This window comes from Apostichopus japonicus, chromosome 2, assembly GCF_037975245.1.
Source record: "Apostichopus japonicus isolate 1M-3 chromosome 2, ASM3797524v1, whole genome shotgun sequence".
Classification (NCBI taxonomy): domain Eukaryota; kingdom Metazoa; phylum Echinodermata; class Holothuroidea; order Aspidochirotida; family Stichopodidae; genus Apostichopus; species Apostichopus japonicus.
The window spans coordinates 24,670,384-24,731,331 of NC_092562.1; the positions used below are offsets into that span (position 1 = coordinate 24,670,384).

A 60,948-nucleotide genomic window follows, 5' to 3' on the forward strand; every position below is an offset into this window, starting at 1 on the left:
GACAACATACTCACAGTCCGTGACCACGTACAGAACACCAACAACATGTCGGAACCAAATCAAAAAAGTTGGGAAAGATTTCAAAGGATTTCAATTGGGAAGATTAAATCATTACTTTAAATTTGTGGGACACAAAAGCTTCTGTGTAAGACGGTGGGGTTAACAGAATTTGAAACGTAGGGGGAGGGCAAATTTTAACCTCGCCCCTCGGCCCTCCGCTCCGACTGATTTAGGTAGGGGCATGAACCTAAATAATGATAGGGCCAATTTCGGATACAGGTTTTGGGGGGTTTTTTTAACGGAAGGGTATACGACCTGGCATTGTTGACGCCGGCTGCTTCCCTTTGAGGGGTCTGGGATTCCTCTACCTGATGAGAATTAAAAGTTTACAAGTCAATTGATGCTGAGACATATTTAGACTATAAATCAGGTCTATAACTAGGTCTAAACGCAATGTAGTGCTAATATATTTATTCTATTTAAATGATTTTTTGGGGTGAAGTTGAATAAGTGGGTGTACAACCCCACACCCACTGAAGGGTGAAAAAAATCCCCGACTCAAGGTTGTTCATGCCCACTACCATCCCCCCCCCCTCCTCCCATTTGCGGACATTGTTTTAATCAGATGGATCCAATCATATGTTTGCTAATAAGTGGTTTTGTCAGAATTACATAACAGCGTATATCAACTCAAAGGAAAATGAAGCTCTTAATATTTACGTATAGCAATTTTATCACCTTTAATATAATTTGTCTTATTCTTATTTTTACTTCTTTTTTTGTTTCCTTCAATGCCATGCAGATTTTATTTCCGATGAATATTCAACATTTCGCGTTGGCAATTTTCTCACAGAGGTCATAGGAGACGTTTGAGACATCATTACAGTAGTCACTGATCCATTCTACTGTTTGGTTGTGATGGCGAATAAAGACGCAGTCTTTTCCAGTCTCTGTTGAGTCCGGTTCTCCGGTACCCCAAGACTGGAATTCCACGGGAGTACCATCAGACCATAGAAAAGCATCTGAAACGAAGAGAGAGATGAAACAACGCATTCAAACATAAAATCGTGTTTCATATGGAACGCGAAAAGGGAAAACTTATTTCGTTGTCTTAACTAAGTTTGTTGTTGTCTAAACTAAAGTTGTTGCTGTTGTTTTACCATGCTGCTATCGCTACTACTACTATGCCTACTACTGTTACACCTAGAGCCATATTGGTACTCTTACTACTGCTACTACTAGACACAACAATGGAAAGAATTATAAACAGAAGGCTAGACTATCTACATATCCTAATTAACTACGTGTGTATAGTAAGGATATGAAGCCCAAGTTGAATTTCATGCGCAAAGCTATTTTTTCAAATCACGTGGTTGAGCAGTTGTTGAACAGCGCCGATGGCAACAACATTAGTTTAGACAGCGACGTAAGTTTAGACAACGACGTAAGTTTAGACACAGAAGTTTAGACATCAACGTGAGTTTGAGCAACAGCATGGTAAAACAGCAGCAACAACTTTAGTTTAGACAACAGCAAACTAAGTTTAGACAACGAAATAAGTTTGCCCTTTACGCGTTCCATATAGTTTCATTACTAAAGTGATTGTGTAGTAGTTGTTTTCTTTTCTTCAGCTTTCTTCGTCCCTCATATTGTCATTGTTTTTATCATATTTCAGATCAGTTTTACCCGCGAACGGATCTGGGATGAAACAAATACTTTAATCGTGTTATTGAAATGACAACTGGATTTTTGGAAGTTGTTTTAAATGTCATTTAGGCCGGTAATTAAAGTCACCCCTAACGTTGTAGACGTTATTCGTCGTTGGTATGTATTTGTATGTATTTTAAATCCTCCTGAAAGCAGGAACTCGCGAAGCAGCCTCATCAGGGCTTATCAAAGCCGCAAGCTGACCGAAGTCAGTCTCTTACATTCATACTTAACGTCCATGGTTATGAATTGTCAATTGTCAACAACTCTGTAACTGGACGACTTACATTAATCTTGGAGTTACTCGAGCCGGGGACCTTATGATTGGAAGGCACCAGCGTTAACCACTGAGCTAACACTCCGTAAAACACTCTGTTGGTAGTGTCCCCTTCCACCTAACACCCCCCTCCACACCCCCCCCCCCTCCTACCCTTCCCGGAGCCATTACGTTGACAACTGAAAGAACCTTTAGGAGACGTTCCATCACTGCTATTCCGCAAATTGTATCAATTGAAAACTTCTGTGGATTTGGTATTTCTTGCTGGTTAAATGGGGTCTGGTACTATCATTTCAATGCGGATTTCGAACCATCACGTTCGTTAGCATAGGCTGCACTGCAGTGCTGTTGAGTGGTGTGCCTTCACCTCCACTGTCGGTATCTAGGAAGTGGTGAGGTACTGAGGTATACTCTCTTCTGTCGAATTGGGACATTAAGTGACGGTTCCGGTAGCAGGAATGTGTGATGCTTAGTAATTCTCTGAATATTCATCAACAGGGAAGACACGGTCAGTTGCAAGGAGGGCTAGGTATAGGGCCCGGCACTAGTATGTTACCGATATACCGTTTTTGAAGTCTTCATTTCTCCGTAATTAAAGTATGTAAATGAAAATACATTGTCATTTTTCCAGAATATTTCGGACCTCTATATAAAACCAAACGTCCCGGTGCCCGATCTAAGCAACTTTCATGTTTATCCAATGACTTACTTGGATTCTGCGGATCCCTCTCTGCACCAATCCAAGCAGTTTCACCGTCTGTTAACAGCTGATAAACGATTGAATTTTCAATGGCGTTAGACAACGTGGCAACTTCTCCTCCATATTGTACGCATCCAACAGCTGTATCCAAAAAGGTAACCCCGTTTGGGTTTTCAACCAGAAAGTAGCAGTGTCCGTTATAGTTTTCATATGGTCCAGGCGGTATGTCGGTGCAAACTGAGCAGAAAATAAACGTCAAAACATGACGTCATTTTGGTGTATTTGTTACTATCAATATCTTTTTCATTTGGGGGTGGGGGAGGGGGAGGGTGAGGGGGAGACTAGTAGATGTGTATATATAGTGAGTAGCAACATAGTTAGCCTACAAAAAGCTGACGTCATACTGGGATTACGCTACAATACATTCCAATTCCGTGAGAAGCATATGAATAAATACATACACAAATTCTGACGTCATGCAGGAGGCGTGTCTTGTGTATTGCTGATATACTATACATACATGTACTACATACTTAGATACATACATTGAAGTTAGGTTAATGACTGTGCTGTGTTAGGCTATACTTACCATCATTATCTTCAATGTCCACAATGACATAATCACTTAAAACATTCATGAAAGGAGAGAGGCATTTATGATCCAAACGGACAATAAACTGCTCCGTCTCTTCAGCCTTCGAATCGTCGATGATAGTGATTGGAATTTTCACCGACGTTTCTCCTGCCCGTAGGATCACGTGTTTGTCGTCGCCTTGGTGATTGTGTGTCACGTGATAGTGGTAATCAGCTTCGTGCTCTGCATGGTGAATCGCCCCGAACCAGCGTAGATCGACCTTGTATCCTAAAATATGAATGAGGCAGTATACACTGAAAATCAATCCAACAATGATTTCAAAATATATACTAAGGACGTTATGAAATCCAAGGTGAAACACAATATGCTATCAAATGTACCAGCCCCTATTCCCAGTCCCGCTTTGAGCCATTTGTGAATCGTTCACGTATGTTGCTCTCTTCCAGTATTTCTTTTTCTGAACATCTTCCCCCCCCCCCCCTCACTCCTCTATGCTCCTTCAAATTCCAAATTTTAGTAAATTTGGTCATACATCGTTCAGCAATGTGGGACTATACGAATGACTGAAATTGCCATCAAATTAACGAAAAGAACGTAGGCTATAACCTTTTCATATTTTCGGTGTATGCACTGCACGTGGATGAAGAGAAAAAGGGGCGGAACGTGGAAGGAGGGAGTGTGGGTGGGATATTATGTTAATAAATGGGCTCCTTGTTGATGACGTTAATATAGTTTTGACAAGTGAGTTTCGTCATTACAAACGTTGCCTCAAGGGATTCTATTGGGAAATGGGTGTGGGAGGGGGGGGGGGGGGCGAGACGAGCGATATGAGAGGAAACTTATGATGCGGGGTGTGTTAGATGAAATGGCACGTAAATAGATGGCTCTCTTTCTAGAGTCTATAACTGACAAATTAACGCATTTGTCCATTGTTACGAGTACACCGTTCACTTTCCATGGAAGGGATACAATTAAGACAAAATAAATCATGTAAATGTTTGTTTTAACCGAGTCAATTAAAAAGACGCATACAAAAGACATAAAGGGAAACAGGGGAATGAAAACGTTTAAAATTGAAGAATTTTACCTATCTCGAAATCTTTGGAGAATGGTCGGTTTACCAGAAATGGAATATAAATTGTCCCAGCATCTTCAGGAACGGACATTCTGCTGGCCTGGAAGGAGGCCGAGTGGCAACCTGTAAAAGTTCAGAACTAACGTTAAAATTACGAAATTTTCTCATAAAGTGATGAGACTTTTCTTTTTAGACTTCCTCAAGTCTACACTTTACTTTAACAGAAAGATAATTTAAGCCGACTACCCCGATTGAATGTGGCCCGACTCAACCCTACTACCGTCGTGACATATTGAATACTGGTCGTTGAACTCGTAAGCCTAACTCCGCACTCTGAACGACTTACTGACAAGCATACACACTGAACGAATATTTTCTGTTAATGACGAATTATTTCCCCGTGGTTGTTTCTAACGGACAGTACAGAGGCAAATTTGGGTTTGACTAATAAAAGAATAACATCTACTAAGCATCCTAGCGAAATTTGTATGCAATTCCTGCATTGCGTTTTTGAGACATTTATAGTTGAAATTGTTACAGTTTGTACCAACATGAAGGTGTGTTTTCATAATTGCAAAATAATTGCCCAAAAACACATGTTCCTTTTTTTACTGTTTTTTTTTTTCCTTCACTTTATTATTTGATTTAGATAGAATTCTAACTTTTCTTTATAGTATGTGACGTTATGGATATACCCACAAATGACTTTGTTGGGTAATTAATATGTTGTTAATGTATCACATTTTTGACGAAACTGGACGATCTTTACCAAAATACAAGAAACAAATATGTCAGTTCTATGGCACCTCATGCACCTGTTTGCTTTAGATTCACTTTTGGTGTCAACATGTCACCTTCAAAAGTATAGTTATCTCGAAAACGATTAAATGCAAATTTTTCTCCATGCATGCATCTTCAAAACAATATTTGTAACATTTATCATGGCAGCTGTCTATCGGTGACCCTTTAATAGTTGACAATGTTTGTTTGTTTGTTTTTTTTTCATAATTATACCAAAAAGCGGCTATTACGGTTCATCTTCAATATACATACCCGCAGTGGACGGTCCAAGCAAATGTACGTCAGCTATTTCAGAGTAATGGTAGCCTCCCAAAACCGCTCTTCCCTCGATCACGTGTTCTACTCGAACGCGTACCAATCTGTTCCCGCCAACAGTAACTTCGTTTACCAGTTTAGGGTCTAGAAACACAACCACTTCGGTATGACGCCGACCAGCTTTTACCGTGGCTGTTTCCGGTATAACGATATCCCCGACTAGCGATACACCGACACCGAAGCCACGAAGACCTTACAAGTAAGAAGATCAAAGAAATTTCCATGATAATTCAATATACCCGTTGCTGCTCGATGTTTCATATCGTTTTGTTATTCATGATTGTAACGGTACTATTTTTTCCCGCTTTGCCTGACACTTGTTCAACAGTGATAATATAGCCTATGCAGAGAGACTTAAATATCAATTAGGCCTTTACTGTTAGGTAAGGAATGCCAAAATATTGCCAAAAAATGATAATTATTAGATCATATTTATTTGTTTTTGACGCCTATTGTCTGGCCGTTGGTTATAACCGACACCGTTGAAAATGTGTTTTAAACAATTGGAACTGTAGAGGACGCTGTTCAAGTTTGACGCTTCAGGTGGAATGATCCACGTTAGAGTCGATATCAATACGCACGGGTATGCTCAGGAAAAGTGCCGAAAAGCAACAGGAGAATATCTTTTTTGATGTTATCATATGATGATATATGATGATATTATGCTTTTCTTAAATGTTATTTGATGTTATCAAACATGATCTGTGTATTGAATGTTGAAGAGCATGAACGGAAGTGCAAAACTTACTTATTGAATTTATTGAGGTGATTTTAGACCACAAATTAACCTTTGAAGAGCATCGCACGAAAATTATTTACGGGTGAATAAAGGGGGCTTTGTTTACAAATGATGAAAGCCTTGGGTTCTCATAGCTAAAATTATTCATATTCATGATACAGAAAACATGATACAATGCCAACATGTCAGACATCCAATGAGGGGTAGGGTATAGCTAGTGAGAACTTCTACAAGGACTTAATATAGAGACCAGATTAGACTGACGATTTAATGTGTACGTCAAAGGAACAATAATATGGAGTATGTTATGCCTTATAGGGCCATTCAAGATTAATTGCTTATAGCAAAGTTGATTCGTATTAGGCCCTCTCGTGCGTCCAAACTGTTTCCTTAATCCATGCATGAAATATTCCATCTTTTTTTTTTCATTTTTATGAAATATTTAGTTTAATGTCATTTTCTATCATAAATAAGCATATATACTGATATGTGTCTATAAAGGCCTAGTAATGAACTCAACAACCGCTTTTCAAAGGTTTGCGGGTTCAGAAGTTTGTTTGTCTCTCCTGTGTGAGGAGAACTGCATAGCCTGGTATAGGCAGACACTTTTATCTTCGTATGATTTTCAATGAAGTGTTGAACTTAGGCCTGAGAATTAGTATGAAATGAACATCGTTAAAGGAACTATAGTAGGTGATGAGAAATCGAATGTCCATTTCCTTTGAGCGTCAAAGTTTTGTTATCCTCTCTTTTTAAGTTGCATCATTTACTTTGGTTCGATATTAGTTTCGGCCTCGATTTTATAGTCACACCAGGGTGTTGAACACCTCCTAGGTGAAGCAGTGATTTAGAAGGGTTTCACTTTGTTTTTTGTACGTCTGGATTACTACATGAACAACCCTTTAAAAAAAAAAAAGATCGTCGAAATTGACCCCAATTGTAGCACCCTAGAAAATTACTACAAGTGTACCAAAATACTTTCATATAGGCTCTGATCCTCAGCTAAAAAAAAAAAACTGTGTCAAAATAGACATTTAAATTAATCAATGTGGATAACTACCTTTTGACGTGCTGTAAAATCAAGTTGATGAAACTTGAGCATGGGTGACCATTATCTGACTTTGTTTGGCATATTTGAGGGTAACATTGATAACCTTTGAACTGACACAAACACACACACACACATTGAATGTATTGCCATGAGAGTATTCCATATCGCAGGAGAGCATCACTATTCTCTTGTGATCAGGCTTGGATGTCACCAATACTTACTGACTGTAATATCATTTTCTGATGGTTGAGTAACAGCAAGCACCAGAACTGCCTCTGTTACTCCTGCGTAAACAGTTACTTCATCTTCATACCAGTGGACAATAGGCTCATCAGTATCTATAGTAAAAGAACAACACTAAATCAACAACAGCATGCAGGATAACCACAGCAGAAATACTTGAAAAAAACATAGATTAAAGGACTTCAGTATTGATCTCGAAAGTAAGGCACGCCAAAATTGCAAATAAAGACAAACAATAAAACCATCGTGAATCCTTTCGTAGGTTAAATTAAACAACCATTTTACTTCATCAAGTCGAGAATGGCAGGAAATAAACAGCTTGTTACACTTTGATTATGGTTGCATGGCAATATAGTGGACTTTCCTAGCATATTCGTGGCAATACTGATGACTTTTTCGTTAGTTAATTTCTGGTCAGCTGTTGAGAATTAAAAGTTGGTGGGTTTGATGGTAATTACGTTATCTTTACACCATTGATAAGTTACAGTGCATGAAGAGCATTGCGAGTCTTCAAGTGCAGTACATGGCGTGTGCGAGCGGTTGGAGAGGAGCGGTGAGGAGGGGGGGGGAGGGGGATTATACTCTCTTCCGGTCTCAGGTGGGCCTCAGCACGGATCCCCAGGGGATGTACACCCCGGGCACATTTTCAACCTCACTAAAGTAATCAAAAGTATTTATAATCAAAACATTGCGTTGAGACCTAATTTATTGTCTAGGTTACCCTCAAAAAGCACCGTTTGAAATACAAACTCTATATTTTTTCTGGGGAGGGGGTACCACCAGATTCCCTACATGGGAGTCGCCGTATTCAACGACCACATGGTCATACCTCCTCTTCCTTGACAAAAACGCCTCTGATATACCTCCATAAAGGTTCATACCCCGGCCAATTGTCATGTGCACGACATCGGTCGAGTAGGATATATGGAGACGGTTGCATTGAAATGAATAAAATCTAGTTCCTGTGGATCGTGGGTTTGTGACCCGGTTACAGTAAAAGATTCATGCCTAAAGAAAATGCAATCTGGAGAATGCCATCATAGTTAAACATCTATGAAAGATTACCGTGCCTCGTTATGATTCATTGTGTCACTCTTATTCTCCAAATGATATATACATAGGATGAAAGTTTTATTTGATTGAAATTTTATTTTCTCTGTCGTCATAACAGATAAATTTCGCATGCATGTTGTCAGACGCGATAGAAGAAGTGAACTCGGTAGGTGGCGTTTGCATATTACACACACACACACACACAATATATATATATATATATATATATATATATATATATATATATATATATATATATATATATATATATATATATATATATATATATATATATAGAAAGCGTGGCACCTTGACTCGAATATACATGTCTAAATCGTGATATAGGTAAAAGGTGAACCGGAAAAAGGTTTATCTTAAGCGCTTTCTAATGAACTATGGTTCAAACCAAGACAGAACGACCAAACCGCGTGATGTAAAAATAATGAAAGTGCAAAGTGTATTGTGAATCTGTTATACCAGCATATGAACATGTAGGATGTTCTCTATTTCAATCTTATCACGCTGTAGTTGTCTTAATTTCATTGGTGTAAAGAACGGGCAGTATAGTTGGAAAGATCTCCCAGTCGAATCTTTTACAGCCGTTTTTACACCCTCTAATCCTCTCCTCCAATCTTCTCTCCTCTCCCACGCATCCCTAACCCCCCCCCCCCCCCACTCTACCCATACCTCTTCTCTCCTTCCTCTCCCCATCCTTCCCTGACTCGCCTCACATCTATGACTAATGGTATTGTTTAGCGGATAAAGATTGTGCCAATCAAACATGCCCCTGTACTCTGTAGGGCACATTGCTTTTTTCATAAAGATATTCAGATTGTTATTTCAATTTCAAATTGGTTATTTGCAAAAACAATTGATAAAATGATCAAAGCAACTGATGCTACAAATCATATTGTAATCTTCACTATAAGTTAAATTGTGTTCTTATCAGATCAATTCAACTCTGATCAGTCAATCGAAAGATTGAAAATTAGATTGGTTCGAATCCCGGTGAAGGCTGAGAGTTTTTTCACTGTTCTTGATTTTCCAACTCATTACGTTTTTCATTTATATATATATATATATATATATATATATATATATATATATATATATATAATGTTGATTTGACGAGATACGATAAGTTGTCAATTAAACATTTTGCAGATAATTGTTCGATTGCTCAGTTAAAGCAACTGAGCAATCCAAAAATTTTCTGATTTTCGATAAGATATTTTCTTGTGAACAAGTTACTGAAAAATGTCAACTTATCGAGCAAAGTTTTTCTTATGGTGTTGGCACTTTTAAGCTTCCATACATTGTACTAACAACATTGCAATGAATAGACGTGCTGTCTGTAAATTTGATGCTGAGGATATTTAATACAACCCTTTTCTTTTGTAACTTGATTCTTAGAAATTGATCCCTTAATCCTTGGTATTGTTTTGTAATGTGGGGTGCGTTGGGTGTGAAATTGTGAGACATATGGCAACCACCAGTATAATTACGAAAAGAAAAAAAAAGGCAAGAAAATCATCTCCACATTATGTATAGTTCAGTCGTAGGTTTGTCCATAGATATCTGCATAACAGAGCAGCTATAACCAATGAAAAGACACTCCTCATTGCACAGATTGAAACTTCAATTGAGCGGATTAGGTTAAGTGTCAGTCGTTTTGAATAACACTTAAGGGGGGAAAAGTGATTTATTCGATCACCTGTTTTATGATATAGTATAGTACTATAGTTTATGAAAGACATGTGACGTGTGACGACGTGTGACGACAAAGACATGTGACGTTATAACCCAGCCATTGTGATTTTTAGTTATTATATGCCACCTGCATCAGCAAATCGACCGGCAGTTAGTCTGAGTTAGGCTATAATCAAACAAATGGTCAAATAGTGATTTTTGTGGTCTGTTTAATGCCGTCCAATGCCATTTGAAGATAATTATATGCTTCATTCAAATGCCGACAATTTTGTAAATACCCCAGAACTTCCGGAAGATTTGCCCCCTGGTCCCCACCTGGGCGTTGCCCCTGGACCCCAAACAGGGGCCTTAAGGCAGACCCTGGGACCCCAAGCCCTCGGAGGGGGAAGTACTTTGCGCTCCCGCGGCGCCTTTGGTGCCGTTGGGTCATTCCAACTTGCATGAAAATCTCCCATGACGAACTTCTGGCTACGCGCCTGATCTCAGCTCCGCCACCACCCCCCTCCCCCTCCTATGTTGGAAATCTTCCTAAGCCTATATTTATTTCATTTGATGTCAAATAATAATAAAACTGGTTATAATCATTGAACATTGTATAACAGTTTATAGTACCCTTAGTTATTTATAACTTTCACACTGACTTCTTAAATTTTCTTAGAAATTACTTTCATTTTGTCTTTATAACTGATGAACAATGCGATTTGTTCCTAAAGTATTGATGATAACGTAATAATTCAATTTCTTGACATAATGGGGATTTTTTTCATCAGCCTTTAAGTATGAAAAAAGTCAGTGTTAATGGACAGGGGAACAATCCAGATTTAATTTGTTTTCCGTCGATGAACCAAACTTACTGAAGACTTATAAAGTCGGCCAGGTAAGATAATTGTCCCGGGCCCGATCTAGCTCTCGACCACCCACGTCTCCCACCATCCCATTCCCACGCCAGTATAGCTAAAAATAATCATAATCAATCAATATTAAGACAAAATTGAGAATAGAGGCAAATTATTGTAATAAACTTTTAGCAGGTTTAAATCTCCGGTTTACACTTTATACACAGAGAACACTCTTCATAGCATGACAGAATAGAACAACATCAATCTTAAAGAATGAAAAAAATAAAACATGGAGACGTTCTTGAAGTTAAGAAAACAATACTCACCGAACGCCCTGCCTGAACTTGGAAAACGGGCTAAACACAATAGCATTAACACCCGAAAAGTAGTCATATTTGCGCCAGCATGCATGTGAAACAAAAGTGTCGGTAAATTAGGTAGCCTGCGGACGAATAGCCCGATAGGGCGTTAAGAAAATATTTCTGGTTCTAAAACCTAGGCTTCTTGGACCGATGGGTTGGTGTATAACGTTCTCTCCTTGTGGTTTATAGCGTACAGTATTACACGATGACCAAGACAGGCTTGCGTGTGTAGCTAAATGGAAAAAAATAATTTCCTATACAGACTCGAGACCGGTATATTTTTGTAATTCGAGAATACGAACACGTATCGTATCTAGTTATGTTTTAATATGTTTCAAACTATATGCTATCCACAGCCAAATCCTAGTTTTTTTTATATAAAGTTAATCATTATATGAACAATGTATAACTAAACCCAATTGTAATCATTTTTATTTATTGCTTACAAAATTTTAAAATTGGTCACGTGAGGACATTTGTAAAAAAAATTATATGTATTTCTATTTTGCATTTAGGTGCATTTTCGTTTTTAATTTCTGAAAAAAATTAACTACCCTATAAAAAGAGCTATTATAAAAAATTGTGACAGGATTCACGACATTGTGTTACTGAATACACGTATGAATAACTGAGGGATTATAGAAGCCGGCCTTCAGTCAACAGATATACTCATAAAACAGTCTAGTTACTGCGTATTTCTCATAAAAAAATTGACAAATGTAATGAAATAAATAAATATTAAAAGAATAAAAATTGGGTCTTAACGTTTTATTTTTACTACTGTGTGACAATATATATGCATGCAGTTTCGGTGACGAATTTTTCAACATGTTTTTTAATAGAATTATCTTGCGCCAATGGTTCTCAATTTATTTTCAACGAGGTCCAGAGAAAACATTTCGTAGGACTAAACGACCAGGTAGAATCAAAATATTACAGTCCATACCTAGATTGAACAATGTGAAAAGAAGGCATTTGGGATCCTTAATTAGCATAACTTATTACTTGCCCAATTCCTCGATTAGTGCGTCGAGGACCGATTTTCATTCCCGGGCGGGATTTGGCTCGGGGGCCGCCTATTCAGAACCCCTGCCCTCACGCCATAACCAGGTACAAATGCTGAAACGAAGAAATAAACGATTATTGTATATTCGGTTATTATGGCATGAATTTACATATTCATAGTTATGCAAATCTAGTATTAAACAAACTCACATTTAATAAAATTTTGCAACGTATTTTAGTCTCTCTCTCTCTCCCTCTGTCCAATCGACATCGGGGCTCAGGCCGTTCGGATAATGATGCTAATACCACTGTATACTGTCTTCCATATCATGCTTTAAAGCACATGTACTAGCAGTACAAACAGTTCCTAACTTTTGATAGAACGATCTGATAGAACTTATCTGATAGAACGATATTCAAACTGCTCGTACTAACAGTACGAGTGCTTTGAAAACGGGATATGACAGTACAGTTCAGAAGAAAATAATTGGCCAATCGGCATCTCATATTTTATTTGCATAATACATGAGTTCTATTGAATATTCAATAAACAAAGGATTAATTTAAGTGACTTTAAAATTGTTCCTTACAAATGTAAAAGATTACGGTACTGAAAATTTGTAAAAAAAAAAAAACAATTCGGTTTCTTTCTTTTCACTGAATAGGATCTTGATCTCATTAAACAAACTGAATTGTTCATTATTCTATCTATATACTGTGTCTTGATTGGTAGATGAGTAATAATGTTAAGTTTTATCAAACGATCGCCATAGGCTTTTCACGCAATTGATATCAACCAGCAACGTATTTTTCATTTTTATAACCGGATTATTTTTCTTTTATAGCATTATAACTATAAGGGGTTGAGTTTTTTTTAAAGTATTTTGACTCCATAGCGTGTTTTTAAAATGCTTTAATTGGACAAGAAATGAGAGAGTATTATTTATATAATAAGTGTATAGTTAGTTCTGTTTCGATCATTTTTTTGCAAGAGGTCTGATGGGGTGAGGGGAGCAGACGGGACACGGGGCGGGGTATAATTACTGTCTATACACTGTCTATAATGTTTATATAAATACAGGATTATTTTTCCAGATGTCTCCTCGTATTTCTCACGAAAATCTATATGCATTATAATTTACACAGCTGTGTAATAATATACGGTAAACAAAATAAATAAAATAGAATAAATACAAAAGATATATATTTGTAACTTTATATGTGTTACTTAAATATAGCCATGACATTTTCATAGAAAAGCGAGTCGGATATAAACCCCAGAGCACACCTTTATTTGATAATGGTTATGACGTACAGTAACATGCATGCTTTTGATGTAAAAACCGGTTAAATGTTTAAAAGTATAATATTCCACTGGCTACAGCGTTGAGTTGCTTTACAATATTGAAGGTAAATTTCTGCATCATATTAGGTAAAATCCACATCCTGTGGCGGAGCGTCCATACAGTCAGGGGGGCCGATGCCCCCCTGACGGACTCAAATGGACTGCTGGCGCCCTTTTCAGCTCTTTACCACTTTTTACTTATTCGCGATTATTGACTTTTTTATTGCGCTCTCATCTACCTATTGACATTTGTCACATTTTGTAGGTGTAATTTGGCGATGACACCTATTTATTCTTCGTTTATCTGCAAATTAGCCAGGCCCGGAAAGGGTCATTTCCGGCGATCTAGTGAGTATTTTTACTCAAAAAAAAATCTGTACGCTACGCGCCAACCTGTGGTGGCGCTCCGCTTAGATAGTGTCGAAAGCGCCCCTACAGACCATTCTCGCCCCTCTTAACCAATAGCCCTAGCTCCACCACTGACCACATCCCATTGGAATTTATATAGCAGGAGTGATCTGAATGTTTCCAAAAAAAATCAATATTTTTTGTGATTGCAGCTGGCAACAAGGGAGTGTATATATAGTGTTGTATCATGGCAAATAAGTTGAAAATGTGGTGGGTTTTTTCTTTATACGAATTAAATCAATCGAATATACACAGAGCAAAATAATATTTCTAAAAAATAGTTGTCATTAAATAGCACATTGATAGCTAAGCAAACATGCCAAATGTATCATATTTCAAGGATAATTAAAAAAGAAGAGTATAATAGAGTAATAATAAATATTAAAGTATAAAGTATGTATCTCGAGTTAGGGGTATAAGATGTTGAGGTGGAGGAGGGACCCGGAGTATAGATAGTAGTAGGGGCTATCAACCAACAGTGTGGATTATTTTTCTCTTAATTTTACACTGTCTTAGAGCTTTTAACAGGGTGCGTCATCGCAAATGCTCCAAACGTACAACTTAATGGCGGTACCAGGAGCTACCCGAAGGGGGGGGGGGAGGGTTAACTCCATGCATACACTGAAAATAGTACAGAAATGTAGCAGTGCAGAAGAACAAAAGCTGAAAATGTAACAAACCGCTACACTGTACCTTGTTTTGTACGGACATGTTTTGTAAGCTATGTTCAGAAGGGGGATCCAAGCTCCTTATTGGATCTGGCCCTGAACTTAGAGTTGCTGTCGAGTTTATGCTAGGACTTCCGACTCTTCTATCGACCTTCCTATACTACGTCAAGAAACTTGCCGCTGTTCTTTGTGGTATAGACCCCCCAACCTCACCCCACCCCACCCCACTCCTCAACCTCTTCTTTTTCCTTTCGCTGAATATTCACGACTTTTGAGGATGTCAATAAAGGAGAGGTACAATAGGCTGTGATTAGGGCAGAGGGTAGTAGGGGGCAGGGAGGGGTATAGTACACGTAACGTATATGTATTTCGTTTTGCGTTATGTAAGGAAAGGGGGAGTCGTCCAAAGATGATTTGCAAATTACAACAGTGAACTATATTATAGGTATGGTGACTGATTTCGATCTACCCAGACAACCCTTTCCTCTGGAAAAGAACTGATTTTAGTTCCTTTCTCTTTCGTTTATCATCACCTTCTTCAGTTTTATTAGATTGATGCTAAAGAGTACTAAATTAACTACAGCTATTGAGATGTAAAAGTATGACGGGAGGGAATCAATAGATCGAATGCCTTGGCCCGAGCTTCGCTTTGGTGGATGCAAGTTTATTCAAATAATTATGTCTAACAATATAATTGATCGTGTATTCACGGTATATGAGTATAGCACGCCAAATAGATTCTCACCGGTAAGCCAAGTCCTTGAATCATCACACCACGTACATATACATACGTACGTATAGGTACTCACTACATTACTTCAGCGAGTGTATTTCTACATGATCTTTGTTTACATATTATTAATAACGTCACAGGACATTCTCTAATGTGATTGGTTAATATGGCTCAAACTGAACAACAGTATTGCAGATATATATAAAAACAAGAAAAGGAGCTGACGGGGTGATCAAACATGTTAGCAGTTCGAAAATTCGGGATTACCCTGCAAGAACCATACAAAGAAGTGAATAAGTTATTGTAACATGTAAGTAGTGGTTCGCTATAATTTCTTTATATCGTCATTTTTTCATTTATATCTTTATTTTCATTTATATCGTCATTTTCTGTATTGTAATGTTTATTTAGGTGTAAAAGTAAACTTTCTGACCCGATGTTTTTTTAATCGGTGTGCCCAATGTCGGGGCCATATCCGGCTATATATAGGCACCAAAATGCTTCATTTCTTCCGCTGACCATTTATTAAAGTAAGCATCATGCAAATTCCAGAATTAGAAAGTTGAAATGTCTTGCCTCGAAGTGTTAATCTAACTTTTCGATTATCCGACTCTGGTTTCCACCCCAACATCAGAACGGTACAGGTTTGTACATACCTTCCCGTCCGTCTCCGAAATATGGAATTAGTAAAATTATCTAGCGCCACCTTTTGAAGCCCAACGGCTCTGACAATAACGACAAAGGGAGGTCGGTTCCTTCATTCAATGTGTATGTAGCCTAAGACCCGAGTCCCATCTCTTGTCATTGACTCGGATTGTCTACGAATGGTATAGTAGTATTGTAGTCTGGATCCATTCGTTTCAAAGAAATTGTCTCGCAACCGAGGTTACTGCCGTGGTACTGAATAAATTTATTCATCGAGGAAAACGCACAGAACCGTGAGAAACAAGGTAGCTGCATTAATTAAATTATCGCTTGTCACTCATTGCATGTGTAATCTGTGTGTACGATGCATTATGCAATCTGTAATGCAACTCAACTAATGAATCATTATGCAACTCGACCATTTATCATCAAAAAAAGTGAACTGACCGTTTAATACATTTTTGATCACCTGTTATTTTATTCATGTTTACTAACACTAACATGCAATCAACATTAAATTCTAAGAAAACAATGCAATAAAATTTTGATACCGGACAAAAGTAATAAATCTTAAGGGCAATTAATATAGTCTCCGAATATAGTCCGAAGTCCAATTCAATTGTTAATTTACAGATTGTTTTATATATATATATATATATACATAGATATATATATATTTATATATATATATATCTATATATATACATACATATATATATATATATATATATACACACACACACACACCCCCTCTCACCCCCTAACTCACGGTTATTTTTTGTCACCGATATATGTTGTGCAGAAGCCTCCGAACTAGGCTACAGAAGTTTGCAGTTTGTAGAAACATAATATATGTGACATATCGATGAACCTCCCAATCTATTTATGCACGTCCTGTCATAATAGTGTATGTCACTGGAAGTCAAGAATTTAAGACATACACATACCAGTAACCCCACTATGTGGTACATCGTGACAGGTCATGTTGCCGTCTCATTGCATAAGATATGTAACACAGTATGTGCCTCTGTATAGTGTGGTGTCAATGTCAACTGTACTATAAACTACGTCAAGTATTGTGTCATCTTTGAACACGCAGGAAGGAAACTTAACGAAGGAGTTGTACGCGTGTACATTAAGTTGTTCGCAATTAAAGGTTGGCTGTCTTTCGTTCCGACTGGCTAGAGAATGACCCCAAATAAGGGTGAAGACACTCGTACGCTTGCACCCATGTCGTCCATCGACGTGTTTCTATATATGTGATGTGGATGTGGGTGGGAGGGTGGGGGTGGCGGGCACAAAATGTTTCTGCAAGTTTTGGTGTTTCGGAAAAGGGATAACGTATACGTGCGACAATCAAACAGGTTGTAAGCCTTGCAGTCAGCATTATGGAATATGAGGGAGCGGGGAAGGGGTACATTAGATACGCATGCATTGCAGTTCATCTTTCACTGTTTGTCGGTTCCCTCCCCCACCGCTTTCCTCTTACCCCCATCCCTCCCATCCCACAACCCCACTCCTATCCCCTACCCCCATTCTCGATACCAAGACTAGTCAGTTCCCTTTCGGCAACCCATTTCCCCTCCTATCATCATTTACTATGGGTGAAGCATCATACAGTCACATACAATGTCCTCGTTGTGACATTCAATTTTTGGTAATTTCTCACAGAGTGTGTAATAGAGCTTTAAGACTTTTGCCTTGAAAAAGTTGGTTTAATCACACAAATGATGTGATCAACAGTCTGTACCATGAAGTTATATAGGCTAAAAAGAAAACTCGAGAAGAGACTGGACGGGTAAAACTCTAAACCTTTATTTGTTTTTTGATCGATACACTTTCAGTCCCGGTCCGCAAACGCTTTGCCGATAGAGACAGCAGCCATTATTTGTGAAGTGACCACGAATTTGGTTATAACAAGCCTAAATTATATATTCTTAAATAGTGAAAATCAAAATGAAACAAAACTGTTAGCAAACTGCCTACCCACTAAAGAGCCTGTGTAAGAGAATGTGTAACAGTAAGAGGGCCTGACATTTCAATCCTAGCAGGATCTTCTTCAGAGCCTGAATCACAAGTAACAGAAACTACAAGGTACAAAATACAAAATACCAGCACAGAATACAGATAGGTTGAACACAAAAGAGATTGATGTAAGGGGAATAGTTGACAGGGATCTTGAAAAGTGTGCAGATATAGTAAAGGCCTATAACCATCATTTATATTTAACGCGTCAACAAAGTTGCTTAAAATTCTCACTTAGTATATAGGCACATACTTACCGTCAGATAGGACTGTAGAAACCGTATATGTAGGCCTATTTCCCATTCTTTGATAATATTTAAAAATTAATTTCTCATCAAATGAGACTGCTGTGAGATTGTATGTGAACTGTTGCTTCACATTTGGACAAGAGTGACCGATAACCATTATTAATCTTGCTATTACTTGCAACGATGGTGATTTTCAACATTATATAGTCGAATATATTGTAGGACAGCCTAAGTTAGACGGGTCCTTTCGTACTTTGTTGTGTCAGGCAGGATTGTCAGCTTTTTTTCTGTGACACAACCGGTCAAATTAACGGCCAAATCCGGTGAAAACAAACGAAAAATACAAACTTGCTGTTATTTTGTGACAATTGACTTTGTGTGTGGATAGGAATTGTGTGGGCTCGCAATTCGGGTGCTCTTAGACCATTCCCTAACTGGGGTGCATGAACCCCCATGGGGTGCGTTAGTCCATCCCATGGGGGTTCATGGGACGTTTCTGAAAGTCAAAACTAGAGTACTTTTTGTTGAACTAACATCAGATATATCATATAATTAGTAATGTACAAAAGTCGTACCTATCGACAAACTCTTTCGCGTTCCATACGCATATGTTGCCATAGTAGTACCGTACCGTGCATGTGATAAATAACTGAATTATGAAACAGACACAGGCCGCATGACTTTGGTGAAGTTGGTGTACTAACCGCATGACAGTACGTCCGTCATGAAGATAAAGAGCTGATCTGATCTTGAAGTTTCTAAATAAATATTTGTTCATCTCTTGTTTTGTTTTTCATTACAATATTACACTATGAACGTGATCTTTTACGAAGCACTGTTATGCGTAATATAGTATAATAATGACTCAGATCGAATCTCGAAAAGTTGGGGGTTGGTGGACAACTCTGACATCCGCATGGGGTTCCTGGGGGGGGGGGGTAACGTTAGGGAAACCGTGTCTTAGACGAACATAGTAGGGACTGAAACAGATAAAAACATCCTACGCGTCCACAGTGTGTCGGACGGAACAACTTGAAATGGTTAAAATCAATGCCTGTTCTTTGGGAGAAATTAATAGTTTTCAGTTACTATTTCTATTCAACTCCGGACGTTTATTTCCCTCAGGCCAATGTTAAATTTAAAAACATTTTTGGAGTTTGTTGTCATTTTGGTTGTTTAAAACGCCAAAGTGGCAAAGCTGGTGTCGGCCGAGGTGTTAGAGACCTCTAACATATAGGCCTATGCATTCCCTGTTTGTGTTAAGAATTCAGGTTTCATTAACAATTGACGATTGATTGGTTGCTTTTTACAATGATGTTATAACTTAGCTATCTTCTCCCCTGTCGTTATTTTCCAGTCTTGAGCCTATTGTTCGGTCACATCTGCGCTTACAGTTTAAACAGCATACAGCTTATAGGTTACATTGTTACACGTTGTATGATGTATCTCATCCCCTTATTCTATGTATTGACAAGTTCACGGCAGACTGTTATCAACTATATTACCTCATCGATTACCTTAAGTCTTAAATCTATCTCACTCGGTGACCATTACACACCACTCCCTGTTTCTAGTGTTGTCTACCCTGGATGTGGAATTAAAGTCAATATTAAATACCTTTAAGGTACTATTTAAGTAAATTGATGCAAGGCTACGAAAAACCAAAACAACGTGATTCACTCTCAAACCCATTCCCCTTGTATAGTCAAAATTGGAACCGTATGATCATGACGTTGTCAACAATCTCCACACACACAGCTATGTATAGTACATAATAGGCTATGCGTGAGCATCTCTCCACACACAGCTATATGTATAGTACATGATAGGCTATGCCGGGCATCTCTCTACAAGCACAGTACCACACTCAGTATAGGCTTATACTTTATAATCCTTCCTTCGACACGGGAGTGAAACAAATCCATAGTTACGGTTTGCCTCACACAAGGGCGGCGGAAGCACTTTTAATCTGGGGGAGGGGGAACCAACGTCGAAGGGCACTTTGCAGAAATTCGATTGGATTGATGCAGCCTGATATTTAGCACCCTTCATAACTCGTATTGAATTATCTTATTTGCGTATACACATCACTCCAGCAACGCCCCCCCCCCCCCCCTCAAGGAAACAATGCATACTAGCACTGCAATATATCTAATGTGCAAATTGGGAAACAAGGAGCAAGTTTTCTTTCGAGACAAAATGAGGTGAAATCATTATAAAGTCCAAGTCCCTGCATACGTACGCGATCGATACATGCATGAAAGCAAATGAAATATGTCAAAATACGAAAGGATGGGGTAGGGTTATGTGTTTTTGAATGGTTAAACTGATATTATTATGATCATTATTATTGTAATGACTTTCCCAATAATTGTAACCAATATGGAAGGGTAATAACACGGCACATGCTTGTATTTTATTGGCATGCGATGTAATAACCTTTGCATGCCTATATGATATGCGCATTAACATGTTAAACGCGCGCGCGCAGCGCGCGAAAAATTTGGGTAATATTTTTCGGGCAAGTCGTTACAGCCCCCCAAATCAAATTGCGCTCCTATGCCTATGGTAGTAAACATTTAAAATTTCCCGAAATATTTCATTCGACGTGGGTTTCGCTTTGTAAACTCTTTTTTTGTTTAGAAATTTTTATGTAGAAAAAGGGCACATTTTTAACCTGAGGAAAAGTGGGGGGGGCACGTGCCCCCCCCCCCGCCCCCCGGTTCCGCCGCCCTTGGCCTCACAGCAGCAAATCAAGGCAGCTCATTGGTCAGACCCCGACAGATAAAGTGATAAAGTTCTGTATAAACAAGCTATAATGCTCTTCCATATAATCGTAAATAGCTCTCCATAATTATATATTCATACTTTGTTCCGTATAGATATACATATACATATACACATTCATGTATATGCATACATAAATATATATTACGTCTACCGAGTGATTAATTAGCACAAATTAGTGACATTAGTGACATTAGGCCAGTTCAAGTTTCAAACCAGCCTTCTCTTTAGTAACTGCTATTTAAACCCTCATCAAGTGTGGTGGCTGTACTTACCAACCGTGGTTTAACACAGCAGAAATTCGATCAGCTCTTCACATGGAAGAACACAAAACGGATCAATGGGGTTTATACATAAGCGAGACTTTAAATATGCTTATCATGTTCATTGTGTGTTTAAACCTGGTCAACAGTGGCCCAATCAGCCAAAACGAGTGTTAACGGGCATATCGAAGGGGTTCTCTGTTTTCTACAAGGGAAAGGAATTGGTAGAAGCAAATGGCCAAAGAGGATCCATATTTCACTATACCTATCTATAGATTGAACTATGCACATTGTACGTGTATGGCTACCAAACCCGCTATACGTGGGCTCTTAATAGCCACCATATCCGCTAAGTGCAAGACTGTGGGTCCATATCGGGCCAGAATGAAATAGTTGAAAGGCCTGATATTGAAAAATATTGAAATTAAATAATTAAAAATATTGATATTGAAAATGGCATGTAACTTTGAGTAATGAACTAGTTTGGCCATAAAATAACCATGGGACTATACATTTAGCGTGTAAATATACTAAGACTAAAAGATTTGGTAGGCCGGATGTTCATCCTTTAAACAATGAACTGAATCGTGTACCAAGGGCGTTTTGGCTAGTCATGCAGTCTTGCTGATATATGTCACGTGTCTTGGGGTTAGGCTCGAGATACTTTCGTGGTTACTGTTTGTGAAGCTTATCGTTCGAAGATAACAGACAATATCCAAGGTTTGCCTTCAGTAGAATAACAACATTGTGCAATTAATCATTGTTCAATGTTTCGATTTACATAGTATAGGCATGTACAATATTGGCTTAATGTAAATACAGTATGTTATATAAAGGCGCGTTATTGCGGTCTTGGAGAAATAAAGCTATTTTTATGCGGTAGTTGCGTACAGCCAAATGAAATGACGAGGTTTCTGGAAACGCGACGACTGAGACGCATGCATGCGAACTCAGCAGGGAGAGATAAGTAGAGAGCCAGTTAGGAGGGAGTAGGTGCACGTGGGTAGCGCATGGGGTGAGAAAGAAGAGTAGCCTATAGTAGGGGAGTAGGAGGGAGGCTTAGTGGAGGGTAAGGATTGGGGAAATATAGGTCTCAATAAAAGTTATCAAAGTATCAGAATAGGCCTAGGATACGGGTTTATCAAATCTAAGAAGAAAAGAAACATTAGTTACCTACTTTGCTAGTTGTCTGACTGTTGCATAGGGAATAGTAAGTGGTGAGGGGGAGGGGAGGGGGGACAACCTCCAACAAGTACCGTTTCGAAAACAGATACAAAACGTTCAGTTTGTGTGGTTATTCATGGAGCAACAGCTATCATGACCCCTTCCACCCCTTCCCCTTCACATTTTAATATTTCGAGTACGTTATTGGATTATTATGATACATGGCGGTACATCCTTCAATGTGAATTTAGTATATCCTGTTTCAATCTTAATATATATTTAAAAATAAAATATGTATTTATAATATTTGGCATAAAGTTAAGGAACCATGGGGAAAGGGAAGGGGTTTGTACCCTACCGAGAATCCCAGGAACTGTAAAGCGCTTTTTACTGTAAAGCGCTTAGTGGCCTTTGTGATGTTAGGCGCTATATAAATGCTTTATATTATTATTATTATTATTATGGCCGCCCTCGTATAACAATTCGTGATACTCCGTATAAAAAGATGTATACGATATGGGATTATCTCATTACACGCACCCCCCACGTATGAGACTGATAAAGATCCCACCCCTCCTCGAGCCCGTTGACCACCCTTATCCCTACTATGTACTAGAGAACGGCTTTGTATCGGTGGTGGTAGGGGGATAAAGGGGGGGGGGGCTTTGCAACGCCTATTGCAAACATACTCCAGTACCGTAACTTTTATAATACATATTTATGATACCGAAGAACTATACGGCCCATGATTACTGTTGTATATTAGGATATATACACACTGTATAGGATATTTAGTCAATGATTGAAAAACCGAGACAGACGAGAATTGGAACAGAGGCAATAAGTCAATGAGAGACACAAAAAGAACTCATCTAATGTTGACTATACAACATTAATTTGAGTGAATTGGTGCAATAAGACATAAAATGGGCAAAAATGCGCTCTATTTCTGAGATAGACTGCAATGAATATTTGAGCCAAAAAAAAATTATGATGCGAGCCGTGGAGATCCATCAAGATTTTACCAATTAATCTCACTCGAAAAGAAATTGTATTGCCATCTCGAAATGAAAACAGTTGACATTAAAAATGAGCTGTTCTTTGTTATTAAGTTATTAAAACACTTCAAATAATTCTGTAACTTTATCTGTACGCATTGCAATATCACACGATTCTTCTATTTGTAGACACCAATATACCAGAGTCTGTATAGGCCTATACAAATAAGGGCTTATACCTTTGACAACTGTATTTTATATATGTAAGCTTATAGGCTAGGTTGATTATTAATCACCTATTGTTTAAAGTCTGTTTACATAGAAGGATGAGAGAGGACGTATAGATCAGAATGCGTACTTCGATTTAATTGGTTACTTATTGCGTGGTGTAAATCTGAATGATTTATCACTGCAAACGAACTTTATAAGAAATGAGATTAGAAGTGAGTGATGGACTCCGTCGTGTGGTTATCTTAAAGCAGCCATGCTGTAACAGTATACGTTCAAGTATTCACTCGAAATTCAGTTAGTGAATTCAACATAAAGAATATCAGTAAAAATTCAATGTTATAATGCGCCCTCTATTTTGATAAATTCAGACTGTTCAATAACTATAAGGAGGGGAAGGGGGGGGGGGGGGTTGTGGGTGGATGGGGAACTGAAGAAAAAACATGCAAGGAAATGTACCCAAATCTCCAATTGGCATCATTCAAAATTAAATTTACCAAAGTAATCAAACATATTTCTTAGAAAGTAAAGCGTGCATTCTTGAAGAAGCGATATAGCCATGTCAATATCCGGTATCAATAATTATCGAAATTTCCATCGAAAATGCGGTGTAGAAGAACATATAGGGAAAGTATAATTAATACACGCAGCTTCCAACGCGTGCTTAAAAGTTGTCCTCAATGTATGATTGTAGAACCCAAATATTCAGTTAAGGCAAATCCCCTGGTCGGCCCCTTTTGGACCACCTCCCTCTTCCATGGAGTGACATGTACGGTACTGCTGGAAAGTTATGGAGTCAATCCATAAGGCATGTTTTCAACGACAGCACATCAAAGTGGCTATGTAGAAATAAAACCCCTTATTTTTGGTACTAGTATTAACGTAAATGCATAACCTATAAAGATTAATATAAATGATCAACATATTTATTAATCAGTGTTTCGTTCTTTCTTCTCATCTTTCTGTTCTCTCTCTCACCAGGATCAAACCTCATCCCAAAATGGAAATAGGTAGCATGGTTTCTAACATCGTTATATTCTTGGTCATTTTTCTCGTAAACTGCCAGACGACCAAAGTGTTAAGTTCACCTTCGTGTGACGTCATTTGTGCGTACGATAATTCAACTGACACTGTCGATTGTAGTAACCGTTCCCTTAGTAACATACCCAACAGCTGTTCATCTGCCGTTGAATTAAACCTACAGGGGAACAACCTACGTGTTTTGCCCTTCGAGGCATTCAAAAATTTCACCTATTTAAAGGCTGTGCATATTTCAAAGAGCGGTATTACAAGGATTGAAAACGGAGCATTTTCGGGCCCGGTTTTTTTGAAGAAACTGTACCTAAATGGCAACAACGTGAGCGAATTAGAAGCTGGTATTTTTAAAGATCTTACAGACTTGAAAGTTCTCAATTTGGGTCGCAATTTTATTACCTCTGTCGGAGAGGTTAACTTTCAAGATCTACGATCTTTGACCAAGTTGTCGTTAGGAGAAAACTCGATTAAAATATTAGAAGCAAAAGCGTTTGTTGGTTTGAAATCGCTACAGACTTTAATCCTTTCGCGAAATTTAATTGAGGAAATTCACCCAGACGTGTTTAATCAAATCCCAAATGTCGAATATTTGTACTTGGGGGTAAATCAAATATCTTCGCTTCATGAAGACACATTTGAGAAAATCCCGTTGTTAAAGCTCCTATCTCTTCCAGCAAATCAACTGACAGTTATACCGCCATCGATTCTGAGTTTAGAGTTCCTGAGAAAGTTGGACCTCCAAGATAACTTGATCCAAGATGTTTCACCAATTGTTCCCGCCCTCGGACAATTTGCAGATCTTTTCTTAAGTGGCAATCCACTGCAATGCACCGGATGTCCTGAACCGCTAGGACAATGGATTCAAACGAAGTACCCTGAAAGTGATGTGGTATGTTCCATGTCAGACGGTACCATTGTCAATGTTGTCAGCTTATCGTCTGCCAAGCGAGAAGATAATGCTCCAGTCACACCTAAGAACGACTTTTCGCCGATCCCCGATAACAGCGATTACCCCGATTATGAAATGGAAGAATCCGAGTCCGGAGTAGTCGAGATGTTGTTGTATATATTAGTACCGATTACTGCCGTAATTTTCATAAGTAGCATCGTGTTCCTAGAATATCTGACGAGAGCTAAAATCAAGAGAAAAGCAGAGGCTTTGGGAGATTTAGAAACTCTAGGTGAGGCTTATCACGATAGGGAAAATACAGAAAGGAATTATGCAAATGATGTGATTACGTCACACAATAGGACATTACATTCGTTCGAGTCACCATGCTGAGCCTGGTTTCAGTTGTTTCACACTGTATGAGACTTCAAAACTGTGATGTCTGTCATCTTGGTGCGAGAGAATTACAGGATGTAATCTGTCTGATAGAGTCTGGATGAAAGTGGACTATGCAGTGGCTGACAATCGTAATTGACAAGAACATGGCTTTCCATGGGACGCCGAATTTCGCCCACCGTGCAATGACGTTCCATAAATCGAAAAGTCACGTGCTATACCAAAAGACTAGTATAGGCCTCAGTGTTCGGTGTATGTCCTGTTCGATCCCTAGCAGGACACCAGTCAGGGAAGATGGCCGAAGGGTTTTAAAGGGTGAACCATATGTTATACTTCATGCAAATGTTTTCTTTCAGTTCGGTGGGGAAATAGGTTCAACTTCCTGTTGAATGGTTTGTATTTACGGCGATATTTATATAAGAGACCTATAGTATCAAGTTATCATTAAAGGAGGAAGCAAGAAAAGAGAATGAGGATGTGGGGGGGGGGGGGGGTAGAAGGGTTAGCAGGCTGAAAGAGAGTTTTCGAGCAAGTAAAGGCACAGAACTGAGGGTGATTGGAACGTAAATGACTTGTTCGATGAATACGGTATAGCAGACGGGTTCTCCTCACCCCCAAATGTTAATATAGTTATGTACATATTTTTGTTTGTATGATGTAAGGTATACAGGTCATTCCTATAAGTTTAACAATTCCCAGACGTTGCTTTGCTGTGGTCGCCTAAATTAACAAAAACTAATCTAATGGAAATGTTTAACGAATGATGATGAGACTGCGTCAGTTACGTATACATAAGACCAATAAATATAAGAGTTGACGAAATACATTAATTTAACGTTTCTTTCGGCCCGTTACACTGAACAGGGGCGTATCCAGGGGGGGCGCAACAGGCGCGCGCCCCCCCTATTGGCCGTCACCAAAAAAAAAAAAAGTTTAGCAAAAAAAAAAAAAAAAAATGATGACGACCTTTATGTGAGATGTCGGTGATCGCTCAACCCCCCCTCCTCCCGTATGCTTTATTTTTTGTTTGCCAAGAAAAGGTTCTGGCGAAGTTCGGCGGCATAATAGTTTTAGAAACATAGATGGTAATTGTGTTTGTATTATCACTATAAACACTAAATGACATGCCAGCCATACTAAATTGTGCATTTTGTGTCCATATTTACTGGAAATGTTGCTTATTAAGGTCGAAAAATGGATCACATATGGCCATGGACGGCGATCCTGGGTGGAGGGGGGATATATCCCCCATGAAAATGGGTGGAGGGGATGTAATGCACCATATCCCCCCCCACCAAGATAAGAATATTTTCATGCCTACATTTATGCATCTTCGTTAATGTACGGCTCTTTTTTAGCTTCATTTCTCGCCTACCATAAACGCAGTGCGATCTTTTCAAGTAAAGCGTCTTTATAAAGCAAAAATAGTTGACTGTAGGCTTCATTGGCCCTATAACAACAAAATGTATTATTGCGCCCACGGTATTGATATAGTACATATATGCACCGTCATAGTATTCATATAGGCCCTATAGTAGGCCTACACACGTACATGTTCCCTCGAACAGCTGAGAATCTCATGTAACCAGGGTAATGCTTAATACACGTTTCACCTGGATGCCCTAGCAATCGGTACCTAGGAATGTAACTATGTGTAATTGTGTATTGCATGTGTATATAGCCTGCATGAGGCCATTTTCTTCATCGAATAATATAACAGAGCTCTCGAACATTCTAACGTTGCGCCTGAAACAAGATTGACAGGGGAAATTTCCCAAAATAAAACCCGAAATTAAAAAAAAAAAGTATTTTGGATCCTGATTATGAGATATTTTGGACATGACATCCCTATTTTAAAGTTGGGTATATGCCGCTTGGAAACCTCGGGAAGTGCCGTTTCCGGCCATCTAGAGGGTTTGTTAATCCCAAAATTTTCTTGTACGCTTCGCGCCAACCCATGGTGGCGCTACGCTTAGATAGTCAACAAGGTCATATCCCCCCCCACTCGGAAGTACGTATCGCCGCCCATGCACATGACACCATTTTGCATTTCAGCCCTTCTTTGAAATCAAAAATTGTACACCCCTCCCCTTAAGACCCATCCCCCAGGACGGCGATCATTCATGCCTGGCGCCCCCCCCCCCCCTATTGGAAAATCCTGGATACGCCCCTGCTGAATCCCAATAAAACTTCTTTTTGGGGGCCAGTCCTGTGGTCGTTTCTCTTCTAACAAAGGAATTTTAATGGTGTTTATTTCGATTAAACATATGATGTAATACACCTTGTTACAAACTTGTTTGTAAAGGAGTCGTTTTAGGTCTTCTGCAAATCGAGATAATCTTCTGTGGTAGCTTAAGTAATCAATAAGTTGCAATCCTAAGCGAGAAGAATTTGCTAAATAAAGTGCTTACGACTGTAAATCACCGTGTAGATAAATATATAAAACGTTATAGAGCCTGACGTTCAGTTAATCTTAGCAGGATCTTGTTTGGAGGCAAACCTTCACAGCTCATGTTTCCATACGTTTTTGTAAACTCTTTTCATTGTTCTGTTCCAATTGTGTGTTAGATAATTCATCGTGTCTAAGTTAACCCATTTTCTGTGTTCATTTCAATTTTGCCTTCTCCCCTCATGTGCACATTAAAGTCTATCATCAACACACAATTTAAGCCAAAGCCAGACCTGTGAAGTAATTTGTCACCCTCCCCCCCCCCCCCGCCCCACTCTCACCTTTTCCAAGGGACTCGCGATACCTTACTTGACATGGCTAGTCTCGATATAAGGTCAACAGGGCTCAGAATGGTTCAAGTTGTTTGGCTTCGCTCCCAGGCTGTGTCTTCGCTCTTTACGTACATCGCGACACACATGATTTGCTAGATAGCATGTTTGCCCGCCCCCCCCCCCCACCCCATCTCCAGTAAAAGTTTCCAAACTAAGGTTGATTCGTCCAGTCCTCAATGTATTTCCCAGAGGAGGGTCAGGGTTAATGTACAGTAGAGCAGGAGTTCCCTAACTGGGGTGCATGAAACCTCAGGGGGGTGCGTGAGTCCATCCCAGGGGGGGTTCGTGAGACGTTTATGATATATCACATAATTTAGTAATGTACAAGTCGTTCCTATCGACAAACGCGTTCCGTACGCATGTTATATTAGTACCGTACCGTGCATGTGTTATAAAAAGGGAGCATCCGTCTCATCGTGTGTGATGGGTGATCGATGCGTGATACAATTCGTAATCTGATCTTGAAGTTTCCAAATAAATATTTGTTCATCTCTTGTTTCATGTCATTACAAAATACACTATGAACTTGATCTTTTACGAAGCACTGTTATGCGAATTATAGTATCATGACTCAGATCGAGTCTCGAAAAGTTGGGGGTTCGTCGACAACTCTGACATCATCCACAGGGGGTTCGTGGGGGGATAAAGTTAGGGAAACCCTGATGTAGAGGGTGATTCTGTGTCTCATGTTGGTGAATCGCTCCGGCCTCAATGAAACAAAATGATTTTGACCATTGCTGGCCATGTTCGCGCTTTCTAGCAGATTTTGTGCGATGCAGATTAGTAATAAAGAGTTGATCGTTGGTCACCAACTTTTGTTATCTCTATCATAATTTGCGGCAATACATAAAATTTTAACCAGATATAATAATTTGACCAGAGGTGGCCATGTTTTCGGTGTTCTAAACTCATGACTAACATGATGATGATGATAATTATGATTATAATAAAAATTAAAAATAAAAACGACATTTAAACAAGTCTCCACATGTCTCTCATTTATTTACATCATAGGTCGATTCTACAAAACATTAAAAAAAAATTGCAACGTAACGGGCTGTGCATAAAAAAGGCTAGCCTTGTAACTTGTACACCTAGCAACGTGACAAAACGAAACGTCTTAATGAAAAAAAAATTAATAATAATAATATAATAACACAAATAATAGGACTTGAAGAAAGATACCAACAAATATTTATTAGACATGATAGTTAAACGGACGTGTTACCTCACATTAACCACATTGTAGAGAGGTCAAACTTAGACTAGCTGCTCCTTAACCTTTGAACTCACATGACATTGCTGAGGTCACAGTGGCCTCTGACACTGAAACTTTCGTTCAGGCTAGTACCATAGAGAAAACTTGAATTGCCCCCCCACCCCCCCAAAAAAAATTACCCCAATGACAACAACCGTGGCATAGCCTCCAGAAATATGAATATCTAGTCAAATACTAGTTTGAAATCAGTTGAGCCGATTACAGCATGATGGTTGAGCAATTGTCGGATTGTGAAGTTCTAATACACATCACATCTGACGTCATGGACATATGCATTTTTTTGGATGGACATCCATATTAAGGTGTGGGAACATTGCTGCCGGCCCTCCCCTCCCACATTAAGTTATCCAACGGTTGATGCTCACCCAAAACTTGATCAAGCATGAGTCCATTACCAGCCATGACACTTTACATTCTACCCACCTCCACCCCCACCCACCCGCCCCCCCCCCCCTCAATAATAGCATACCAATCTATCACAAGGTGCACATCATGTACGACACCATTTTGTAGCTTTTCTCAGTTTTTCATCGATGACAGCAATATGAGTTTCAATATGAAAGCCAAATTTGCATAATTTATCAAGAATTAATTTGTTAAGAGCAACTCATGAAGATGTAAATTTTAGTAAAACTGAATTGTCTTCAGGGACCTACAAGCAAACAGTTCACACAAAGTTTGATTGAAATTTTTAATTCCATTTGATGACAAGAATGTTACGTTCTCTGCCTAACTTGTATTCCAATATCATATATAATGTAGGGTACTTAAATCTGTGTTAATTTTTTGAATATATATATATATATTTGTGTTATCTGCGACGCTACTCATTAAATCTAAAAGACCATCCCTGTCAGATCAAATAATATTAGGAAAATTATACATATTATAGAAAACCAACTGAACAGATATGAGGCTTTTTGACGCGCACAAAGCTGGAACTTCAATATTAATAAACAATAACAAAACATGGAAAGAACATTACACTTTTGCTACGTTTTATAATGCATGATAAATCCAAGGCAAACAGGCCTCATATTCCTTCCCAGATAACTATGTATTTTTTGAGCAATATTCTCCAAACATGCAGGTTCAACTTCTCCAGGGAGTGGGTTTGGCAATTATAATGCATATGCAGGGAGGAAGTGGGTTTGGTGCTGCTTTTTGAAGAGGAACAATAAATTTCAACATAATCAACATAATATCAAAGTCTCTGAAGTCACAGCTTTTTCACACTTTGCCATCGAAGTAACTTTTATTATCGTTTCCCGATCAATGTTGCAAAGTCTTACCTCTCCACCCATCCCCCTCCTCCCCCCCCCCCCCTCCAGCAAATAATATTAACTGCAACTAGCTGGCAAATTAACCTCACTACTTCTTGTCAAAATTGAGAAAGACAACTCAAATTTTAATATATGTAAAGTAGTTCAGCCCCAGGGTGTCTACTATGTAAAGTAGGTCAGCACCAGGGTGTGTCTACTATCAACCTGTTGTAGGCTGAAGTCAGTTTGTTAATCATAGCAAATTTTGAACAGAACCACTCTCTCAAGGAATCATACCATCGTATGGTGATGATTTCCTGCAACCGACTCTGTTATAATCAGGTACTCTCTCAAGGCGAGAGACTGTGGATTACCAAAACAAACCTGCTGCTTCATAAGACCTCTCAACCTCTTTGTGGAGGGTAATCACGTTGGAGAACAATCGCCACTGGCTATTAATTACTAATGGTTATTAATTAAATTTGGACAAATTTCACAAAAGTACAGAGGAGTGCATCAAGTCGATTTTTTTTTGTAAAGACACAAATTACTGCTAATAATCTTATTCATTATAACTAGTCATAACTAAGGCACTGCACCATCTGACACATGGATGACCTCGGGGTGGGGTGAGGGGGGGAGGGAAGACTCCACATGTACCAGAAAAGTCACATGATTTAAATCTAAACGACTCAAATCCCTGAAGGTTTAAGGACAAGAAGTGGAAAGGTTTACTTCTACAATGCATTGCAAGACATATTAATTGACATAAAATATCCAAAAACATATTTTCTACAAACTTGTTGCTTTTGAAATCTGTGTAATACAGTTTCTCTTCAAGATTTCAGCAAAGTTTCCCAACCAGCAGCAAAATCATAAAATGCTAGCTGATAGCTCCCTTAAACTTAAACAAATTCTGTTTTACTAATATTCACTGGAGATGTTTCTATTCAATATTCAGGTTGGTCCAATGAGTAAACAACTTTCCCACTACTTTGGAAATGCTTCTACCCCCTCCCCCCCTCACCCTTTCCCCAAAATAGTCTGTATTCTGAAAACATTTCACATCTCTGACAAATTTCTTGAATAACAAAATTAATTAAAAAACATTTAAGAAAAATACTCTATTACTACATTACAAGAACATCCAATAGGTAAAAAGAAGGGACCCCCCAAAAAAAACATGCAGATAATGAAAATAAAATCCTGTGCATTTTTTTGTCCTCTGTACATAATCACACAGTCACAGCTCAGTTGGGGGTTTTTTGTTTCCCTCCGAGACCCTTCACACCTGGAGAAAATCTTCCAGCAACCACTCAGAAAAATTAGGTTACAAAATTATGATATTGTTTCAATGAATGACTGTTAATTACCAATAAATTAATTAATGCCATTTGAATTCTACACTGTTGTTGTTCCCACACTTTTTCACAGTACTTGGCATCATCAATTGTAAAATGGCAATTTTTTTTTCAATATTTTTCATCACTATTCGAAAGGATCCTTGGCTGGTCATGCTACTCAATGGCATTATTTTGGGGGATTTTAATATCAAATAGTAAAAAAAAAACTATAAAAAAAAACTAAAGACATGGGTCTTACATGGACCTCAGACAAACACTGATCATATGTCAGCCTTTTTAAGGCCACAGAGAGACATTTTGAATTGAAAATGGAATGGGGTGTGAGTGGGGGTAAAATTATAAAGAGAAGGGCAATGGCTGTAGAAGAAGAAGAAAGCTAGCAGCCTCTCTTCGGGTGTGGTTCATCTCCTGTAGTAGTGCATGGCCTGTCTCGGGGAAACCCTGCCTCTACTGCCACCAGAACTTCTCCTGTTATTCTCATTCCACGAACCTCCTCCCTGTCAATTCAAAATCATATCAAAGACGGGACTGAATTTATGAAAACCTGTCTGGGATGTCGATGATCAGAAAACAAGTGGTGTAGCAAGATAATCTTAATGAGACCTAAATGTCGCACCCACAACGTATTATGCATTCACACAAAACTCGACGAACACGCAGACTGTGTACTTACGCTACGCCTGTCTCTGTCTTTGCCCCTGTCACGGTCTCGGTCCTTGTCTCTCCTGTCGTGGTCTCGGACCCTCTCCCTGTCACGCTCCCTGCCCCTGTCACGCTCCCGTTCCCTTTCACGGCCACTGCGGGACATGAGATGGTAGTCTCTGCGGTGGGTGGAGTAACCGCCGTGCGGTGGTGGCATGCCGCGAGACGGTGGAGGATACCCTGGTGGCAGGCCCCCTGGCATGTTGGGGTCATATGAGAAGCCCTGAAGAACAAGTCATGTGAAACGTGACCAAAATTTCTTGGCTGATAAAATCATATGCTAACTTTTATAACAAATATTGTTTCAGACATAATGTCTGTACATAAAAAGGTATTTTGCTATCTACAGACAAGTTGGTAATACTTTTCTGAAAGTTGGATAAGAGGGGGAAGGTGGGGGGGGGGGCCTGATCATGGTATGAACTATGGCAGGGTTTCCTAACCCATATTCTGTCAGTGTGTATGTGTTACATGTGTAACGTATGTATGTTCTACATGTGTATGTGTAACTGTGTGTTACTTTGTATGTTTACATGTGTATATGTTACATTGTATGAGTTACATGTGTATGTTTACATCTTTACATGTGTATATATGTTACATACATGTGTATGCAAATATGTATGTGATGCATGTGTGTTACGTATGTGTTCCGTGTATTACATGTTCTGTGTGTGACATGTGTATATATGTACCATACATGTGTATGTAAATATGTATGTGATGCATGTGTGTTAAGTATGTGTTCCGTGTATTACATGTTCTGTGTGTGACATGTGTATATATGTAACATACATGTGTATGTAAATATGTATGTGATGCATGTGTGTTACGTATGTGTTCCGTGTATTACATGTTCTGTGTGTGACATGTGTATATATGTAACATACATGTGTATGTAAATATGTATGTGATGCATGTGTGTTACGTATGTGTTCCGTGTATTACATGTTCTGTGTGTGACATGTGTATATATGTAACATACATGTGTATGTAAATATGTATGTGATGCATGTGTGTTACGTATGTGTTCTGTGTATTACATGTTCTGTGTGTGACATGTGTATATATGTAACATACATGTGTATGTAAATATGTATGTGATGCATGTGTGTTACGTATGTGTTCCGTGTGTTACATGTTCTGTGTGTTACATGTGTATGTGTTACATGTGTGTTCCTTATGTATGTATACGTGTTTGTGTTACATGTGTTACGTATGTGTGTTACATATGTGCTATGTGTGTCTGTGCCAGCTAATGTATTTAAATGTTCATTTCTTTCCTACTTCTTATGAGGGTATCCCTTACTTGCCCACGCTACTTAGAGAGGTCTACAATGCCTGTAAGGATATAGCAAAGCAGCCCATTTGCCTTTAATTAAGCTGGTTCAAGTTTTCAGTGTTATTTGTTTATACCATTAAACATTCCCCAAAAACAACATCTCACATTAAACTGGTTTAAAGCAATAAAAACAATACAAAAGTATGGTAGCAGACAACATGATGATTTCCACAGTAATTTCCTTTCATATCAAAGCTTTTTCTTTACATATATGACAAGAGCTCATTGACTAATTCCTCCCATACGATTCGGCATCAAGGAACTCTTTAAAATGGACACCAGAGTCCAAGATTTCAGGAATATAAAAGTTTGTGCAAGTCCCAGTTGCATTTCTTTCTCCATTGAGATAAAATACTGCAGTTTCATTTCATGTTTTATTTGGAAGAGTGCTTCATGTTTTTGTTTTTCTATAAAGTTGTAATGCATACACGCAGCTTTGGAAAACTTAATTCATGTTATTTGGCGTCGCTAAGGTGTGACCTACTGACTTCCTTTAAACAATTATTTCACCTACAGTACCACAGAGGTCTTCACCTGAATTAGTGAAAAAACGACAAACGATATAGACCATCTGATGTGTCGTGAAGAAGGTACCCAATCTACTTATCCATTTCAAACGAATAAAATCTTGGCAACTGAAGGAGAGCAATTTTGATGGGGAGTTTTACTTGCTCCATATTAAACATATTTTTAAAGCTTATATTTTATCCAACTTAAATGATATGTGATAAATGCTAACATGAAAAACTGTGTCTGGGCAAGAAACCAATGTGAAAGAACATCAAGTTACTCCCTCACAAAACCTTTAACCAGGTTGGGAAAAACTCTGGGAGTACGGGCTAACTTTGTACAATTGCAATCTTATTATGAGGAACGGTAGCTAGGTAACTGGAGAGAAATGAAGACCGAGCATCATAAACCTGCCTTATTTAAAACCGTGAGACTTTTTTCACTCTCCCATCAAAAAATGATGCATTTCTTAATGCAGCATCTCAGTCCCCTGTTTTAGGGAACAGACCTGAAGCTGGGTACCTCATAAGAGACAGCACTTGATGAGAATTATGTCGGTAAAGCAGGTGAGTTTGGTGGAATTTCCACGAGCGAGTCGTGCACCCCACGAAATGGCTTCACACCTCATCGAGAGATGACCCTCGTACGAGGTCACAGTTTGCAACTTTTTTGTCTTTTTTTGTCAAGACAAACCACTTTCTTTCACAGAATGAAGTGAAGGAAAAATAAGGCTCTGGAGTGAGTTACAGAGCTCGGGTTTCGATCTAAAGAAGAGACTCACCGAACGAGATGAGTACATTGGCGGGGGCGGAAGGGGTAGCTGGGTGTGTTGGTGAGCCTGATATTCCCTGATGTAATCACCATAAGACTGCAAGAGACAAATTTAGAGAAAACAAAACACTGTTTTTAGGATTCGACTAAATCGACTTTCGGAAAAACGCTAGACTTACTGGCTGGATTGGAGGGGTGGGAAACTGGGCCAGCCTCTTTTGCAGGTACTCTGCTGGCCAGGGCCTCCAGCCTGAGAGGGGCTGAAATGAGTGAATGGTGGTGGAGGGAGTAGAAGAGTGGTGCAGAAAAAGAAAAATTGCGAAAGTGAAAATGTGATCGCCAATAGACGACATATGAGAGCGACAGAAAACATGAAAAGCTTATTCTGTATGACAATGGAAGGTTCTTCTTCACACCTTAAAGTATACAATCTGAAAGGGACAACAAAATGGGCATTGGGCAAAGGGCTTGATATAAAGTTTAGAAGACAAAACCAAAAATGTCTCAATAATTACATCGCAGTCGGTTAGACTCAAAATGGCGACGATATTTTCAAGGCTTCATGGCACATTTTGCCCTTGGAACAGGATTTCATCTTTCATTATTCTAATGTCCCATTTTTGATTTTGGTAGGGGGGGGGGGGTGAGGTGGGACAGGAAGGTTGCATAACAGCAATTAATAGCATTATTTGTCATTACTTTATATCAAGCCCTTGCTCTATGTATAGAATTACAATAAGCCATTTGAATGATGTGTTGCACATGGGAACCACTTCTACAGATTTGAGACCACACATAACAGTGAAGCTAGATAATTGAAAAGATTTGGTATAAGAAGCAAGTGAGGGGGGAAAAAAACAAGAAAAAAAAAACAAATAAACCACCAGCGATGATGAGGAAGAGTGAAAAGTCAATCAAAGGTAAGTCTTAAAAAGTGATAAACTAAGTATATCTACTATATATGGTCCATTGCCTCTAACCCTACCACCCTCCCCTAACCCCCTCCTCCCTCCCCCAGCTCATTCAACCCCTAAAAAGTGACCAAATTAAATAGGGAAAGGCTAGAAATCAAGGGTGAAAGAAAACCACCACACACAATCTTCTTGAGGTGCATATTACTAGGCCCATAACTAAATTGTTTGAAACGCAAAGGTGGTCGATATTTGCCTCATTACTTCACCGCATGGGTTAGTAGGACCTTCCCACCTTTAAGATGGCTACCACATGATCTTTGAGGACATTGCATTGCTAATATTACAGTGAGATTACACCACCCTGCACACTCTCTGCAGTGATGATCACCTGATCACCTGCCAGTTTTAACTGGAAACATTGTCACTCCTCAAAGTTGGATATAAATGTTTTTAAGATCCTTTCTCAGTATTAAAAGGCCTTGATAGGTATGTAGGGAGGAGGGAACATGATGTGTACTGTGGCTGCATACTGTGAAGTACAGGGACTTTCCACAACAGATATCCCCAATAATAGATACATCTCCTGAACTGTCTTGAGACACATCATCTTTAAACCAGATATGCATATTAAGCCCCTTGTTTTTCTTCTGAACTGATCAACCATTTGCAACCATCATAGGATCTTTTTGTGTTTGAGAATTGTAAAACAGCACGTAGGTCATACCAGTATAACTAAAAGTTGTATTAGTTTACCCTGATTATTCAAGAAAATGTTCAAGAAAAATGAAAAGTTTTTCTTTTGAACTATGAAGGTTTTATTTTGTTTAGACTATTTGCAATGGACGATGTGGACTTCCAAGAACCAATGCAAAAATTTCATTAAAATGGACAGGTTGTACCTTGCGCGACCTTAAAAGCATAGCTTATATGACAGGACTTTTCTAAAGTGTAAAGAAAAACTGCTATAAAATAGGGCATGCATCATGATGAATGGGGGAAGCGGGCAACAGGAAAAATGTTTCATTTCAAACCCATCACCTTAGTGATGGTATTTACTGGTCGTGTACTGACCAATCATATAAGGAGGATGACGATGATACTTCCTTATTGGTTAGAAGACAATAAAACACATTAACACACGGAGTAAAGACTTACCCCGCTCACTAGCACATCTCGTGGGTTGTCTTGGCCGTGCATTAAAGGTGGTGGGGGTCTGTAGAAATGAACCATTAAGACAGACTTAGACAAGTAGTTTACAAAACATGTATACTACTCCTTACCAAACTTACTCACTTACTGTAGATACACATGACTAGAAATAATAGGGTATGATATCACTGCTTTCAACAAGGCAGGATCCAAATTTGCATTTCTGAGTAGGGTAAGGTGAATAACAAGTTTGTCATAATCAGCCAAGATTTTCCCATTTAATGTCACAACAACCAATTGCATATCAAGGATAGTAGTGAAAGGTTAGAGTAGATCAATCACATTCTAGTGAGAAAAAAAGAAGAGCTCAATTCAAATTCACACAAATTTTTTCTCATTGCCAGGAGGCACCGACCCCCTCCTCCCATTTTTGGTTATGCTAATAAATTTGACATAACTTGTTGAATATTCACAATGTGTAATCAATGTGAGTAGCTACAGTTATAATGTGCCGATCATGATTGCCGACCAATTTCGGAAAAAACAGCTGCAGCAGTGAAATTATGCTAATGGAGGGTACAAATATACAGTTCAATAGTAAATACCCCGGTGATCAAACATACAGACTAGGGCTCAAGAGGTATCGGCCATTTTGACGTCCCACTAGCATACAGGGTGCCTAATACTAAATGACAGTGTGTTTCAAGTTTGAAAAGACAACATATGCAATGCAACATTCCTAACATGTTTTTTAAAGATTCTAAAGAGATATATCGGAATATGGATCTCACCTCATTCGCTTGGATGGTCTATCTCCTCCTCTGAGACCTGAAAAGTAGAATCATACATACTGAGGCTTAATTCAACTGAACTGTCATTCCAAACTTGAAACAAAGAAATCATGTTTTCTTCAACATGCTATATATATCTATATAACCTACTCTGAGGTACCATTTCTGGTCACATCAAAATAAAGGGTTGACTTTGAAGAAACTCTGCCGTCCTTGGAGCACCCTGGAATCAAGTTGTCCGAGTGGCCGGCAAAGTATGTTTTCCAAAACATTAAATGCATGATAAACAGCTTATTGCTTTATACTTAAAAATAATGGTTTGTACTTCAAGAACCTCCAAGGATTTTGGTTTACCCACATGAAGTCTTTGGCATCAACCAAAATAAAAAAATAAACCACCATCATCAATTCATATGCAAACATCAAATCATATTTAATTAGCAATAACTACGACATAATGAAAGTTGGCTCTTCAATGTAAAATAATGAAACACCATCACTTCATTATGTATACCAGCAAAGAAAACATGTTTAAAACAGTGTTTCAAACAAGAACAAGTGTTTAAACAGTGTTTTAAAACAGGAACAAGTGTTGAAAACAGTTGAAGTATGGCTGTGGGGTACTGTATGGTAGGAAAACGTTTCATTACTGTACAAGTTTTAGAGGTTAACAGGACACTGTTCCTCTGCAATACGTTGCATTAAAATTGAGGAGAAAAGTACAAACCCCCAGATCTAGGATCCATCCTACGCTTGCCTCTGTCGAGAAACAGGGGCGGTCCTCTCTGGGGTGGGGGAGCTGGTGGGCGTCGTTGTCTCTGCTGGTTGCTGTGGATATTTCATTACAAAATCAAATCAATCATATTTTACTCAGGTTATTGGATTGTGAGGTCCATGCATAAATTATAAAATTAAAAAAAACATTTAACATCTTTAGTGATTGATGTGTTATAGCACAGTACAAGGTCAACCATGAGAGGAATGGTCAGAGACGAAGACTTTGAAGGTGGCAAAACTTGCTGATGCTGGATAAAATCGATACTTCATGCATTGGTTTATCAATGTTTAAAACAACATGAATACTTTAAAGCAAATGCCAGAAGACATGCAACTCACTAATGGTGTTGTTTTCACCATGGACAGATGTTGGTTTTGGTATACAAGCATTTTTGTCTGCAAAGCACAAATAGATAAACTTGAGGCAGTCTCCTTCAACAATGCCATAGGCCTTTGACAGGGTTTCAAGAGTATTGGCAAAACGTTTCGTCTCCCAGAGAAAGGGACAATTTTATGCCTCACTGATCTGCAGACCGTACCATTAGTCAGGCCTGTAGGTTTTTTCATATTTTGAATCCAGATGTAAAACCAACACATTCTTCTTAAAATGGAAAGTACTAACTTGGGTTAGAGTTTTCAGCTTTTGAATTACCAGCCGCCCTCTCTTTCCCACATCTTTTGCAAAGTTGGGCCCACTACAGGCACAAACACACTATGCAGTCATTACTCAGTACTGTTGTTGACGAAACTGAACTACCTTTAGGATGTTTCCCTCATCCTTTTACATGTGGATACTAATAAAATTTCATGACCAGAGGTATTGAGAGACATCTAATGAAGTTGTCAATTGACAATTCTCACAGGGCAACAACTAAAATCTATAATGCCAACACACATGCTTTTACAACATGCGAGTCATGAGGTCCCCCCCCCCCTCCCGCCACAAAGTTGTAGCAAACTAACATGACTAACATGACTGTAATCTGCAGATTAGGTAAGGACTCTGTAATCTGAGGATTACCTAATATCCGTGATCTGAGGCATTTTTATTACGACCTAGCAGCACCTTCATCTCCATTTTCTGTTCCCCCGTGCAACAGTAGAAGCACCCCCTCCCAGTCCCAATGATGCTCCACGATACCATCTGACGGCACCATCATCCTCCCCTGTCCCAACACTCAATATGATATAACTTGCACATTTCTGACAACTTTACCTCATCAACGTCACCATGTTATCTTAACAACATACCACTATTTCAGCACCAGAACCATCTTTTCTTTTCTTGTTAACTGTTCTCAGTGTCTAAGTGAGTCCTATCATATATCAGTCCCTTTTTCAAGTCAAACCTTCACAGATAACAAAATGTCCAACTGGAGAAAGAATACCCTTCAGACAAAATCACAAATCCTGCTGAAAATATTCTGCTGAAAATAGTCTACACTGACCAATGGAAAGAGTTTCTCTTATTTTTCTTTCTTTCTCTTTTATGACGGTTTTACTAAGACTTGAAAGAGGTGTCCATCGGATTCATTTGAAAATCCAAAGAATATAAAAAAGACAGTCTTTGTTGTCATGACACACACACCGTCCATAGGCAGCAAACATATTGGAAGGATCTCGCATAACAGAAAACCGTCCAGATTTGGGAACAATAAAACACTTTTTAGATCCGATTTTAACATTAAGCATCTGAGTGGAATGGTCCATAAAAGAAAGAAAGTCTCTCCTTGTTGGATGCTGTGGGTATCACCTTGAAGACAAGGTACCACTTGGAGGACCAACCATTGAGATAACTCAAAAATCCATCAACGCTTTCACATCTCTGTTAACCTCTTCTTGCTTCACGTACTCATCCGAAATCAACTCTTTTTTCATCTCCAACTTTTCTTAATATCATTTCCAACAATGTCCATGTCGGAGCTTACCTTCTCAACCAAAAATAGATGATGATTTTTTTTTTATAATAATTGTCCCACATTCCACCATTTCGGGGGGGAAAAGCTTGACCCCGGTTCGACAACACTCTTTTGACCGACAGAGGTTGACGTGACTTTACTTTGGCAGAGCCATGTATCGGATAGTTCGTTAATTACGATATTGGTCCGTGACCTCAAACGACCTTTGCCCCACACATGTCAATTTTGTCAGGCAGCACCAGCCGGTACCGGCTGGGATTTAGTCCTGTGGGGGTAGACGTAATATATATTGGACGACACGCTGATAACGTTTGAGTTTGAGCCTACATCTGCCTCACCACTGAAGGGGAAAATAAAAATGCTGTTATACTCTACATTAAGGTGTACTGTGCTTCCTTTTCTTCAGTAACCAGGGTTTTGGAGAAACACCCCAACTCCCTCCCCCCTCACCCACCATCTCGGCAACCCCCTCCCAATTATACTGCTAGGACAAACAGAGATCACATTCAGGCTTGTATAACTGAAATATATCAAAATCAGCACCATTTTGGATTCTAACTTTTAGGTTGTCATGGAAAGCTAATCTTGCACAATTCATCTTCAACTATTAACTGAATCCCACATGACGCCTTTCCCCTTGGACGTGGAGCCTCTACTATTCCATTCCCCCCCCAATTCCCTCCCCCTCCCCTATATCAAACATCCTCTCCTACCATCTGTGATCACAAAGGGACACCGCAATGCAGCCTTTCCATTGTGAGTGCACACACTGCAGCTCGAGAGGAAACCACATTTTGACTTCGCTATCACAAACAAAATTTCGTGACTATGTATCAGCGTTTCCGAAGCTTAGCACATGAGAAGTAGTTCTCTTGACTCTGCGCTGCTAACCTTAGAGGTTCCCTCCTTCGGAACGCTTCCTCCCGGCGACGGCGACGGGCGTCCCTAAGGATCTCGATCACGTTGATGTGTTCGTCTTGCGGAAACAGTCGACAGAGGGCCTCGCCGGTGTTCGGGTCTACTTCCTGCGGCGTCGGAACAGGAAGAGAGAGAAGAAGATGAGTGAAAATGTCGCCAATCTCAGCTGACAGGACTTAAAATAAAAATGACTTCCACCTTTTCTTCTGGTCCATTTTCAAAATGTAAACATGAAGAGAATGCTAAGAGGAGTATTAAAGTGGTAAAGACTGCTCCTCTGGTCTCTCTACTAATAACGGAATGAGATCGATTGATATCTAGCATAGCGAATTAACTCCTAGCATATTCGCCCCAAATTATACCGTCTTATTTTTCCTCATTGTATGCTACATTTTCTTGCTAACATTATCAATAAGAGGAGACTAAAAGACCAAAAATGACGAGATAATTATTTACCTGTCCGTCTCGTCCTATTTTGACCGGTTTGTTGTCATTCCATGCATTGTATAAATGAGCACAGTTAAGGAAAGATAGTTCATGTCTGAAAAAGTTGAAAACAAGGAAATGTTATTTAACAATGGACTCGAGGGAAACAAAAGTGACGGGAGAAACAGCAAAGTAGATATGCTTTAAATTATTCAATGTTTCAAGCTTAACAACTTGGCAATTCTGAAATGCAAGTGTCATTACTACTCAACCAAAGACCGGCATACTGTGGGGAGGGGGGGTGGGGGAAGGGGGTGGGGGAGGTGGGAGAGAGAACCGACATTAAGCATTGTGGCAGTACCCAAAAAAAACATTACAACTAACCCTCTTGATTTTGACAAATTATAACAAATGCCTAACTGCCATGTAGCAAGTTTAAACTTGAGAATTCAACCCTCTAAATTGGCTCGGGTTAGCTCAACAACCTTGTGTAGGAACTGTATAGCTAAGGGTTTTCATGACCAATTGTCCATTATCCAGTACATTAACCAAGCCTAAGCAACTGGGTGGAGATAAGATGATTTTATCTTTTCTTGAGAATTTGTAGAATTTTTACATCTGCAATACTATTAAAGAAGTTGTACAATACTGGCTAGGGAGGATTTTGAACATACCTGGTGATCCAATCAACTTTAAAGACAGACCCCAACATCGATCTGTTCATACCAGTTGGCAGCACCCAGTTGACCTGAGGTCCATCTCGCCTGGATTCGGATCTGAGCCGGGCGAAACCTTCGCAGAAAAAAAAAAAAATAGTCTGATTATCGCTAGTGACGACGACAACAATGAATTATATTCAAGGACAAATTCTATTTCATCATAAATGCTCAAGACTTCTGACTGTAAAAGTACGTAAGAAAATAGGGTTCAAACTCTGTCAGGATTCCCATCATGGAAACAAATTTAGGTAGCAATTAGCACCATACTTTTATACAGCAAAGCTATGTTGCTATTTTGCTCCTAATGATAATATTCATGAATAAAATATTAAAATTATTATATATCATTTAAATTATTTGCAAAAATATTTCCTTTGCTCAAATGTAAGAGGTGGTGAGTTTCATCCACTGAAGTATTGGCTGGTGTTCATTTACTACAAAGAGATACTCCACAAATGTTGCAAAACAAGAACTTTCTTCTGTTCAGCTATTTTGGCCAGACACCCCCCTTACCCACTCTTACCCTGAAATTTTCCACTTTCCCTGACAGAAAATACCAGCAGGACGTGTCTACACTCTCTGTAGGCTTGGTTTAGACGCTGCTCGTTGTAAGGCAATGTAGACCAGACGCCCTGAAAGAAGAAAAGAGAGGGTTTATACATGCACCAATCGCTACATTGATGTCCATGTTAACATGTCATTGCAAACCCTATACACATAACGGAAGGTACACGCCAAACACAAATTCCATCAGGACAGACACCACCCAGATCATTCCAAACACCAATTCCATCAGGAAAAACACCACCCAGATGATTCCAACACCAATTCCATCTAGACAGACACCACTCAGATCAATCCAAACACCAATTCCATCGGGACAAACACCACCCAGATCATTCCAAAAACCAATTCCATCAGGACAGACACAACCCAGATGATTCCAACACCAATTCCATCAGGACAGACACCACTCAGATCAATCCAAACACCAATTCCATCAGGAAAAACACAACCAGATCATTCCAAACACCAATTCCATCAGTACAGACACCACCCAGATGATTCCAAACACCAATTCCATCAGGAAAACACCACCAGATCAATCCAACACCAATTCCATCAGGACAGACACCACTCAGATCAATCCAAACACCAATTCCATCAGGAAAACACCACCCAGATTATTTCAAACACCAGTCCCATCAGATCAATCTAAGCACCAATTCCAGGATGCCTTTCATGTCACTCCTGATACAAATTCTATCAGTATGGGCACCTCCCAGATCATTCTAATACCAATTCAATCAGGACAAACACCACCCCGATCATTCCAACACCAATTCCATCAGAGCAGGCATCTTTGACATTATTACCGACATCTTTACTGACATCATTCCAGTCTGAGCTAATATATTCAAATCTGTAACCACAGTTTAAAAGTGTCACCTACCTTAACCTTAGCAAGGGATATATTTTCAAAGTTGTTGCTCTTGATCAAGAAGTACCTAGCATCTCGAAAAAGGTATTTCATCTTTGACTTTTGCTCTGTGAAATAAAAATTAATCAGAGAGAGAGACAGGGAGAGAGTAAGAGAGATGCCATTAAACTATTGATGGGAAGTACAATGGTGCACAGGGTAAAGCTAGATAAGTTTAACAGTTAAACGTCAAAACATCATGATGCTTTCTCATGCTACTGTTTAATAACTACAGAAACAAGTGATCAAAGAATATCAACACAAGCATTGCAATCTTAAAAGCCTCAAATTGGGTCTCTGGAAATTTAATGCTACATGTAAATGGCCTTCCAAAGATGGGCAGGGGATACAGACACCAAAAGTTTGACGGTTTTGAAAATTTTCAAAAGATGATATTACCCCGTCTCCATGGAATGTATCTATGTCTGACCAATTTACAGTAGCTTACACAAAACCTGATACGAAATTTAGCACTCCACCGACTTAAAATTGACACAATACCATTGCCACTATCTTAAACCACCTGTCAAATGACACTACAACACACTTTACCCTTGTAAGTGGTTGTCTTGCTCTCGCACAACTGGTACCTGTACAAAACCTATACGGCATGGAGGACTACACCTAATGAACAGTTTTACATCCAGAAACATTTAAAATCTGACATGATGCTTGGCTTTATAGTCGATGCTTTTCTTGAATTCAAAGACTTGAGAAAACTTCACCCACATTAACAAGATTCCAGTGAATGAGAAATAAGGTAGAACTTGTGCATAAGATGCGTTCAGAATGGAAGATTTGAAGGGTATAATTAGACGTTGACCCAGCAGGGGTGGGTCAGTTTTGTATCCATTACTGATTGGAGTATGGGTCAAAGAGGTGGGAAGTGAAATGACAACACACCACAGACAAGCATGCAATTATAATTCGCCATTTTTTTAAATAGCACAAATTTTTCTCTTTTTTCAGAAATTAAGCCTTTATTAGCAAAACCTGATGTTAGAGGTTTTTACTTTACTTTTTAAAACAATGGCAGGACGGTCATTAGATCTGCTAGATATTGATCTGACATTTTATTGGGTATAAGCTCTTTTGGAGAGTAAAACACTGAGCCATTTGTTGTGAATTGTGCATCTGTGTAACCAATCTAAAACAAGCACTATTGACAATCATGGACATACTGTTACCAGGGAAAGGAAAGTAGGTGACGTACTTAGCTGTGACTCAAAGGATGACAAAATTAATCTCTAGGGTGAAGTTTTCTCACCTTTCATTTTCTCTGACGTTTCAGGTGCTGGTTCTCCTGTATAAAATGAAGATATTACGATTAATAGCAGATGACTATTGATTTGCTTTGGATAACATCCAGTGCTAATGCAAGTGTCCTTAGTATTTTATTCATGAATGGGTTTTTACTTTCAGGCCATTTGTAAGTGATCCACTTTGGGGTTGATCATGTCACTTCAGTTCTCCATTCCTCTCTAAATCAGTTATTATACATCAACTGCCTGAGCATCTCCATACCATGCACGGAGGCAGCTGCACCATTCATATGCTACACCATTCAATTCATGTGCCCCACCATTGAATCCATGTACTGCACCATTGAATCCATGTGCCCCACCATTGAATCCATGTGCCACACCATTCAATTCATGTGCCGTACCATTCAATTCCGGTTACACCATTCAATTCATGTGCATTACCATTCAATTTCTATGCTACACCATTCACTTCATGTGGTGCACTATTCATAACATGTACCGCACCATTCAATATATGCGGTGCACCATAAAGATCATGTACTGCACCATTATATATATGCGCTGCACCATAAAGAAGATCATGTACTGCACCATTATTCATGTCTGGCAATACACCCATTTCAATAGCGCATTACACCATTGACTATCTAACTCCATCACTGCAGCACCCACATCTAACCTTACTGACTCCAATGAGAAGAAGAAGTGCATTGAAGCTGGGGTACATACCCGGTCCTGGGAGCGGTGGCGGTTCCTCCTTCTCTTCGTCCTTGTCAAATACAATCGGGGAATGATTTCGCTTTCTATTGCCATCTGAATCAGCTGCGTCTCCGTCCGGTGATTCCGTCGATTGGTCACCCTGATGATCTGTAAATGGGAAAGTCATTTAGGAAATTCAACCGTGAATCAGCTAAACCCGTAGTTTCTTCCCTCATACGATAGAGTTTGCCTCTTCTTTCGCAAGTGATGAAATGATTGCACAAATTATCCTACTGAATGTTAATAATTAACAATGAAAGGTCAAGACTTTTAGGAGACATACAGACAATCCCTTCCCTACATTTCCATATTTTCACTTCTTTTCCTGCAGGTTAATAAAACCAAATATGACCAGAAGTTCTCCACAGACGGAGGGAGGGGAGGGGGGTATATGAGAAGTCCAGAGGAAATACGACGTGTAAAAGTGACTAAAAGGAAATCAATTCACCAGTCTTTTTAGAGTCTGTTTTCTTTGGTTTCTCTTCAGACTGAACTCCACTCTTGCCGGCCTTCTCATCGTTTGACGATATGGATGACTGGCTGTCAAAGCTGCTGCTGCTGGCCTCGCTCCTCGTGTCGTAGCCTTCAAAGTTTTCCGGCAAGTCCTCGTCGCTGTCCTCTGAGACGGCGTTGGTAGTCGGATGAGTTCCAACCAGAGGTTCGCTGGTCTTGGCTTTGGTCTCTTCCTTTACTTTAGCTTTAAGGAAAGAGAGGAATACATAAAACCTAAATCCCAAAATGCAGACTAGAGATTTTGCATGTGTAACTACTAGAAGCTCATATTAATAATGCTATACCATATTGCAGTAAATTCAGTTCTATTTCTGGAGGAAGTAGCCCTTTCTTCCATTGCTACTATACTTTATATGTGATCATACCTTGAGACAAGGTTCTCCACACCTAGCCTGCACATCCCAATTTATACTAGTTACTTTACAGGTAATGATTTTCAAGGCAAGCTATATACCTATATTACCCATTTACACTACAATGACTGTTGTCAGGTAAGCATTGTGGTAGTTGGTGTTTATGGTGGAGACAAAACATGATTCAAGGTAAAAATAATAAAATAATAACAACTAATGACATTCTTTACCTCTTGAATCTGAGTTGTAAAAGTTGAATGACCACACTACTCGTTCCAGTTATGTCAAAGGCACTAATCTGTGAGCAATACTATGTAAAACATGCCTCAAAATACCCCATACACTGGCAATTGTTGCAACAACTTACTTCATAAAATTAAACTGTATAAACTGTATAAACGTTAGAAGGCCTCACATTGGATTCTAGAACAATCGTCTTGAAAGACAATCTTGACTTTTTTGGATACAATTATCTACCCAGGCTTTTTGTAGTACATCAGTAGTTTGTTGAGCTTTTCCCCTCTCCCCCCCACCCACACAGTTAATAAAGAAATGGCTTCAATTCAATGGCTTAGAAAACGATCTCTTTTTCTTCCTTACCTTTCGTCCCTGTCTCTTTAGCGGTCTCTGCTTTGGCAACTTCAGATGGCTTTTTCTCCTTCTCTTCCTCCGGTTTGGCAGTGTCCTTGTCACTGGTCTGTTCTGCTGCTTTTTTTCCAGCGGCCGCGGCTTTCTTCTTGGAATTCTTTGCCGCGCCCTTCTTGGGACCTGTGGAAGCCGCAGGGTTCTGTTTCGTGGCCCTCTTACCTTTGGTCGCTGCCTTTACGGGGGTCTGCTTTGTCACCGGTGTGTCCGCTGGTCCATTTTTGGGTGCAGCCTCAGCCGCGACGGATACCCCCGTCGTACCCTCTCCATTTTTCTTTTCTTTCGGATCGGCCGTGACCTTGGCGGTCTTTGCCGCTTTGGCCTTGGCCTGTCTCTGCTGAGCAGCTTTCCGAGTTTTTTTACCTGTAAACAGTTTTAAGCAAAATAATGTTTTTCTTCAAAACAAACTGTGTAAAACCATATACACACCTACTTTCAGTACGGTATTTAAAGTTGACAGCATGAATAAATGGACAAAGTTTTTAAGAAAACAAAACAATGTTTAAATAGGAGTTACAGTATGTTGTAAGCGTTCTTATATGACTACGAATGGTAACTCTACAAACATCGTTTTTCGTATTCTGACCCAACAGGCTAATAACACTGTTTATTCACAAACACCAGATGACAACCTAAGTGCAGTGTCTTAATATGGTTTGCCACCCTCACAAAATCCTAGAAATGTTTCCACCTGGCAAGCATTCATCTGAAATTCCATTGGCTACTGATGTTACCCTTTGAATAGTCCCTGTTACTGTTCAGTGTAGGTTCATGTATACATGTATATATGTATGTTTGTATTTTAGATCCTCCTGCAAGCAGGAACTTGCAAAGAAGCCATCATTGGCTTTTCAAAGCCGCAAGCTGACGGAAGTCAGTCTCTTACATTCATATTTAATGTCCATGATTATGAATTGTCAATTGTCAACAACTCTATAACTGGACGACATACAGTAATCTTGGAGTGACTCGAACTTGGGACCTTATGATTGAAAGCACATTGTACATAAAAATACATGAAAGTACATTTTAAACTGACACAAGATCAAGGCCAAAACAATGTTTTCCTTGCAAGTAAGCCTCATTTGACAGAGTAATACCTTACTAGTTCTTGCTTATCTATGGTCAAGTACAAATAGTAACCGATGAAAGTTTTATATTCCTCTACCTGATGCAGGTGGAGACAAAGAATTATTCGGAGGGTTCACTTCTTCTGCGAACTCGTCGCCATCAACAGATCCCATTATATCCGTGAGAACATCTACATCACCATCACCTGTGAGAAAATAAATTAATACAAAACAACACCTTCTTCTTGGATCCTTTCAATCAAATTGACTCCTCATTGTACTCACAGATTAACCAGCTTCTAGATTTGCTAAGATCATAGTGTTCTGAACCTCTCTATACATGTATCTTTAGCGGGAAAAAATACATGCTTGCATACAACAGTTGTCTTTTCAAAGATTAAAGTCTAATGGAGCCCAGACGCAGCAGTTTTAAAGCAATACAATCGGGAATGTTAGGTTGCTTAGAAAGAAGTAGTCAACAACTCAACTACAGCACAAATTAGTGTGACCATTTTGTATACAATTTGCCAAATGCACTGGGTACACTCAAGTCATTAGAGAAATCACACACACACACTTCTTTTGATTTCCATGTACACATTAAAGAAAAAACAGGGAAATTAACAGGTTTCCATCTCCAAAAAGATAGTAAAATATAGGAGAATAGATGGAGCAATTGAAGAATACCCCGCAACTCACACGCTATTTGAGAACAACAATACATCGTTTACTACTAGTATAGCCAGTATTGCGTTGTTCGGAACACTGCAAAGTTCGGACACCCCTAAGAAATACACGATTTCACCATGACAACCTATAGCAACAGCCAATTTCACATAAAACTATGAACCTACAGATACTTTCTCTCCAAAATGACCCGTGTGCAAGTAAGTACTTACATATTTGTCAATAAAATGACGGAGATCTATGAAGTCTGTTATAATTACTGAAAGAGCAACTGCGCCACCAATTTTACCACCAGCGCCACACTGTGGGGCGGGTGTCCGAACTTCGCAATACTCTAGCAAAGAAATACCAGTTCCACAATCACGAAGAATCTTCTTGGAATACAACTTGAAAACAGTTTGCAGGAAAGAAAGTTTGGCCGTGTATCGTAATATAACACACTTCTCCCACCATACCAAGTATATTTTCAGGTGATTTATACCAGAATATATAGTTTTGGGGTGTTTTAAGGCTTAGGTGTCCGAACTTCGAAGTGTCCATGCTAGTACTATAGCCAAGGGTAGTACGAGTAGCTTATGGCTAGGGACTTCCTGTCATACTCATAATCTGTGAGATTCAAGATTTGTAGAGTATTCTGAAATCTGGCAGAAATTGCTCTCTAGATCTATATTAAATAGTTAGTGAAATGAAAAGTAACATTTTCTGGGGTAGCACATCACCACTGCAACAATATTACTGTATATACTGTAGGTCTAGGCTATGTTGCATTGTAGAACACGATGGGATAATGCTCTGCTTAGCTCCTAAAGTTACACTTGGACTAGGCTAAGTAACATTTATACTCTGCAAAAACCAATCACTTCCTGTAGAACTGGCTATTAACTAGGTCTATCACATGTGGAATGGTTCTCAACCAACGTGGATCTTCTGTGATTACTCTCTTAAACAGTAGTCACAATGGCGCATATTCGTTACTCGCCGCCTAACCTCATCAAGGGCAGCTTTTACTTAGCCTAACGTTATAGCGGTACGTAAAACCTAACTCAACTCAAACGTTTACGAACAACAGTGTCTAACAAATACTCAATTCTTCGACCGAATGCCTAACGTTAAGTAACGCTCCTCTTCTCTTAATTGACAAGTCCTTAAGACAGCAATACCTTTTGAGGAACCAGCATCTTTAGTTGTCATTTTTTACTGCCCCAAGAAATAAAAAACTTCACTAAAACGGTCACAGGATATCAGCATGTTACTAGTTCTAAAATCCGTTTATTTTTATAAAGAGAGCGGCGTGTGGGAAAAATCGATGGCGCTATTACATTTCAATAAAATAAAATGTCGTTCTTGTTTTGAAACAAAAAACTTCACTGAAACGGTCGCAACTAGGATATCACAAGTTCAACATGTTACTAGTTCTAAAATCCGTTCATATTGAAAAAGACAGAAGAGGTATAGGGATGATATATTATGAAATTATTACACCGTTTGTTTTAGTTTACTCATCAAAGTTCACCGTTCATGTAATGTGTGACCTTAGGATAATAAGACCGTTTTCTTTAAAATCGTACTTTCTTTTATGCCAGGAATTCCTATCTACTTTGTGACAACGCATTCTTGTTAAAATGTCACAATGACTTTGTTTAATAATACATCTTCATAGATAATCAACGACAATCGGACAATAGTAAAGCAAAAGCTGCACAAGTGTCCAGTCAGGGAGTTGTTCCATAACTCCCTGGTCCAGTGCAGGTTATTCCATTGGTACCTATATCCAACTAACAGGATTTTGACCCAAAACAAGTAAAATGCAAACAATTTGGACCATTTTATTACTTTTTGCCAAGGTTAAACTGTTGTTATAGTTTACTTAAAGTGTTTGCGGCTAAAACATTTGTCCATTTTTTCTAGAGTGTATATCGATCGTGCTTAAAATAAACACTTATTTCAAGAGGAGGAGTAAATATTTTCAGCGTAAGCTATAGGCTCTCTGCATGAACAAATTAGCTGCAGCTTATATGTATATCATACATCATATTCGAATTTAGGCCTTATACTTCTGTTATAGGCCTACTTTGCCAAAATAAAACAAATTGGATTTCAACTTGTGTTGACGGAACTTTCCTAACAGCTAAGTCATAATACATTAAACAGACCATACTTCACCTGCAAATCGAGCAGAAAATGAATTTGTTTACGACTACTGTATAGGCCTAAGAATTATTTGCATTCCCACATGCATGGTCCTTGTGCTCTACAGTTCTGTACATGTTTTGTAATGTGTGCGTGTACGGTCCGTAACTTGAACTCTCTCAGTTTGCCATTGGTGTGCTATAGGGTTCATATATCACGTAGACTGTATATAATCCCACTGTGTATAATTCTATTTTGAAAAACTTGACATTTTATTTCTGTCTCTCATGATGGTGTCGCCGCAGTTGTTATGAAACCAAACACATGCATGATACGCATCTCAATAACATAAATTTAAAGTTGCACAACCAATGTTCTCTAAAGTCTGTATATATGTAAACCTATTGGAAGGAGAACTGAAAGAAACTTCATTAAACCGGGCCAGCTAACCTGATTTACTTGGCACCGATATACACATTATCATGGCACACATATGTAGTTTCGTGTTATACGACAGCTTCGGACAGCTCGACATGAAAGTACATTATTCGAGCCGTATATGGTACTATGCATATATGATAATATTTCTAACTGGCTGATAAAGACACCCGATGTGTACGAATTGAGTTAGCTTAGTACTGGGAGAGAAATGTATAAGTTTGTATAGTTATGTATACCTATGGAAATTATACATCTTCAACGATTCAACAAGTATGTTCGGCATAATTCTAGAGGCATAGTTAGTCTGCGAATTTAGCGACTTGACTTCATTGCAAACGTATACGTATAGATAAGGGTTCTGTCTTGGACTTGTTCACCACGACCTCTATTCGTGTAACCGTTGACTTATTGTAATATTGTGACGAGCCCGGCTCCTCCGATAGTAAAACTATATCGGGACTCGCGATAGAAAGGTACTGGGATATCTTGATGCCGTATTTATGCTTCTTCAGGAGATGTCTCGAACGGAAGAAAACAATGAGTTCACACAAAAACAATTTGACGAGATAGGATTTGATTTAATGATTCGGTATAATTTCTTCTCTGTCGATTCTCTTTACAAATAAAACTAAATTACAATGATTTGACTTGACTTGACTTGACTCCGTCAATTAAACAATTAGAAAGAGTGATGAAATGGTGACGAAGCAATGACGAAGCGACGAACTGATCACGGAGCGCTGACGGAGTGATAAAACTTTCGGCCCCATGCCCTTTTATACCTTACTTCTATAAAATCCCTCTGCGCATAATCAGTAGGCAGCCAATAACCTGACCATCCTGTATTAACTTAATGATATAAAAATAAGTGCGCTGGCACTGATCTGCCCTGATTGGTTGGGAGTTTGGAAGTCCATCCCCTTTCTATGGAAACTTCCATACCACGTGAGAGAACCTTCTCGAATGTTCCACAGACATAATGGAATCTATTTTGGGAAAAGGCCCTGTACCAAGATTCAATAAGATAGTTAAAACTTCTCGTGGGAAAACTGAATCCATGACCTAGATAAATACATAAGAGGCCTGTAAGGTGTCTCGATGGAGTGTTTCGGTAACATCAAAGAGATGGTATCACTATTTCATAACATTATAGCTCCATGGACTATATAGTCCGTTTTATTAGGAAAGTATATACTTTCCTAATGTAAGCTGTACCACAAAATTACATAATTAAAAAATACATAATTATGTCAATTTGTAAGTTATTCACAGGTTTTGTGAACGATTATATTTTTCTTCCATGCCCTGACCTGTTTTCTATTTGTTTGTTTTTTTTATGGACAAATAAAAGTCCAAAGTTACGCGTCCCTATTAACGAGTAATACACTACTCACTATTGATAGCCATGCATATAGTACTTATACCTAACATCTTCAGAATAGCAAGAGGTTTACAATACGTTATCAGTATTAGCATATAAAGTCCCTATAATTCTTATTTTATATTGACATTACACAAATCAGGCAATAGATGAGAAACTGTCTAGTTCTGATGGATGAAGCTGATAAGAGAGACCCTCAAATCGTAAATTCTATTGTTGCCTTGTGGACTATCCGAAGAGACCCACTTAACCCTGTCGTTTTTGTCTTGAATTGATCTACCTGCATGCAATCATATACGTTCCTATGGAAAGCGTCTGCAAAACATATTATGATATTTACTACATATTAAAGACTTACGGAGAATGGACCTATATCATTTTGTGAAAATGCAACTTATATACTCCGTGCATATACAGTAACTCTAATATAGAAACGGAAAGAATTGCAGAATTAACGTTATTTGTTCTGATTTATTTCAAATATTTCGACTAACTTTCATTCGTTAGAGAAGAGGTAGATATATATAGCATCCTGTGACAAGATGGCGACACCTGAATACACTCTAGGTGTTTGGGATTACGTAATACTAGTCGGACTATTACTAGTCTCTGCTGCTATTGGTGTTTTCCACGCTCTCCGCGGCGGGAAACAAAAAGATTCCAAAGAGTATTTCCTTGGCAACAGGAAGATGGGAGCGTTTCCTGTGTCGATGTCTATCATCGTCAGCGTTATGTCGGCTGTTACTTACATCGGTACACCGGCAGAGGTATATCGACACGGTCCTATGTATTGGTTAATGAGCGTTAACAAGATTGTCGGTGCCGGTTTGGTCACTACCTGCTTCCTACCGGTATTTTATAATCTTGAAATCACTAGTGTGTATGAATATATTGACATGCGGTTTAATAAATTTGTCCGGTACGGTGTGATTCTCGCCGATTGTTCCTATACATTCATCTACATGGGGATCGTGATGTACACTCCAGCTCTCGCGCTGAGTACAGTCACGGGAATAACTCTAACCGGATCCATTCTAGCCATTGGGTTAGTATGTACCTTCTATACAGCGATCGGTGGAATCAAAGCTGTCATTTGGACTGATGTTTTGCAGGTAAGCGCCTTCACTTTTATTGTAGTTTATCGTGTTGCTTTTATAACTTTTTATGTTACAGAGTTCGTAAAACCTTTCCTGCTATGCGACCTGGCAGCCTGATACCCACAGAGTATTGTCATTCGGAATATACCCACCAGTACTGCATCCACCCTCCTTCCTCCCTCCTCCCTCCTCCCAGACTTCCACGTACAATTGAATAAGGCACGACACCATTAGAGTAAACCCAATGCTTAGTGCGACATAACTTTTATGAGGTAGCGGTGGTGTGTTTCCATTTTCAGTATAAATATATATATATATATATATATATATATATATAATGGTGTGTTTCCATTTTCAGTATAAATATGTATAAATATATATATATATATATATATATATATATATATATATATATATATAGACATGTCTGATGGCGTGTGTTGGAAAGTTAAGAATATCCACAAGAAAAAAATGATACTTTCATTTCCAACTTTATTACTTAGAACGTTAAATAGGTAACAAAATATTTCGAGCGTTTACACGGCTCTTCTTCAGTAGTACTAATGAAATGGAAGAAACTAGACCTTATTGGTATTTAGCTTAGCATGTATGCTCATAAAAGAGAGATCCCTGTTGAGCCCATTGTTGTGTGTGTTGAGGCGTAAGATGGTTTTTAGTTCCCGGTTGCTTCTTTCATGAGCGGTTTTGAAGAAGCCGTATAGAATGACAAATTTGAGGTCAGATAAGTTGTGATTGGGGAGATTAAAATGTTCGGCAACAGGGAAACCTGGGTTATTATTGCGGATACTTAGTTTGTGATTATTGAAGCGGAGTCTGAACTTTGTGCTGGTTTCGCCAATATAGGTGAACCTGGGGGCACTTGCAACAATACAGCAGGTAGATGACATTGGCTGAGTCGCAACCAAATCTACCAGGTCTCATGGTAGTGCCTGAGGCCGGTGGAGGAAAGCGGGGGAGGGGTCGAGGTGTGTGCACACCAAGCATCTTGGTTTGTTACAGGGGATGTTACCACTGTCAGGTTCATTACTGGGTGGGGCGAGATTAGTGCGAACCAGCACTGAGCGGATGTTACGGGGTTGTCTATATGCTATGACTGGGGGGGGGGGGGGGGCTTTGAAGAGCTCAGCTATTGTGGGGTCCGAACCTAGAGTGCCCCAAGATTGTTTGATTTCATTGAAAAGGGGGCGAAGGGAGCCGGGTGGTAGGTGACAACGAGGGGTAGTCTATCAGAAACAGATTTTGTACGATAGGTAAGGAGACTAGATCGTTGTAGAGACAGAACCCGTTTGAGGTGGAAGTTAAGTATACGGTATGGGTATCCCCTTTGAAGGAAAAAATCAAACAGTTCAATGGCCTTATTAAGAAAAGTTTGGTCATGTGAGCAGATACGCCGGTATCTGAGTAACTGGCTATAGACAATGGAATTTTTGGTGTGGCGGGGATGAAAACTATTAAAGTGGGGATAAGAGTGCCTATCAGTGGGTTTGGCATACACCGATGTCTCTATTTTGTGATCATCGATCATGACGAGTACATCGAGGAAGGGGATTTGCTTAGTGGACCGTTCGGTGGTAAACTTTATGGAATCGTGAAAATCATTGGCCAACGTGAAAAAGTTGTCAAGTTCTTGTTCGCCCTTATCCCATAACATAAAAATATCATCAATATATCGTACATAGAGACATGGTTTGTAAGAGGATGAAGAAAGTAATTCTTGTTCCAGGTAGTACATAAAAATATTAGCATATGAGGGGGCCATTCGGGTGCCCATGGCTGTGCCTTTGGTTTGCAGATAATGACGATAATGACGACCATTGAAGGTAAAATTATTATGCTCAAGTATAAACTTAATGAGCTGCGAGATCTCATCATGTTGGGTGACATCATTAGTCGCCATCATCTTATTACAAGCCAGGACACCTTCGCTATGGGGGATGTTGGTGTACAGGGCAGAAACATCCATGGTTACCAGAATGGCGCCTTCAATGAGGGGCGGGACTTCCTTAAGTCTGTTAAGAAAGTGGGTGCTATCTTGAATATAGCTGGGTATGTTGGGGAGAAGAGGTTGTAAAAAATGGTCAACATAGGCGGAAATGTATTCTGTAAGGGTACCAATACCAGACACAATAGGCCTACCAGGGGCGAATATATGTTGTTTACGAGCGATTTCGAACACCTCGTGGTCTGACAGTTTATCAGCATTCTCATGTTGATTGCTGACAAGGCCTTTAAGTTTATGTATTTTGGGGAGTGTGTAGAAGGGTGCGGGTGTGGGGGCGGAGGGTATGAGCTTTACAACCTCTTCTCTTACCTTAACGTTAAACGAATTTACCAAAGAAATTAGGTGTCTGTGGTATTGAGAGGTGGGTTCGTTGTCCAGTAGTTCGTAGAAACGGACGTCAGAAAGTTGCTTTTGCGCCTCTGCGACATAGTTGGTGGTGTCCATAACCATAATGGCTCCTCCTTTGTCTGCTGGTTTGATAATTATATCTGAGTTGCGACGGAGTTCGTTTAGGGCTTTGTGGTCGGATCTGTCAAAGTTGCTGGGTGCTGGTGTTTTGGTGCAAATGGACGAGAGAAATGAACTAAGATGCGAGTTGGCTGTATTAACAAAGCTGTCTATAAATGCGTTACGGTTGTCAGGTGGTGTCCAGGTCTTCTTGGCTATGTTGCGTTGTACGATAAGTGGGCGGTTAGACGGTTCTTTACTGTCTGCCCATTCTCGGAGGCGAACTTTCCGGGTGAATTGGTTAAAATCATTGGTCAGTTCCACGGGGTCCACCTGAGCTGTAGGGCAATATGAAAGCCCTAGTTCCAACACATGCGCCTGTCGTGAGGTGAGTTCATGGCAAGAAAGATTGACAACCTGGGAAGTCTCAGACAGATATATATATATATATATATATATATATATATATATATATATATATATATATATATGGTTGTTTCTCAGGGGACACGACTGGTAATTCTTACCACATGCACGCCATACATTCGCCGGGTACAGTTATAGTATATGCCGTTCGGACAGGTATATGTGTCATGATTCCGAGTGTGAGGGCACAAAATATTTGAAAAGTGGTCTGTTTCAATTATTGAATCACCACTACAAACTTGATGTTTATAAGAACATCAAAAGTTCCTTCTCCCGTGTCTCCCTCAGGTCACCCCTAGCTATTTCCAACCCCCTGTCAACCCCTCCCGCCGTCCTACCAGATTCTATAATTCTCAAATTGGCATTAATGTTTCGCACATGAAACTCATTTAAATATAATTATGGTTGTTCTTTAAATCTTGCAGGCGCTGGTAATGTTTTCCGGTTTGCTCATTATCTCTATCGCGGTGTGTATGGATATCGGCGGCGCATCTGAGGTATGGCGACGAGCTGAAGCCGGGAATAGGACAGACTTGCTAGACTTCAACATCGACCCCACGTTAAGATATTCATTCTGGACGGTGATGTTAGGAGGCACGGTGTCGATAGTATCGAGCGTCGGTGTCAAGCAAAGCTTTGTACAACGGTACAACTCCTGCAAAAGTGAATTACATGCTAAAGTAGCGGCATGGATAGGCATTGTTGGTATCGGCGTTATCGTAGTTATCGCGGTGCTTACCGGTTTGACAATGCACGCCTACTATTACGGTTGTGATCCATTAACAACAGAGAGAGTGTCTCGCTCGGATCAATTGATTCCTCTTCTAATAGTCGATTTATTCCACACGGTTCCCGGTTTACCGGGCTTGCTTATTGCCGGTGCATTCAGTGCTTCGCTGTCGTCGGTATCTTCACTCGTTAACGCTTTGGCCGCGATAACTGGGCAAGATATTGTCAAGACCATCTGGAAAGACATACCAGAAGCAAGATACACATTGGTCGTGAAATTGTTGTCGGCCTTTTACGGTTTATCGGCAATTGGTGTTGCCTTTATCGCTTCTAAGTTAGGTGACATCATCCAGGCAGTCCTGAGTTTTGGAGGGATATTTAGTGCACCTATCTTAGGGGTGTTTACTCTGGGTCTGTTTTGTCCAAGAGCTAACTCCAAGGGGGCGTTCGTCGGTCTCTTACTGGGGGTGGCAGTTGGTATCACTTTGAAAGTAGGCTCTGGATATTTCCCTCCATCACATGCAGCCCCACCCCTTTCAGTGTCAGAATGTGACGTCACTACCACGGCCAATCCCCTGCTTGCGTATTCTTGGACCAGTACGTCTAATGTGACATCTGCACATAATGACGTAACTAACACCGTGATTCCACAGACAGAGCCCTTCCCGGCAACCAAGATATTTTCGGTCAGTTTTCTCCACTACAACACAATCGATTGGTTAGTAACCGTGTTAGTCGGTTTAATGGTTAGCTACCTGACCGGTGCGACGGATCCTGCTACCATCGACCCTAAACTACTAAGTCCAGTCGTTTTGAATGTCTTTTCCTGCTGTTGGCCTTCCAAAGGTGGCACAAAGCTCAAAGATACAACTATCGATGCTGTAAAGGAAGAGCGTAATACTGATATGATCATTGAAGAGGAACATATTAAAAGAGTATAATCCGTGCTAGATTGTCGTTCTTTTTATGATCATCATTTTTATTTTACAAATTTCATAGTTATTGTATTTACGGTATCGGTAGAGTGAGGCATTGAAAATCTGTCCGAAAGAATACGGCATGTAGTGAAAGAATCATACCTTGTACTGATATATCAATTTTGTTTACATTAATAAATTACTTGCTATATAATAATCTATGTTGTACACTTAAAGTTAAAACGGTTACAAATTTAGGTGTTCGGTATTAACCGTTTTGTATGATCTTCTTGAGTGATATGCCTGTTTTGCTATGTTAAGTCAATGATTTTATAGGCGGTTCGCAGATATTACTGAAAACGCAATTGCTCCAGGTTATTATGATAAAAAAGAAAAAGAAAAATTACAGTTGTTTCATTCTTTTGAAAGGCGGTAACTTTAACATAACGCAATTGCTCCAGATCGTTATGTTCAAAAAGAAAAAAAAAAGTTACAGTTGTTTCATTCCTTTTAAAAGGCGGTAACTTGTTTCTGTTGAATAATACAAGTGGATATTACATGCGGAAGACAATATTGGATACGCTGATTGGGTTGTGATCCCTTAGCAACGTGTATTCTAACATATAAGGTAACTATATACCTACTTGTAATCTTACA

The 60,948-nt window shown here is 39.2% G+C and overlaps 4 protein-coding genes across 9 annotated transcripts; 2 read left to right on the plus strand and 2 right to left on the minus strand.

Annotated features, from left to right (window-relative positions):
* Positions 1–681: 681 nt before the first annotated feature.
* LOC139983308 (uncharacterized) lies at positions 682–11,648 on the minus strand. Its single transcript, XM_071996772.1, has 7 exons — positions 11,432–11,648; positions 7,482–7,598; positions 5,408–5,662; positions 4,367–4,477; positions 3,274–3,546; positions 2,694–2,921; positions 682–1,022 (listed from the first exon to the last, which is right to left on the minus strand). The coding sequence occupies exons 1-7, from the start codon at positions 11,514–11,516 to the stop codon at positions 823–825; spliced, it is 1,269 nt and encodes a 422-aa protein (XP_071852873.1). The 5' UTR covers positions 11,517–11,648; the 3' UTR covers positions 682–822.
* Positions 11,649–15,917: 4,269 nt separating this feature from the next.
* On the plus strand, positions 15,918–30,233 carry LOC139983329 (uncharacterized). Of its 2 annotated transcripts, none has more exons than XM_071996837.1 (2): positions 15,918–15,936; positions 24,966–30,233. In XM_071996837.1, coding segments are annotated over exons 1-2 (1,338 nt in total). In that variant the 5' UTR covers positions 15,918–15,934; the 3' UTR covers positions 26,302–30,233. The 2 variants fall into 2 exon arrangements, with proteins under 2 accessions (XP_071852938.1, XP_071852947.1); XM_071996846.1 differs by lacking the exon at positions 15,918–15,936 and adding an exon at positions 16,391–16,576.
* Positions 30,069–51,949, minus strand: LOC139983315 (uncharacterized). 5 transcript variants are annotated; one of them, XM_071996785.1, is made up of 17 exons: positions 51,861–51,949; positions 50,112–50,219; positions 48,899–49,306; positions 47,881–48,129; positions 47,403–47,540; positions 46,676–46,711; positions 45,382–45,476; positions 44,452–44,560; positions 43,884–44,001; positions 43,240–43,324; positions 42,757–42,890; positions 39,897–39,997; positions 39,170–39,206; positions 38,385–38,442; positions 36,326–36,412; positions 33,664–33,915; positions 30,069–33,487 (listed from the first exon to the last, which is right to left on the minus strand). In XM_071996785.1, exons 1-17 carry the CDS (start codon positions 51,889–51,891, stop codon positions 33,392–33,394), a joined length of 2,142 nt encoding a protein of 713 aa, XP_071852886.1. In that variant the 5' UTR covers positions 51,892–51,949; the 3' UTR covers positions 30,069–33,391. The 5 variants fall into 5 exon arrangements, with proteins under 5 accessions (XP_071852886.1, XP_071852892.1, XP_071852903.1 ...); XM_071996791.1 differs by lacking the exon at positions 36,326–36,412 and adding an exon at positions 36,495–36,575; XM_071996802.1 differs by lacking the exon at positions 46,676–46,711.
* A 3,032-nt stretch (positions 51,950–54,981) lies between these two features.
* On the plus strand, positions 54,982–60,694 carry LOC139983275 (sodium-coupled monocarboxylate transporter 1-like). The gene is made up of 2 exons (XM_071996734.1): positions 54,982–55,764; positions 59,071–60,694. Exons 1-2 carry the CDS (start codon positions 55,195–55,197, stop codon positions 60,313–60,315), a joined length of 1,815 nt encoding a protein of 604 aa, XP_071852835.1. The 5' UTR covers positions 54,982–55,194; the 3' UTR covers positions 60,316–60,694.
* Positions 60,695–60,948: the final 254 nt, after the last annotated feature.

Bases quoted from the DNA above. Each gene is read 5' to 3' on its own strand.
- LOC139983315 (XM_071996785.1), bottom strand. From the start codon at position 51,891: ATGACAACTAAAGATGCTGGTTCCTCAAAAG. The intron at 39,207-39,896 runs GTTTGTACTTTT...TCTACTTTTCAG, and splicing joins GATGGATCCTAGATCTGGGG to GTCTCAGAGGAGGAGATAGA. The intron at 33,916-36,325 runs GTGAGTCTCTTC...CTTGTTCTTCAG, and splicing joins CAATGTACTCATCTCGTTCG to GGCTTCTCATATGACCCCAA.
- LOC139983275 (XM_071996734.1), top strand. From the start codon at position 55,195: ATGGCGACACCTGAATACACTCTAGGTGTTTGGGATTACGTAATACTA. The intron at 55,765-59,070 runs GTAAGCGCCTTC...TAAATCTTGCAG, and splicing joins TTTGGACTGATGTTTTGCAG to GCGCTGGTAATGTTTTCCGG.
- LOC139983308 (XM_071996772.1), bottom strand. From the start codon at position 11,516: ATGCATGCTGGCGCAAATATGACTACTTTTCGGGTGTTAATGCTATTG. The intron at 3,547-4,366 runs GTAAAATTCTTC...TTCATATTTTAG, and splicing joins CTCCAAAGATTTCGAGATAG to GATACAAGGTCGATCTACGC. The intron at 2,922-3,273 runs GTAAGTATAGCC...TTTTCTGCTCAG, and splicing joins GGACATTGAAGATAATGATG to TTTGCACCGACATACCGCCT.